This window comes from Motacilla alba, chromosome 2 (genome assembly GCF_015832195.1).
Source record: "Motacilla alba alba isolate MOTALB_02 chromosome 2, Motacilla_alba_V1.0_pri, whole genome shotgun sequence".
Classification (NCBI taxonomy): Eukaryota; Metazoa; Chordata; class Aves; order Passeriformes; family Motacillidae; genus Motacilla; species Motacilla alba.
The window spans coordinates 151,521,346-151,588,822 of record NC_052017.1 but is presented as its reverse complement, the minus strand read 5'-3'; the positions used below and the strand labels follow the sequence as shown (position 1 = coordinate 151,588,822).

Genomic DNA, 67,477 nt, shown 5'->3' with positions numbered 1-67,477 from the left:
ATGCCAAGATTCTGGGTGGAAATCAGGGGATTTTGGGGTTGGAGCCGCTCCGGGAAGGGCCGCGCTGGGATTTGGGGGAAAAAACCGGGGATTTTGGGAAAAAAACGGGAATTTGGGGGAAATCCGGGAATTTCGGGGGGAAATCTGTGATGTTTTGGGGAAATCCAGGGATTCTGGGGGGAAATCTGGGGGTTTCAGGGGGGGAAATACTGGGATTTTGGGGGGAAATCAGGGAGTTTCTGGGGGAAAAAATCCTGAGATTTTGGGGGGAAATTGGGGGATTTTGGGGCTTAAATCTGGGAATTTTGGGGGGAAATTGGGATTTCGGGAGGAAATTTTGGAATTTTGGAGGAAATAGTGGAATTTCAGGGGGAAATCAGGGATTTTTGGGGGAAAAAAATGGGATTTTGGAGGAGAAAATGCCGGAATTCTGGGTGGAAATCAGGGGATTTTGGGGTTGGAGCTGCTCCGGGAAGGGACGCGCTGGGATTGGGGGGAAAAACTGGAATTTGGGGGGAAATCTGTGATGTTTTGGGGAAATCCAGGAATTCTGGGGGGAAATCTGGGGGTTTTAGGGGGGGAAATCCTGGGATTTTGGGGGGAAATTGGGGGATTTTGGGGCTTAAATCTGGGAATTTTGGGAAAATTTTGGGATTTTGGGAGGGAATTTTGGGATTTTGGGGCAAAATTGTGGGATTTAGGGGGGAAATCAGGGATTTTTAGGGGGAAAAAAATGAGATTTTGAAGAAAAAAATGCCGGAATTCTGGGTGGAAATCAGGGGATTTTGGGGGTTGGAGCCGCTCCGGGAAGGGACGCGCTGGGGATTTTGGGGGAAAACCCGGGATTTTGGGAAAAACCTGGGAATTTCGGGAAAATTCAGGGATTTGGGGGTGAAATCTGTGACATTCTGGGGAAATCCAGGAATTCTGGGGGGAAATCTGGGGGTTTCTGGGGGAAAAATCCTGGGATTTTGGGGGGAAATTGGGGGATTTTGGGGCTTGAATCTGAGAATTTTGGGAAGATTTTGGGATTTTGGGAGGAAATTTTGGGATTTTGGGGGGAAATTGGAAATTTTGGGAGGAATTTGTGGAATTTCAGGGAGAAATCAGGGATTTTTGGGGGAAATAATGGGATTTTGGAGGAAAAAATGCCAAGATTCTGGGTGGAAATCAGGGGATTTTGGGGTTGGAGCCGCTCCGGGAAGGGCCGCGCTGGGATTTGGGGGAAAAACCGGGAATTTTGGGAAAAAAAACGGGAATTTGGGGGGAATCCGGGAATTTCGGGGGGAAATCTGTGATGTTTTGGGGAAATCCAGGGATTCTGGGGGGAAATCTGGGGGTTTCAGGGGGGGAAATCTTGGGGTTTTGGGGGGAAATTGTGGGATTTTGGGGCTTAAATCTGGGAATTTTGGGAAAATTTGGGATTTTGGGGGAAATTTGGGGATTTTGGGGGAAAACCTGAAATTCTGGAAGGAAATTGTGGAATTTCAGGGAGAAATTAGGGATTTTTTGGGGAAAATAAAGGGATTTTGGAGGAGAAAATGCCGGAATTCTGGGTGGAAATCAGGGGATTTTGGGGTTGGAGCCGCTCCAGGAAGGGACACGCTGGGATTTGGGGGAAAAAACTGGAATTTTGGGGGAAATCTGTGACGTTTTGGGGAAATCCAGGAAATTCCGGGGAAATCCAGGAATTCTGGGGGGAAATCTGGGGGTTTCAGGGGGGAAAATGCTGGGAGTTTGGGGGGAAATTGGGGGATTTTGGGGCTTAAATCTGGGAATTTTGGGAAAAATTTGGGATTTGGGGGAAATTTTGGGATTTTGGGGCGAAATTGGAAATTTTGGAAGGAAATAGTGGAATTTCAGGGAGAAATCAGGGATTTTTGGGGGAAAATAAAGGGATTTTGGAGGAGAAAATGCCGGAATTCTGGGTGGAAATCAGGGGATTTTGGGGTTGGAGCCACTCCGGGAACGGCCGCGCTGGGATTTGGGGGAAAAAACCGGGGATTTTGGGAAAAAACGGGAATTTGGGGGAAATCCGGGAATTTCGGGGGGAAATCTGTGATGTTTTGGGGAAATCCAGGGATTCTGGGGGGAAATCTGGGGGTTTCAGGGGGGGAAATACTGGGATTTTGGGGGGAAATCAGGGAGTTTCTGGGGGAAAAAATCCTGAGATTTTGGGGGGAAATTGGGGGATTTTGGGGCTTAAATCTGGGAATTTTGGGGGGAAATTGGGATTTCGGGAGGAAATTTTGGGATTTTGGAAGGAAATAGTGGAATTTCAGGGGGAAATCAGGATTTTTGGGGGAAAAAAATGGGATTTTGGAGGAGAAAATGCCGGAATTCTGGGTGAAAATCAGGGGATTTTGGGGTTGGAGCCGCTCCGGGAAGGGACGCACTGGGGATTTTGGGGGGAAAACCCGGAATTTTGGGAAAAATCCGGGAATTTGGGGGGAAATCTGTGACGTTTTGGGGAAATCCAGGAAATTCCGGGGAAATCCAGGAATTCTGGGGGGAAATCTGGGGGTTTCTGGGGGAAAAATCCTGGGATTTTGGGGGGAAATTGGGGGATTTTGGGGCTTAAATCTGAGAATTTTGGGAAGATTTTGGAATTTTGGGAGGAAATTTTGGGATTTTGGGGGAAATTGTGGAATTTAGGGGAGAAATCAGGCATTTTTAAGGAGAAAAAATGGGATTTTGGAGAAAAAAATGTCGGAATTCTGGGTGAAAATCAGGGAATTTTGGGAGTCGGAGCCGCTCCGGGAAGGGACGCACTGGGGATGAGTAAAAATCCGTGAATTTTGGGAAAAAATCTGGGACTTTTGGGGAGAAATCAGGGAATTTTGGGGGTTGGAGCCGCTCCAGGAAGAGACGCGCTGGGGACAGGCAGAAATCCTGGAATTTTGGGGAAAATCTTGGAATTTTTGGAGAAAAATCAGGGGATTTTTGGGAAAATCAAGGCATTTCGGGGAGAAAAATTGGGGAATTTTGGAGGCAATCGTGGGATTTTGGGAATTTTGGGGATTTTGGGGGTCACTGCTCACCCAGGACGGAGAAGCAGCGCAGCAGCTCCGTGTGGTTCTTGCTGCTCGTGGGCACGGTGGGGTCGGCCGGAGCGCAGATCTGCGGGAAAAGCGGGGGAAAATCATGGAAAAAATCCTGGAAAAATCCTGGAAAAATCCCAGAAAAATCCTGGAAAAATCCCAGGAAAAATTGGGAAAAGACGGGGAAAAATAATGGGAAAATCCTGGGAAAGTCTGGGGAAAATTCGGGAAATAAATGGGGGAAATAAGGGGAAAATTCCAGAAAAATCCCAGGAAAATCTGGGAAAAGGCTGGGGAAAAATACAGAAAGAAATCCTGGAAAAATCCCGGAAAAATCCTGGAAAAATTCGGGAAATCGATGGGGAAAATTCCAGAAAAAAAAACCAAGAAAAATCGGGAAAAGCCTGGGAAAAAATAAAGGGAAAATCCTGGAAAAATCTTGGAAAAATTTAGGAAATCGGTGGGGAAAATATGGGGAAAATTCCAGAAAAATCCCAGGAAAATCTGGGAAAAGTCTGGAGAAAAATACAGGAAAAATCCTGGAAAAGTCTGGGGAAAAATTTAGGAATAGTCTGGGGAAAATATGGGGAAAATTCCGGAAAAATCCCAGGAAAGATTGGGAAAAGTCTGGGAAAAATAAAGGGAAAATCCTGGAAAAGTCTGGGGGAAAATTTGGGAAATAGATGGGGAAAATTCCAGAAAAAAACAGGAAAATCTGGGAAAAGGCTGGGGAAAAATAGAGAAAAAAACCTGGAAAAATCCTGGGAAAATCCAGGAAAAATCCAGAAAAAAATCCAGGAAAAATCCAGGAAGTTTCTTGGGAAAATCTGGGGAAATGCAGGTAAAATCCCAGAAAAATCCTGGGGAAAATTCCAGAAAATTCCGGGAAAATCCGGGGAAAAATCCTGGAAATATCCAGAAAAAAATCCAGGAAAAAATCCAGGAAAAATCCAGGAAGTTTCTTGGGAAAATCTGGGGGAAATCCAGGGGGGAAAAAAAATCCAGAAAAAAATCTGGATGTTTCTTGGGAAAATCCAGGGAAAAAATCCAGGAAAAAAAAATCTGGAATTTTCTCGGGAAAATCTGGGGGGAAATGCAGGTTAAATCCCAGAAAAATCCTGGGGAAAATGCCAGAAAATTCTGGGAAAATCCAGGAAAAATCCAGGAAGTTTCTTGGGACAATCTGGGGGAAATCCAGGGAAAATCCAGAAAAAATCTGGAAGTTTCTTGGGAAAAATCTGGAGAAAATCCAGGTTAAATCCCAAAAAAATCCAGAAAAAAATCTGGAAGTTTCTTGGGAAAATCTGGGGGAAATCCAGGTTAAATCCCAGAAAAATCCTGGGGGAAAAATCGGGAAGTTTCTTGGGAAAATCTGGGGGAGATCCAGGAAAAATCCCAGAAAAATCCTGGGGAAATTCCAGAAAATTCCGGGAAAATCCGGAAAAAATCCTTGGCATATCCAGAAAAAAAATCCAGGAACAATCCAGGAAGGTTCTTGGGAAAATCTGGGGGAAATGCAGGAAAAAAATCCAGGAAAAAAAACCAAAAACCTGGGAGTTTCTTGGGAAATCCAGGAAAAATCCAGGAAAAATCCAGAAAAAAACCCCTGAGAGTTTCTGGGGAAAATCTGGGGGAAATCCAGGAAAAATCCCAGAAAAATCCTGGGGAAAATGCCAGAAAATTCTGGGAAAATCTGGAAAAAATCCTGGAAGTTTCTTGGGAAAATCTGGGGGAAATCCAAGAAAAATCCAGAAAAAAAATCCAGAAAAAAAATCTGGAATTTTCTTGGGAAATTCTGGGGGAAATCCAGGAAAAATACAGAAAAAAAATCCAGAAAAAAAAACCCTGGAAGGTTCTTGGGTAAATCCAGGAAAAATCCCAGAAAAATCCTGGGAAAAATTCCAGAAAATTCTGGGGAAATCCCAAAAAAATCTGGAAGTTTCTTGGAAAATCCAGGTTTTTAAAAAAAAAAAAAAGCAGAAAAAATTCTGGAAGTTTCTTGGGAAAATCTGGGGGGAAATCCAGGGGGAAAAATCCAGGAAAAAAATCCAGAAAAAAAAAAAAAAAAAACAACGGATTTTTTTTGGGAAATCCAGGAAAAATCCAGGAAAAATCCAGAAAAAAAACCCCTGGGAGTTTCTTGGGAAAAGCTGGGGGAAATCCAGGAAAAATCCCAAAAAAATCCAGAAAAAAACCTCTGGAAGTTTCTTGGGACAATCTGGAGGAAATCCAGGAAAAATGCCCCCGACAATCCAGAAAAAATCTGGAAGTTTCTCGGGGAAATCCAGGTAAAATTAAAAAAAAAAAAATCTAGAAAAAAACCTGGAAATTTCTTGGGAAAATCTGGGGGAAATCCAGGAAAAATCCAGGGAAAAAAAATCCAGGGGGAAAAAAAAATCCAGAAAAAAAAAAAAAAAAAAAAAAGCCCTGGAAGTTTCTTGGGAAAATCTGGGGGGAATCCAGGAAAAATCCAGAGAAATCCAGAAAAAAACCCCTGGCCATTTCTTGGGAAAATCCAGAAAAAAACCCAGGAAAAATCTGGAAGTTTCTTGTGGAAATCCAGGAAAAATCCAGAAAAAAAAAAAAATCCAGGAAAAAAAAAATCCAGAAAAAGATCCAGGAAAAATCCGGAAGTTTCTTGGGGAAATCTGGGGGAAATCCAGGTTAAATCCCAGAAAAATCCTGGGAAAAATTCCAGAAAATTCCGGGGCAATTCTGGGAACAGCCCGAATTGCCGAGGGCTGGGAAGGGCGCGAGGGAGGCGCTGACCTGGCCCAGCAGCGCCGGCAGCAGCGGCTCCAGCTGCGCCTCCACGCCGCGCCCGCCCCGCGCCACCCACGACTCCAGCAGCTGGCACAGGCTCTGCAGAACGACGGGAAATTGGGGGAAACAGGGAGAAACAGGGGAAAATATGGGGGAAATACGGGGAAAATATGGGGGAAATACGGGGAAAATCAGGGGAAAATCAGGGGAAAATCAGGGGAAAATCAGGGAGAAAATCAGGGGAAAATCAGGGGAAAATATGGGGGAAATACGGGGAAAATACGGGGGAAAATACGGGGGAAAAATCAGGGGAAAATCAGGGGAAAATCAGGGGGAAAATCAGGGGGAAAAAAGGGGAAAATCAGGGGAAAATCAGGGGGAAATCAGGGGAAAATCAGGGGAAAATCAGGGGAAAATCAGGGGAAAATCAGGGAGAAAATCAGGGGAAAATCAGGGGAAAATCAGGGGAAAATCAGGGGAAAATCAGGGGAAAATATGGGGGAAATACGGGGAAAATACGGGGGAAAAATCAGGGGAAATACGGGGGAAAATCAGGGGAAAATCAGGGGAAAATCAGGGGAAAATCAGGGGAAAATCAGGGGAAAATCAGGGGAAAATCAGGGGAAAATCAGGGGAAAATATGGGGAAATATAGGGAAATATGGGGAAATTGGGAAAAAACAGGGGAAAATCAGGGGAAAATCAGGGGAAAATACGGGGGAAAAATCAGGGGAAATACGGGGGAAAATCAGGGGGAAAATCAGGGGGAAAATCAGGGAGAAAATCAGGGGAAAATCAGGGGAAAATATGGGGGAAATACGGGGAAAATACGGGGGGAAAAATCAGGGGAAATACGGGGGAAAATCAGGGGAAAATCAGGGGAAAATCAGGGGAAAATCAGGGGAAAATCAGGGGAAAATCAGGGGGAAAAAAGGGGAAAATCAGGGGAAAATCAGGGGGAAATCAGGGGAAAATCAGGGGGAAAATCAGGGAGAAAATCAGGGGGAAAATCAGGGGAAAATATGGGGGAAATACGGGGAAAATACGGGGGAAAAATCAGGGGAAATACGGGGGGAAAATCAGGGGAAAATCAGGGGAAAATCAGGGAGAAAATCAGGGAGAAAATCAGGGAGAAAATCAGGGGAAAATCAGGGGAAAATCAGGGGAAAATCGGGGGAAAATCGGGGGAAAAAACAGGGGAAAAATCAGGGGGAAAAGGGGAAAAAAACCGGGAAAATATGGGGGAAATACGGGGGAAATATGGGGGAAAGGGGAAATACGGGGGGGAAAAGGGGAAAAAACAGGGGAAAATATGGGGGGAAAAAAGGGGAAAATATGGGGAAAATATGGGGGAAATATGGGGAAAATTCAGGGTAAAAATAGGGGAAAATCAGGGGAAAATCAGGGGAAATACGGGGGAAAATACGGGGGAAAATACAGGGGAAAGACAGGGCAAAAACAGGGGAAATACGGGGGAAAATCAGGGGAAAATCAGGGGAAAATATGGGGGAAAATCAGGGGGAAATCAGGGGAAAATCAGGGGAAAATCAGGGGAAATTGGGAAAAAACAGGGGAAAATATGGGGGAAATACGGGGAAAATATGGGGGAAATATGGGGAAAATTCAGGGTAAAAATAGGGGAAAATCAGGGGAAAAACAGGGGAAATACGGGGGAAAATCAGGGGGAAAAGGGGGAAAAATTAGGGGGAATAAGGGGAAAAACCAGGGGAAAATATGGGGAAAATCAGGGGAAAATCAGGGGAAATACAGGGGGAAAACAGGGGAAAATATGGGGGAAATACAGGGGAAATATGAGGGAAAATATGGGAAATATTCGAGGAAAAAAGGGCAAAATTCAGGGGAAAAAGGGGGAAAATTCACAGGAAAAATCAGGGGGGAAAAGGGGAAAAGACAGGGGAAATATGGGGGAAAATCAGGGGAAAAGGGGGAAAATTCAGGGGGAAAAGGGGGAAAAACGGGAAAATATGGGGAAAAGACAGGGGAAATACGGGGAAAATCAGGGGGAAAGGGGGGAAATTCAGGGGAAAAAAAGGGGAAAATATGGGGGAAACACAGGGGAAAATCTGGGGGAAAATCTGGGGAAAAATCAGGGGGAAATATGGGGAAAATACAGGTGAAAATATGGGGAAAAAACAGGGGAAAAGGGGAAAATACAGGGGGAAAAGGGGAAAATTCAGGGTAAAAATAGGGGAAAATATGGGGAAAAACAGGGGGAAAACAGGGGGAAAACAGGGGGCAAACAGGGGGCAAAATCAGGGGAAAAAGGGGAAAAAGGGGAAAAACAGGGGAAAATATGGGGAAAAATCAGGGGAAATACAGGGGAAAATTCAGGGGGAAAATTCAGGGGGAAAAGGGGGAAAAATTAGGGGGAAAAGGGGGAAAAATTAGGGGGAATAAGGGGAAAAAACAGGGGAAAATATGGGGGAAAGACAGGGGAAAAAGGGAGAAAAACCAGGGGAAAAATCAGGGGGCAAAGGGAGAAAAATCAGGGGAAAATATGGGGAAAATACAGGGGAAATACGGGGGAAAATCAGGGGAAAAAACAGGGGAAAATATGGGGAAAAGACAGGAGAAATATGGGGGAAAATCAGGGGAAATACGAGGGAAAAACAGGGGAAAAACGGGGGGAAAACGGGGGAAAAATCAGGGAAAATATGGGGAAAATTCAGGGGAAAAGAAGGGGAAAAATCAGGAAGAATCAGGGGAAAAAGGGGAAAATCAGGGGGAAAAAGGGGAAAAATCTGGGGGGAAAAAAGGGGAAATTCAGGGGAAAAAAAGGGAAAAACAGGGGAAAAATCAGGGGGAATAAGGGGAAAATATGGGAAATATTCGAAGTAAAAAAGGGGGAAATTCAGGGAAAAAAGGGGAAAAATCAGGGAAAATCGGGGGGAAAAAGGGGAAAAATCAGGGAAAATCAGGGGGAAAAAGGGGAAAAATCAGGGAAAATCAGGGGGAAAAGGGGAAAAATTAAAGGAAAATTGGGGGGAAATTAGAGGGAAAATTGGGGGGAAATTTGTGGAAAATTCAAGGAAAATTGGGAAAAATTGGGGGAAATTGGGGGGAAATTGGGGGAATTTGTGGGAAAATTCAGGTAATAATTGGGGAAAATCAGAAAAAATTGGGGGAAATTTGGGAAAATTTTGGGGGTAATTGGGGGGAAATTTAGGGAAAATGTGGGGAAAATTCAGGTAAAAACAGGGAAAATTTGGGGAACATTTGAGAAAAATGAGAAAATAACTGGGAAAAAATTTGGGGAAAGGTTTTGAAAAATTTGGGAAAAAAATCAGGTAAAAATGGGGAAAACTTGGGGAAATCCAGGAAAAATCTTGGGAAAAATTCTGGGAAAATTCAGGGAAAAAATCTGGGGAAAAAGCACGAGTTTTGGGAAGCTGTTGGCACCTTGGAGATGGGAAAGGGCTCCGGGTGTTTCTTGTAGAGCCCCAGCACGGTGGGCAGCAGCTTGGGCAGCTGCTCCTGCAGCTTCTCCGGCGAGATCAGGGAGCTCATGGGGCCCAGCGCCGCCACGGCCGCCAGGCGCACCTGGGGCAGGAGAACGGGGGATCCCAATCCCTGATCCCAACCCCAACCCCAACCCCAAACCCAAACCCCAAACCCCAATCCCAATCCCAATCCCAAACCCCAATCCCAAAGCCAAACCCCAATCCCAATCCAAATCCCAATGCCCAGAAACCCCAAACCCAAACCCCAAACCCCAATCCCAAACCCAAACCCCAAAGCCAAACCCCAATCCCAAACCCAAACCCCAATCCCAATCCCTGATCCCAACCCCAACCCCAACCCCAACCCCAAACCCCAAACCCCAATCCCAAAGCCAAACCCCAATCCCAATCCCAAACCCCAATCCCAAAGCCAAACCCCAATCCCAATCCCAATGCCCAGAAACCCCAAACCCAAACCCCAAACCCCAATCCCAAACCCAAACCCCAAAGCCAAACCCCAATCCCAATCCCCAATCCCAATGCCCAGAAACCCCAAACCCCAATCCCAAACCCAAATCCAAACCCCAATCCCAATCCCAAACACAAACCCCAATCCTTACACTCCAAACCCAAACCCAAATCCAAACCCCAATCCCAATCCCAATCCCAATCCCAATGCCCAGAAACCCCAAACCCCATACCCCAATCCCAAACCTCAATCCTTAAACTCCAAACCCAAATCCCAAACCCAATCCCAAACCCTAAACCCCAAATCCCCCAATCCCAAACCCCAAACCCGAATCCCAAACCCAATCCCAACCCAAACCCCAACCCCAACCCCAATCCCAATCCCAATCCCAATCCCAATCCCAATCCCAATCCAATCCCGTTCCCACCTTCCCGTTGCGGCTCTGCGCCCACTGCAGGCTCAGGATCTCAGAAGTGGCTCCCATCCCAACCCCAAACCCCAATCCCAACCCCAACCGCAATCCCAAACCCCAATCCCAATCCCCCAATCCCAGTCCCAATCCCAATCCCGTTCCACCTTCCCACTGCGGCTGTGCACCCACTGCAGGACGAGGAGGTCGAAGGCGGCTCCTATCCTTGATCCCAATCCCAATCCCAATCCCAATCCCAATCCCAATCCAATCCCAACCCCAACCCCAATCCCAATCCCAACCCCAATCCCAATCCCAACCCCAACCTCAATCCCAATCCCAACCCCAATCCAATCCCAACCCCAATCCCAACCCCAATCCAATCCCAACCCCAATCCCAACCCCAACCCCAATCCCAACCCCAATCCCAACCCCAACCCCAACCCCAACCCCAACCCCAATCCCAATCCCAACCCCAATCCCAATCCCAACCCCAACCTCAATCCCAATCCCAATCCCAATCCAATCCCAACCCCACCTTGGCGTCGCGGCTCTGCACCCACTGCAGGCCGAGGACGTCGAAGGTGGCTCCCATCCCTGATCCCAAACCCAAACCCCAAACACCAACCCCGAAGCCAATCCCAATCCCAATCCAACCCCAATCCCAAACCCCAATCCCAATCCCGACCCCACCTTGGCGTCCCTGCTCTGCACCCACTGCAGGCCGAGCAGGTCGAAGGCGGCTCCCATCCCAGTCCCAGTCCCAATCCCAGTCCCAATCCCAACCCCAATCCAATCCCAATCCCAATCCAATCCCAACCCCAAACCCCAATCCCAATCCCAACCCCACCTTGGCGTCCCTGCTCTGCACCCACTGCAGGCCGAGCAGGTCGAAGGCGGCGCCGAGCTCGGGCGCGAAGGCGTCCCCGCGGACGGTGGGGTCGGGGGCCTGCTCCTTGCCCGCCACGTACTCCTGGATGCTCTCGCTGAAACGCTGCAGAGCTGGGAATATTCCAGGAATTTGGGGAATTCCGGGAATTTTGGGGAATTTTTGGGGGTATTTTTGAGATTTTTTTTGAGATTTTTGGGGATTTTTGGGGATTTTTTTGGGCATTTTGGTCGGGGCTGCTCCTTCCCCGCCAGGCACTCCTGGGTGCTCTCGCTGAAACGCTGCAGAGCTGCGAATATTCCAGGAAATTTTGGGAATTCCGGGAATTTTTGGGAATTTTTGGGGATTTTTTGGGATTTTTTGGGATTTTTTGGGGATTTTTTGGGGATTTTTTTGGAACTTTTTGGGATTTTTGGGGATTTTTTTGGGCATTTTGCTTGGGGCTGCTCCTTCCCCGCCAGGCACTCCTGGGTGCTCTCGCTGAAACCCTGCAGAGCTGGGAATATTCCAGGAAATTTTGGGAATTCCAGGGATTTTTGGGACTTTTTGGATGATTTTTTGGGAATTTTTGGGGAACTTCTGGGAATTTTTGGGAAATTTTTTGGGAATTTTTTGAGGATTTTTGGGATTTTGTGAGGATTTTTGGGGATTTTGAGAAGATTTTTTGGGAGATTTTCAAGGAATTTCTGGGGATTTCTGGGGATTATTTGAGGGAATTTTTTGGGAATTTCAGGGGGATTTTCAGGGGATTTTTGTGGATTTTTGGGAATTTTTGGGGGATTTGTTGGGAATTTTTGGGGATTTCTGGGGATTATTTGGGGAATGTGGGGGAAAATTTGGGGAATTTTTGGGGAATTTTTGTGAGGTTTTTTTGGAATTTTTGGGGGATTTGTTGGGAAGTTCTGGGGATTTCTGGTGATTCTTTGGAGGAATTTTGGGGGAAATTGTTGGGAATTTTTTAGCGAATTTTCAGAATTTTTGAGCCATTTCTGGGAGATTTTTTTTTTAACTTTTTGGTGATTTTTTGGGGGAATTTTTGTGGAATTTTTAAGATTTTTTTTTGAGAATTTTCTTAGAATTTTTTAGGATTTTTTGGAAATGTTTTGGAATTTTTTGGGGATTTTTGGGAGATTTTTTGGCGATTTTTGGGGAGGTTTTGGGAGGAATTTTCCCATTAATTTGGGGAAATTTCCCAAGGTGTTTTGGGGGGGATTTTCCAGGTTTTTTTAGGATTTTTCCAGGGTTTTTTGGGAATTTTTACCGTAGCAGAGCGTGCATTTCATGGAATCCGCCCGGGCCGTTCCCAGCAGGGGCAGGAGCGTCCCCAGGATGGAGCTCAGGAACGGAACCATCCCGAAAACTGGGGGGAAAAATGGGAAAAGGGTCAAGGACGTGGAATTCCCAACCCCAAATCCCAACGTTCCAAACAATTCCCCAATTCCAGCCCCAAACCCGGAAATGCCAGCCCTAAAAATCCAAGATGCCAGCCTCAAAATCCCAAAATTCCGGCTGCAAATCCCCAAAATTCCAAAAATTCCATCCCCAAATCCCAAAATTCCAAAAATTCCTGCTGCAAATCCCAAAATTCCTGCTGCAAATCCCAAAATTCAAGCCCCAAATCCCAAAATTCCAGCCCCAAATCTCAAGACTTAAAAAACCCCAAAATTCCAACACCAAACTCTGAAATTCCAGCCCTGAAACCCAAAATTCCAGCCCCAAATCCCAGAATCCCTGAATTCCAGCCCAAATCCCAAAATTCCAGCCCCAAATCCCAAAATTCCAGCTCAAATCCCCAAATTCTGTCCCTAAAACCCAAGATTCCAGCCCCAAATCCTAGAATTCCACCTTGAAATTTCAAAATTCCAGCCCCAAATCCCAGAATTCCAGCTGCAAACCCCAAAAATTCCAACCCCAAATCCCAAAGTTCCTGCTTGAAACCCCAACATTCCAACATTATCCCGGATTTTCCCAGATTTTCCCCTTAATTCCCAGAATAATTCCCAGATTAATTCCCATTTTTTCCCACATTTTCCTGGATTAATTCCCAGATTAATTCCCACATTTTCCCAGAATAATTCCCATTCTTTTCCACATTTCCCTGGATTAATTCCTGGATTTTCCCAGAATAGTTCCCGGACTAATTCCCAGAATAATACCCAGATTAATTCCCAGATTTCCCCGTAATTCCAGGACTAATTCCCAGATTAATTCCCATTTTTTCCACATTTTCCTGAAATAATTCCCGGATTAATTCCCAGATTAATTCCCAGAATAATTCCCAGATTTTCCCCGTAATTCCCAGATTAATTCCCAGAATAATTCCCAGTATAATTCCCAGATTTTCCCAAATCAATTCCCAGATTTTTCCCCAATAATTTCCCACTTTTTCCCGGATTTTCCTGGCATCATTCCCAGATTTTCCGGATTAATTCCCAGAATAATTCCCAGATTTAGTCCCAGATTTTCCCTGTAATTCCCAGAGTAATTCCCAGATTTTCCCCGTAATTCCCAGATTAATTCCCAGAGTAATTCCCAGATTTTCCCCATTAATTCCCAGATTTTTCCCAAACAATTCCCCTCGTTTTCCCGGATTTTCCCGGCCTCATTCCCGTGTTTCCCAGATTAATTCCCAGATTAATTCCCAGACTTAGTCCCAGATTTTCCCCATAATTCCCAGATTAATTCCCGGAATAATTCCCAGGTTTTCCCGCGTTAATCCCTGGCTTTTTCCCAAACAATTCCCCTGGTTTTCCCGGGTTTTCCCGGCGTCATTCCCGCGTTTCCTGGAATAATTCCCAGATTAATTCCCAGATTAATTCCCAGATTTTCCTGCATTAATTCCCAGATTTTCCCGCATTAATCCCCGTTTTTTTCCCGAACAATTCCCCTGTTTTCCTGGATTTTCCCGGCGTCATTCCCGCGTTTCCCGCATTAATTCCCAGATTTTCCCGCGTTAGTCCCCGTTTTTTTCCCGAACAATTCCCCTGGTTTTCCCGGGTTTTCCCGGCGTCATTCCCGCGTTTCCCAGAATAATTCCCAGATTAATTCCCAGATTAATTCCCAGATTTTCCCGCATTAATTCCCAGATTTTCCCGCGTTAGTCCCCGTTTTTTTCCCGAACAATTCCCCTGCTTTCCCGGGTTTTCCCGGCGTCATTCCCGCGTTTCCTGGAATAATTCCCAGATTAATTCCCAGATTAATTCCCAGATTTTCCCGCGTTAATCCCCGGATTTTTCCCAAACAATTCCCGTCGTTTTCCCGGATTTTCCCGGAGTCATTCCCATTTTTCCCAGATTAATTCCTAGACTTAGTCCCAGATTTTCCCCATAATTCCCAGATTAATTCCCACATTAATTCCCAGATTAATTCCCAGATTTTCCCGCGTTAATCCCCGGATTTTTCCCGAACAATTCCCCTGGTTTTCCCGGGTTTTCCCGGCGTCATTCCCACGTTTCCCAGAATAATTCCCAGATTAATTCCCAGATTAATTCCCAGATTTTCCCGCATTAATTCCCAGATTTTCCCGCATTAATCCCCGTATTTTTCCCGAACAATTCCCCTGCTTTCCCGGGTTTTCCCGGCGTCATTCCCGCGTTTCCCGCATTAATTCCCAGATTTCCCCGCGTTAATCCCCGTTTTTTCCCGAACAATTCCCCTAGTTTTCCTGGATTTTCCCGGCGTCATTCCCGCGTTTCCTGGAATAATTCCCACATTTTCCCGCGTTAATCCCCGTTTTTTCCCGAACAATTCCCCTGTTTTCCCGGGTTTTCCCGTCGTCATTCCCACGTTTCCCGCATTAATTCCCAGATTTTCCCGCGTTAATCCCCGTTTTTTTCCCGAACAATTCCCCCGCTTTCCCGGGTTTTCCCGGCCGTATTCCCGGATTTCCCCGCTGACCGTTGGCGCCGGCGAGGTCGGCGAAGGCGCGGACGACGCCGCGCTGGGGCAGCATTCCGGGCGGGAACTGGCGCAGCAGCTCCTCCATCACCCGGCCCAGGAACGCCCGGCCCAGCTCCACCAGCAGCGCCCCGGCCGCCTCCTGCCACTCCCACTCCGGGTCCTGGAGACGGGAAAATCCCGGAAAATGAGGGGAAAACGAGGGGGAATTGTGGGGGAATGGTGGGGGAATGATGGGGGAATTACGGGGGAATTATGGGGAAACTACGGGGAAATTATGGGGAAATTACGGAAATTACGGGGGAATCATGGGGACATTATGGGGGAATCGTGGGGGAATCGTGGGGGAATCGTGGGGGAATTATGGGGGAATTATGGGGGAATTATGGGGGAAATTACAGGGGAATTACGAGGGAATCATGGGGAAATGATGGGGAAATGATGGGGAAATTATGGGGGAATTATGGAGGAATTATGGGGCAATTACAGGGAAATTACGGGGAAATTATGGAGGAATTATGGGGGAATTACGGGGAAATTATGGGGAAATTATGGGGGAATTAAGGGGGAATTATGGGGGAATTATGGGGGAAATTATTGGGGAATTATGGGCAAATTATGGGGAAATGATGGGGAAATGATGGGGAAATGATGGAAGAATTTTGGGTGAATTGTGGAGGAATTACGGGGGAATTACGGGGGAATTACGGGGGAAATTATGGGGAAATTATGGGGGAATTACGGGACAATCATGGGGAAATCATGAGAAGTAATGGAAAAACTACAGGGAAATTATGGGGGAATTACAGGAAACGATGGGAAAATAATGGGGGAATAATGGGGGAATTACGGGGGAATTGTGGGGGAATTATGGGGGAATTATGGAGGAATTACGGGGAAATTATGGGAAAACTACAGGGAAATTATGGGGGAATTACAGAAAAATTATGGGGAAATTATGGGGAAATCCTAGGGAAACTCTGGGAAATTACAGGAAAACTACAGGGAAATTATGGGGGAATTACGGGAAAATCACAGGGAAATTAGGGGGGAATTACGGGGAAATTATGGGGGAATTACAGGGTAATTACGGGGGAGTCATGGGGAAATCATGTGGAAATTTCGGGAAAACTACAGGGAAATTATGGGGAAATTATGGGGAAATTACAGAAAAATTATGGGGAAATTATGGGAAAATAATGGGAAAATTATGGGGGAATTTTGGGGGAATAATGGGGGAATAATGGGGAAATAATGGGGAAATTATCGGGAAATTTGGGGAAATAATGGGGAAATAATGGGGGAATAATGGGGAAATAATGGGGAAATAATGGGGGAATTTTGGGGGAATTATGGGGGAATTATGGGGGGATCATGGGGAAACTATGGGGAAATTATGGGGAAATTACGGGAAAACTACAGGGAAATTTTAGGGAAATTATGGGGAAATTATGGGGGAATTACAGAAAAATTATGGGGAAATTATGGGGGAATTACGGGGGAATTTTGGGGAAATTTTGGGGAAATGCTGGGAAAATTTTGGGGAAATTTTAGGGAAATTTTGGGGAAAATTATGGGACAATCATGGGGAAATCAGAAATTTGGGACTAAGATTTGGGATGGGAATTTTGGAATTTGGGATTTGGGGTGGGAATTACCTTGGATTTCAGATGGGAATTTTGGGATTTGGGATTGGGATGGAAATGTTGGGATTTGGGAATTTCGGGGATTGGGATGGAAATGTTGGGATTTGGGAATGTTGGGATTTGGGAATTTTGGGATTTGGGAATTTCGGGGATTGGGATGGAAATGTTGGGATTTGGGAATTTTGGGATTTGGGAATTTCGGGGATTGGGATGGAAATGTTGGGATTTGGGAATGTTGGGATTTGGGAATTTTGGGATTTGGGATGGGAATTTTGGGGTTCTGGAAGGGAATTTTGGGAATTTTAGGATTTGAGAGTTTTGGGATTTGGGTGGGGAATTTTGGGATTGGGATTTGTGATCGGGATGGAAATTTTGGGATTCGGGATTGGGAATTCTGTGATTTTGGAATTGGGATTGTGGGATTTGGGATGGGATTTTGGGGGTTTGGAGTTGGAACTTTGGGATTTGGGAATTTTGGGATTTAGGAAATTTTGGTTTCGGGATGGGAATTCCGGGATTTGGGATGGGAATTCTGGGGGTTGGGATTGCAATTCTGGGAATCTTGGGATTGGGAATTTTCAGGAATTTTGGGATTTGAGATTTGGAATTACCTTGGATTTAGGATGGGAAATTTGGGAATGTTCGGATTTGGGAATGCAGGGAATTCTGGGATTGGGAATGTTGGGATTTGGGAATGCAGGGAATTCTGGGATTTGGAATGTTGGGATTTGGGAATGCAGGGAATTCTGGGATTGGGAATTTTGGGATTTAGGAAGCGACTTCCGGGATTTGGGATCGGGAATTTTGGGATTCGAGAAGGGAATGCAGGGAATTCTGGGATTGGGAATTTTGGGATTCGGGAAGGGAACGCAGGGAATTCTGGTTTCGGGAACATTGGGAATTCTGGGGTCGGGAACGTTGGGGATTCTGGGGTTGGGAGTTTTGGGATTCAGGAAGGGAATGCAGTGAATTCTGGGATTGGGAATTACCTGGGATTTGGGATTGGGAATTACCTGGGATTTGGGATTGGGAATGCCGGGATTTAGGAAGTGAATTCCAGGATTTGGGGCTGGGAATTCTGGGGTTCGGGGAAGGGAATTTTGGGAATTCTGGGGTCGGGAATGTTGGGGATTCTGGGGTCGGGAACATTGGGAATTCTGGAGTTGGGAACGCTGGGAATTCTGGGGTCGGGAACGTTGGGCATTCTGGGGTGGGGAACATTGGGGATTCTGGGGTCGGGAGTTTTGGGATTCGGGAAGGGAATGCAGGGAATTCTGGGATTGGGAATGCAGGGAATTCTGGGATTGGGAATGCAGGGAATTCTGGGATTGGGAATGCAGGGAATTCTGGGATTGGGGAAGGGAACTTTGGGAATTCCGGGGTCAGGAATGTTGGGAATTCTGGGGTCGGGAACGTTGGGCATTCTGGGGTTGGGAACGCAGGGAATTCGGGGCGGGCATTCTGGGATCGAGAATGCAGGGAATTCTGGGGTCGGGAATGTTGGGCATTCTGGGGTCGGGAACTTTGGGAATTCTGGGGTTGGGCATTCTGGGGTCGGGAATGCAGGGAATTCCGGGGTCGGGAACGCTGGGAATTCCGGGGTCGGGAACGCTGGGCATTCCGGGGTCGGGAACGCTGGGAATTCCGGGGTCGGGAATGTTGGGCATTCCGGGGTCGGGAACGCAGGGAATTCCGGGGTCGGGAACGTTGGGAATTCCGGGGTCGGGAACGTTGGGAATTCCGGGGTCGGGAACGTTGGGAATTCCGGGGTCGGGAACGCTGGGAATTCCGGGGTCGGGAACGTTGGGAATTCCGGGGTCGGGAACGTTGGGAATTCCGGGGTCGGGAACGCTGGGAATTCCGGGGTCGGGAACGTTGGGCATTCCGGGGTCGGGAACGTTGGGAATTCCGGGGTCGGGAACGCTGGGAATTCCGGGGTCGGGAACGTTGGGAATTCTGGGGTTGGGCATTCTGGGGTCGGGAACGCTGGGAATTCCGGGGTCGGGAACGTTGGGCATTCCGGGGTCGGGAACGCTGGGAATTCCGGGGTCGGGAACGTTGGGAATTCTGGGGTCGGGAATGTTGGGCATTCTGGGGTCGGGAACGTTGGGCATTCCGGGGTCGGGAACGCAGGGAATTCGGGGCGGGCGCTCACCCTGGCCCTGGCCATCTCGTGCCCCGCCAGGGCGATGGCGTCGGCGGCCGCGGCCTTGCCCAGCTCGGGCAGGTGGCTCCGCACCACGGCGCCCATGGAGCGCAGGATCAGCGCCCGCTGCGCCGCCGGCAGCTGCGGGGACGCAACACGGAAAATTCCGGGAATTGGGACGGGATCCCAGGGGATTTCCAGAAATCAAAAAAGAATCCCCCAACATCTCCCAAAATCTCCCAGGAAAATCCACAAAGATTCCCAAAAAATCGCCAAAAAAATCCCCAAAACCCCTCCAAGTTTCCCCCCAAAAAAAATCCCCAGGCAATCCCCAGAAAATGCCCAAAATTTCCCAAAAAATGTTCCAAAAATTCCCCCAAAATTCCAGGAAAGTTCCCAGAAAATTCCCCCCAAACATTCCAAGAAATTCAAAAAACTTCCCGAAAATCCCAACAAAATCCTCTAAAATTCGCAGAAAATTCCCAAAAAACCCCACAAATTCCCCCAAATTTCCCAAAAATGTTCCCCAAAAAAATCCTCCAAATTCACAGAAAATTCCTAAAGAAATTCTCGAAAATTCCAAGAAAATTCCCAGACAATTCCCGAAAATTCCCAGAAAATTCTTGAAAATTCCCAAAAAATTCCCAGATAATCCTCCAAAATTCCCAGAAAATGAAAACAAATCCAAAATATTCCCCCCCCCAAAAAAAAGAAAATAAAAAAAAAATCCCCCAAATTTGCCCAAAATTACCCCACAAATCCTCCAAATTTCCCAGAAACATCCACAAAGATTCCCAAAAAATCGCCAAAAAGAATCCCCAAAACCGCTCCAAGTTTCCCCCCCAAAAATCCCCAGGCAATCCCCAGAAAATGCCCAAAATTCCCCAAAAAATGTTCCAAAAATTCCCCCAAAATTCTCAGAAAATTCCAGGAAAGTTCCCAGAAAATTCCCCCCAAACATTCCCAGAAATTCAAAAAACTTCCCGAAAATCCCAACAAAATCCTCTAAAATTCGCAGAAAATTCCCAAAAAACCCCACAAAATTCCCCCAAATTTCCCAAAAATGTTCCCCAAAAAAATCCTCCAAATTCACAGAAAATTCCTAAAGAAATTCTCAAAAATTCCAAGAAAATTCCCAGAAAATTCCTGAAAATTCCCAGAAAATTCTTGAAAATTCCCAAAAATTTCCCAGATAATCCTCCAAAATTCCCAGAAAATGGAAACAAATCCACATTATTCCCAAAAAAAAAAATCCAAAATATCCCCCAAATTTGCCCAAAATTACCCCACAAATCCTCCAAATTTCCCAGAAAATTCCCAAAAAAATCCCAAAAAATCCCCAAATTTCCCAGAAAATTCCCATAAAAATCTCCAAAATGCAAAATTCCCAGCAAATTTTTGAATGTTCCAAAGACTCCCACAAAATTCCCAAAAAATCCCCTGAAAATTTCTGGAAATTGCGCCAATATTTCCCGGAGAATTCAAAAAATTCCCAGAAAATCCCCCAAATCCCCAAAATCTCACCAAATTCTCCTGCAGCCTCAGGCTCTCCCCGCAGCACTGCAGCAGCTCTGAGGGATCCGCGGCTCTGAGGGCGCTCAGGGCCCCCCGCAAATCCCCAAAAATTCCCAAAAACTGCCCAAAAATCCCAGAAATCCCCGAAATTTTGCCCAAAATCCCCAAAATTCCCAGCAATTCCCGGAATCCCCACCTCGCCATGGTGCCTCAGGTGCTCCCCGCAGCACTGCAGGAGCTCTGAGGGATCTGCGGCTCCGAGGGCGCTCAGGGCCCCCCAGAAATCCCCAAAACCCCCAAAAAATGCCCCAAAAATCCCAGAAATCTCCCAAATTTTCCCCACAAATCACCAAAATTTTCCAGAAATCCCAAAACATCCCCACCTCCTCATGGTGCCTCAGGCGCTCCCCGCAGCGCTGCAGGAGCTGCTCAGGGTCAGCGGCTCCGAGGGCGCTCAGGGCCCCCCGTAAATCCCCAAAATCCCCCAAAAAATCCCAAAAAATGCCCCAAAAATCCCAGAAATCTCCCAAAATTCCCTCAAAATCCCAAAAAATTCCCAGCAGTTCCTGGAATCCCCACCTCGCCATGGTGCCTCAGGCGCTCCCCGCAGCACTGCAGCAGCTCTGAGGGATCTGCGGCTCCGAGGGCGCTCAGGGCCTCCCGCAAATCCCCAAAAAATTCCCAAAAAATTCCCAAAAATTGCCCCAAATTCCCGGATATTCCCAAATTTTCCCCAAATTTCCATCAGAATCCCAAAAAATCCCAGAAATCCCAAAAAATCCCCACCTTGTCATGCAGGCTCAGGTGCTCCCCACAGCACTGCAGGAGCTCTGAGGGCTCGGTGGCTCTGAGGCCGCTCAGGGCCACCCCAAAATCCCAAGAACCCCAAAAATGCCCCAAAATTCCCAGATATCCCCAAATTTTGCCCAAAATTCAAAAAAATTCCCAGAAATTCCTGGAATCCCCACCTCGCCATGGTGCCTCAGGCGCTCCCCGCAGCACTGCAGGAGCTGCTCAGGGTCGCTGGCTCTGAGGGCACTCAGGGCCCCCCGAAAATCCCAAAAAATCCCCCAAAAAATGCCCCAAAAATCCCAGAAATCTCCCAAAATTCCCTCAAAATTCCAAAAAAGTCCCAGAAATCCCAAAAAATCCCCACCTCGCCATGGTGCCTCAGTCTCTCCCCGCAGCACTGCAGGAGCTCTGAGGGATCTGCGGCTCCGAGGGCGCTCAGGGCCCCCCAGAAATCCCCAAAACCCCCAAAAAATGCCCCAAAAATCCCGGAAATCTCCCAAATTTTCCCCACAAATCCCCAAAAATTCCCTCAAAATCCCAAAAAATCCCCACCTCCTCATGGTGCCTCAGGCGCTCCCCGCAGCACTGCAGGAGCTGCTCAGGGTCAGCGGCTCCGAGGGCGCTCAGGGCCCCCCGTAAATCCCCCAAATCCCCCAAAAAAATCCCAAAAAATGCCCCAAAAATCCCAGAAATCTCCCAAAATTCCCTCAAAATCCCAAAAAATTCCCAGCAGTTCCTGGAATCCCCACCTCCTCATGGTGCCTCAGGTGCTCCCCGCAGCGCTGCAGCAGCTCTGAGGGATCTGCGGCTCCGAGGGCGCTCAGGGCCCCCCAGAAATCCCCAAAACCCCCAAAAAATGCCCCAAAAATCCCAGAAATCTCCCAAAATTCCCTCAAAATCCCCAAAAAAGTCCCAGAAATCCCAAAGCGTGCCCACCTTGTCATGGTGCCGGAGGTGCTCCCCGCAGCACTGCAGCAGCTCCTCGGGATCCGCGGCTCCGAGGCCGCTCAGGGCGTGCTGCAGCTGCTCGCGCACGGCGGGCTCGGCCTCGGCGCCGGCCTCGAGCAGCGCCAGCGCCAGCCCTGCAGCGAGCGGGCCCGCCGTCAGCGCCGCCCTCGCCTTCCCCTGTTCCCCCCTTTCCCAGTTTTTCCTAATTTTCCCCATTTTTTCCCATATTTTTTCCTTTTTTTTCCCAATTTTCCCCCCATTTTTTCCAATTGTTCCCCATTTTTTCCAATTTTTCCCATTTTTTCCTAATTTCCCTTCTTTTCCCCATTTTTTCCCAATTTCCCCCCATTTTTCCAATATTTTCCCCATTTTTTCCAATATTTTCCCCTCTTTTCCCCAATTTTTCCCATTTTTCCACATTTTCCCCCTTTTTTCCCCATTTTTTCCAATTTTCCCCATTTTTTCCTAATTTTTCCCCCTTTTCCCCATTTTTTCCAATTTTTCCTATTTTTTCCCCTCTTTCCCCCATTTTTTCCATTTTTCCCATTTTTTCCCCAATTTCCCCCATTTTTCCCAATTTTCCCCAATTTTTCCCATTTTCTTCCTAATTTCCCCATTTTTTCCCATATTTTTTCCAATTTTTTCCCAATTTCCCCCATTTTTTCCAATACTTTCCCCATTTTTCCCTAATTTGCCCTCTTTTCCCCAATTTTTCCCATTTTTCCCAAATTTTCCCCATTTTTTCCCAATTTTTCCCCCATTTTTTCCAATTTTTCCCCATTTTTTCCTAATTTTCCCCTCTTTTCCCCATTTTTTTCCCATATTTCCCCCATTTTTTCCTAATTTCCCCCATTTTTCCCCATTTTTTCCAACTTTCCCCATTTTTTTCCTAATTTTCCCTTCTTTTTCCCATTTTTTCCATTTTTTTCCCATTTTTTCCCCAATTTCCCCCATTTTTTCCCAATTTCTTCCCAATTTTTTCCCCATTTTCCCCCAATTTTTTCCCCATTTTTTCCTAATTTTCCCCATTTCTACTCCCTTTCCCCATTTTTTCCCAATTTTTCCCATTTTTCCAATTTTTCCCGTTTTTTCCTAATTTCCCTATTTTTCCCCATTTTTTCCCAATTTCCCCCCATTTTTTCCAATATTTTCCCCATTTTTCCCTAATTTCCCCTCTTTTCCCCAATTTTTTCCCATTTTTCCCAATTTTCCCCTTTTCCCCAAATTTTCCCATTTTTTTTCCAATTTTTCCCCCATTTTTTCCCTAATTTTCCCCTCTTTTCCTGAATTTTTCCCATATTTTTCCCCAATTTTTCCCTAATTTCCCCCATTTTTCCCCATTTTCCCATTTTTTCCTAATTTTTCCCTCTTTTCTCCCATTTTTGCCTTTTTTTCCCAATTTCCCCCATTTTTTCCCTAAATTTCCCAATTTTTTTCCCATATTTTCTCCAATTTTTTTCCCATTTTTCCCCCATTTTTTCCAATATTTTCCCCATTTTTTCTAATTTTCCCCTCTTTCCCCCAATTTTTTCCATTTTTTCCCATTTTTCCCCAATTTTCCCCCTTTCCCCATTTTTCCCAATTTTCCCACTTTTCCCCCATTTCCCCCCATTTCTTTCCAATATTTTCCCCATTTTCCCCCTAATTTCCCCCCATTTTTCCCAATTTTTTCCCATTTTTTTCTAATTTCCCCAATTTTTCCCAATTTCCCCCCATTTTTCTCCAATTTTTACCAATTTTTCAGAATTTTTTCCTAATTTTCCCCATTTTTCCTTATTTTTCCCCCATTTTTTCCCCTTTCCCCATTTTCCCAATTTTCCCATTTTTCCCCCATTTTCCCCCATTTTTCTCCCATTTTCCCAATTTTTCCCTTTTCCCCCCATTTTTCCTTTTTTCTCCCCTTTCTTCCCAACTCTTTTTTTCAATTTTCCCAACCTTTTCTCCCCCCATTTTTTCCCTTTCCTCCCCTTTTTCCCCATTTTTCCCCTTTTCCCAATTTTTTCCCTTTTCTCCCTTTTTTCCCCCATTTTTTCCCTTTCCTCCCTTTTTTCCCATTTCCCCCCTTTTTTTCCCATTTTTTCCCTTCTTCTCTCATTTTTTCCAAATTTTTCCCTTTTTCTCCCCTTTTCCCCCACCCCTTTTTTCAATTTTTCCCAACCTTTTTTCCCATTTTTTCCCTTTTTCTCCAATTTTTCCCCAATTTTTTCCCATTTCCCCCCATTTTCCCACCCCTTTTTCAATTTTTCCCAACCTTTTCCCCCCTTTTTCTCCCCTTTTTTCCCCATTTTCCCGCGGGCCGGAAATCTGGGAAGCGCCAGAATTCCCAATTTTCACAGCACAATCGGACGAGAAATCCGGGAATTCCCAATCCCTGCGGGAAAACCCAGCGGGAAATCCGGGAAAATCGCCCGGAATTCCCAATCCTGTGGGGAAATCGGGCTGGAAATTCGGGGAAATCCCCCAGAATTCCCAATTTTTATCGGAAAACTGGGCTGGAAATTCGGGAATTCCCAATCCTGCGGGAAAATGGGCTGGAAAATTGGGAAAGTTGCACAGAATTCCCAATTTCCATGGGAAAACTGGGGGGAAATTTGGAAAACCGGGGCTGGAAAAGCGGGAATTCCCAATTTTCCAGGGAAAACCGGCCCAGAAATTCGGGAATTCCCAATTTTCCAGGGAAGCCGGGGCTGGAAATTCGGGAATTCCCAATTTTCCGGGGAAAACTGGGGCTGGAAATTCGGGAAAACCGGGCTGGAATTCCGAATCCTGTTGGAAAACCGGGCTGGAAAATTGGGAATTCCCAATCCCTGCGGGAAAACCCGGCTGGAAATTCGGGAAAATTGGCCGGAATTCCCAATTTTCATAGGAAATCCTGGCTGGAAACTTGGGAATTCCCAGTTCCTGCAGGAAATTGGGCTGGAAATTTGGGAAAATCAGGCTGGAAATGTGGGAATTCCCAATTCCTGTGGGAAAACCAGACTGGAAATTCTGGGAATTCCCAGTTCCTGTTGGAAAAATGGGCTGGAAATTCGGGAAAAGCACCGGAATTCCCAACCGCACGGGAAAACCAGAGCTGGAAAATTGGGAATTCCCAGTTCCTGCAGGAAAACCGGGGCTGGAAATTCGGGAATTCCCAATTCCCACTGGAAAATCAGGCTGGAAATGTGGGAATTCCCAATTTTCCTAGGAAAACCAGGCATGAAAATTGGGGAAACTGGGTGGGAAATTCGGGAATTCCCAATTTTCCAAGGAAAACCGGGGCTGGAAATGTGGAAATTTCCAATTCCTGTGGAAAAATGGAGCTGGAAATTTGGGAATTCCCAACTTCCACAGGAAAACCCAGCTGGAAATTTGGGAATTTTCAATCTCTGCTGGAAACCGGGGCTGGAAATGTGGGAATTTCCCCATTTTCCCCCAGGAAAACCCGGCTGGAAATTCGGGAAAACCTCGCTGGAAACTTGGGAATTCCCAATCCCTGCTGGAAATTTAGGAAAAGCGCCTGGAATTCCCAATCCTGTGGGGAAACGGCGCTGGAAAGCTGGGAAAAGCGGCAGAATTCCCAATTTTTATAGGAAAACTGGGCTGGAAATTTGGGAATTCCCAATTCCTGAGGGAAAACGGGGCTGGAAATGTGGGAAAATCGAGCTGGAAATGTGGGAATTTCTCAATTTTCATAGGAAAACCGGACTGGAAATTCAGGAATTCCCAAGTTTCATGGGAAAACCGGGCTGGAAAATTGGGAATTTCCCAATTTTCATGGGAAAACCGGGCTGGAAATTCGGGAAAATCTGGCTGGAAGCGTGGGAAATCCCAATCCCTGCTGGAAAATCGGCGCTGGAAACCTGGGGGAAAGCACCAGAATTCCCAATTTTCAGAGGAAAACCGGGCTGGAAATTTGGGAATTCCCAATTCCTGAGGGAAAATTGGGCTGGAAATTTGGGAATTTCTCCATTTTCATAGGAAAACCGGGTAGAAATTTGGGAAAGCGGGGCTGGAAATTTGGGAATTCCCAATTTCTCGGGGAAAATGGGGCTGGAAATGTGGGAATTCCCAATCCCTGTGGGAAAGCGGGGCTGGAAATCTGGAAATTCCCAATTTTCCAGGGAAAACTGGGCTGGAAATTTGGGAATTCCCAGTTTTCCGGGGAAAGCGGGGCTGGGAATTCGGGAATTCCCAATTCCTGAGGGAAAACTGGGCTGGAAATTTGGGAATTTCTCCATTTTCACAGGAAAACCGGGTGGAAATTTGGGAAAGCGGGGCTGGAAATTCGGGAATTCCCAATCGCTGTGGGAAAACGGGGCTGGGAATTCGGGAATTCCCAATTTTCTGGGGAAAACGGGGCTGGGAATTCGGGAATTCCCAGTTTCCCAGGGAAAGCGGGGCTGGGAATTCAGGAATTTCCAATTCCTGAGGGAAAATGGGGCTGGAAATCCGGGAATTCCCAGTTTCCCGGGGAAAGCGGGGCTGGGAATTCGGGAATGCCGCGGCACTCACGGCGCAGGCGCGACTCCATCATGCTGCGCGTGCGGAGCCCCCCGGGATCCAACGGGGCCGGGCCGGGCCCGCCGGGGGCCGGGAATGCCACCGGGAACGCCAGGGAACGCCACCGGGAACTCCAGGGAATGCCACCGGGAACTCCAGGGAATGCCACCGGGAACTCCAGGGAATGCCACCGGGAACTCCAGGGAACGCCACCGGGAACTCCAGGGAACGCTCCGATCCAGACGGGAATTCTCTGATCCCAACGGGAATGCTCCGATCCCGGCGGGAACGCTCCGATCCTGGTGGGAAATCAGCAGGAATTCTGTGATCCCGGTGGGAATTCTGTGATTCCAAGGGGAATGCTCCGATCCAGGCGGCGGTTCAGCGGGAATTCTCTGATCCTGGTGGGAATTCTCTGGTTCTAGGTGGGAATTCTGTGATCCTGGTGGGAATTCAGTGGGAATTCTGTGATCCCAGCGGGAATTCTCTGGTTCCAGCTGGGAATTCTCTGATCTGAGGCAGGATTTCTCTGATCCTGGTGGGAATTCAGCGGGAATTCTGTGATCCCGGTGGGAATTCTCTGATCCCAGCAGGAATTCTCTGATTCCAATGGGAATTCTGTGATCCCGGCGGGAATTCAGTGGGAATTCTCTGATGTTGGTGGGAATTCAGTGGGAATTCTGTGATCCCAGCAGGAATTCTCTGGTTCCAATGGGAATTCTCTGATCCTGGAGGGAATTCTCTGGTTCCAGGCAGGAATTCTCTGATTCCAATGGGAATTCTGTGATCCCGGCAGGAATTCTCTGATCCTGGTGGGAAGTCAGCGGGAATTCTCCGATGTTGGCGGGAATTCTCTGATCCCGGCGGGAATTCTCTGGTTTCAGGCAGGAATTTTCTGATGCCAGGTGGGAATTCTCTGATTCCAGCTGGGAATTTTCTGATTCCAATGAGAATTCTGTGATCCGGGCGGGAGTGGAACGGGAATTCTCTGATCCCACTGGGAATTAACGGGACTTCTCTGCTCCAGGGGGGAATTTGGAAGGAATTTTCTGCTCCAGGTGGGAAATCTCGGATCCCACCGGGAATTCCGTGGGAATTCTCGGCTCCAGGTGGGAATTAACGGGAATTCCCTGATCCCACCGGGAATTCCGTGGGAATTCTCGGCTCCCCCTGGGAGTTCAGGCCGGAGCTGCCGATCCCGCCGGGAATTCCGGGCGCAGCCAGTCCAGGGAAATCCCCGGAATTCCAGAAGCTTCCATGGGATCCGGCCTCATCCCGGGATTCCTCCTCCTCCTCCTCTTCCTCTTCCTCCTGAGAGGGGGAAAAGCTCTGAAATCCCCCCCAGAAAACATTCCCGGGAATCCCAAGCCCAGAACTTTCTGGAATCCCAATCCCAGATATTTTTGGAATCCCAGTCCCAGAACTTTCTGGAATTCCAATCCCACCATTTTCTGGAATTCCAACCCCAGAACTTTCTGGAATCCCAATCCCAGATTTTTTTTGGAATCCCAGTCCCAGATTTTTCTGGAATCCCAATCCCAGATATTTTTGGAATCCCAGTCCCAGAACTTTCTGGAATCCCAGTCCCAGATTTTTCTGGAATCCCAATCCCAGATATTTTTGGAATCCCAGTCCCAGAACTTTCTGGAATCCCAGTCCCAGAACTTTCTGGAATTCCAACCCCAGAACTTTCTGGAATCCCAATCCCAGATTTTTCCCTTCTGGGACCCCAATCCCAGATTGATTTCCCCCTACCCCCCTCCCCGCAATTCCAATCCCAAATTATTTTTTCCCCGCTCTGTGGAATCCTAATCCCAGATTTTCCTGGAATTCCAATCCCAAAATTTTTTCCCTCCCTCTGGAACTCCAATTCCTTCGGGACTGGGTTGTTGGGGTTTTTTTTGGGTTTTTTGCTTGTTCATTTTTGTTTATTTTTTGTTTATTTTTCCCTCTGGAATCTCAATCCCAGATTTTTTTTCCTCCTTGGAATCCTAATCCCAGATTTTCCTGGAATCCCAATCCCAAATGTTTTTCCCCCGTCTGGAATTCCAGTTTGTTCGGAATTGGGGTTTTACCTGCGGTGTTTTGGTTTGTTTGGTTTTTATTTTCCCCCTCTGGAATTCCAATCCCCAGATTTTTCTGGAATCCCAATCCCAGATTTTCCCCCCTCTGGAATCCCAGAACTTTTTTCCCCCTCTGGAATTCCAATCCCAGATTTTTTTTCCCCTCTGGAATTCCAGAACTTTTCCCCCCCTCTCCGGAATCCCAATCCCAGGTTTTTTTTTCTGGAATCCCAATCCCAGATTTTCCCCCTCTGGAATCCCAGATTTTTCCCCCTCTCTGGAATTCCCATCCCATTTTTTTTTCTGGAATTCCAGTCCCAGGCTTTCCTCCCTCTGCAATCCCAATCCCAAATTTTTCCTTCCCTCCGCAATCTCAACCCCAGATTTTCCTGGAATCCCAATCCCAAACTTTTCCCCCTCTGCAATCCCAATCCCAGATTTTTCTTCCTCCCTGGAACCCCAATCCCAGTTTTTCCCCACTCTGGAATCCCGATTTATTTGGAATTGGGTTTTTTATTGGGTATTTTTCCCCTCTGGAATCCCAATCCCAGATTTTTTTTCCCCTCTGGAATCCCAATCCCAGTTTTTCCTGGAACCCCGATCCCAAATTTCCCCCTCACTCTGCAATTCCAATTTATTGGGAATTGGGGATTTTTAATTGGGGTTTTTTTCCCCTCTGGAATCCCAATCCCAGATTTTCCCCCCTCTTTGGAATCCCAGATTTTTTCCCCCCTCCAGAATCCCAATTCCATTTTTTCCTGGAATTTCAATCCCATTTTTTCCTGGAATCCCAATCCCATTTTTTTCCGGGATCCCAATCCCATTTTTTTCCGGAATTTCAATCCCATTCCCCCCCCCCCCCCCCCCCCGGAATCCCAATCCCAGATTTTTCCCCCCCTTTGGAATCCCAGATTTCCCCCCCCCCACTCCAGAATCCCAATCCCATTTTTTTTCTGGAATTTCAATCCCATTTTTTTCTGGGATCCCAATTCCCATTTTTTCCTGGAATTTCAATCCCATTTTTTTCTGGAATCCCAATTCCATTTTTTTTCTGGATCCCAATTCGTTTTTTTCTGGGACCCCAATCCCATTTTTTTCTGGGATCCCAATCCCATTTTCCCCCCCTCTGGAATTCTGGTGTCCCACTAATCCCCAGCCGAACTCCAGGGCCTTGACCCAAATATTTGGCCCCAAAATCTGGGAGAGGACGGCAGGAATTTATTCCAGGCCACGGAAAAAACGGGAAGGAAAAATCCTGGGATTTGGGGGGGGGGGAAAAAAAGGGAAAAAAAAAAAAAAAAAAAAGGAAAAAAAAAATTAAAAAAGGGGAATTTTCAGGGAAAAAAAAAATCCCATCCCGGGGCTGACATTCCAGACTTTTCCAGGATCATTCCCTGCCCTTGTCCGGGGACAGCCCCGGGGTTTCCGAGGGGATTTTTGGGAAAGGATTCCCGAAGGAATTTTTGGGAAAAGATTCCCGAGGGAATTTCTGGGGAGCGATTCCCACCCCGGGGGGGTCCCGGTCCTGAAAATTCCCATCCTGGGGGGGTCCAGATCATAAAAATTCCCACCCTGGGGGGGTCCCGATGCTGAAAATTCCCATCCTGGGGGGGCTCGACCCAAAAAATCCCGGCCCATCCCAAAATTTGGGAATTCTCCCTCCGGGAATGGGGAAAGGAGGGACGGGGAGGTCCCTGCAGGGGGGGCAGGTCCCGCCCAGGCCTCGGAGTTCCCCGGGACTTTCCCCCGCTCCATCCTCCTCCTCCCGCTCCTCCCGCGTCCCAAACATTCCCGAATTCCCGCGGATTTTCCCAATTTTTCCCGAATTTCCCCAAATTCCGCCCCCCCCCCCCCCCCCGCGCTCACCGGGACGCGCCCGGCGCCGCTTCCGGGTGCGGCGGCCACGCCCACTCCGGGCCACGCCCACCCCAACGGCTCCCTATGGAGCTACGCGGCCACGCCCCCGCGCTCTGATTGGCTGCGCGGGGAAGGGGCGGGGTCTGTGAGCCCGGAGATGCTGGCGCCCCCTGGCGGGGACGGAGGGAAACGGCGGCGATGTCCCCAAACCCCCCCCGGTGACCCCAAATCCCCCCCGGTGTCCCCAAATCCCCCCCGGTGACCCCAAACCCCCCCCCCCCCGGTGTCCCCAAACCCCCCCTGGTGTCCCCAAATCCCCCCTTGGTGTCCCCTGATTCGACCCCAGTGTCCCCAAATTCGGTTCTGATGTCCCCAAATCCCTCCGGTGTCCCCAGCCCCCCCCCCGGTGTCCCCAAATCCAGCCCCAGTGTCCTCAAATCCCCCCATTGTCCCCAAATCTGCCCCCGTGTCCCCAAATTGGGTTCCAAAGCCCTCAAATTCCCCCCGAAGTCCCCAAATGTCCTCGATGTCCCCAAATCCCCCTCAATGTCCCCAAACCCCCCCCGGTTCCCCCAATCAGATTCTGATGGCCCCAAAATCCGCCCCAGTGTCCCCAAAGTCCCCCCCATGTCCCCAACTGCCCCCCCGATGTCCCCAAATTCGGTTCTGATGTCCCCAAACCCCTCCACTGTCCCCAGACCCCCCCAGTTTCAGTTCCAGTGTCCCCAAAATCCCCTCAGTGTCCCCAAATCCCCCCCAATGTCCCCAAATGTGGCCCCGGTGTCCCCAAATCCCCTCCATGTCCCCAAATCCGGCCCCGAGGTGCTGAAATCCCCCCGATGTCCCCAAATCTGCTCCGGTGTCCCCAAATTCAGCCCCAGCACCCCCAAATCCCCCCAAAGTCCCCAAATTTGGTCCTGATGTCCCCAAATCCAGCGCCAGTGTCCCCAACCCCCCCCCCCCAATGTCCCCAAATTGGTTCCAGGGTCCCCAAACCCCACCCTGGTGTCCCCAAACCCCCCCGGTGTCCCCAAACCCCCCCCGGTGTCCTCAAATTCCCCCCCCGGTGTCCCCAAATCCAGCCCCAGTGTCCCCAAGTTCGGTTCTGATGTCCCCAAATCCCCCCCCCAGTGTCCCCAGATTCGACCCCAGTGTCCCCAAATCCCTCCAGTGTCCCCAAATCCTCCCCCCGGTGTCCCCAAATCCAGCCTGGGGTCCCCAAACCCCCCCCGGTGTCCCCAAACCCCCCCCCGGTGTCCCCAACCCCAGCCCCGATGTCCCCAAATTCGGTTCTGACGTCCCCAAATCCCCCCATTGTCCCCAAACCCCCCCCGGTTCCCCCAATCAGATTCTGATGGCCCCAAAATCCGCCCCAGTGACCCCAAAGTCCCCCCCATGTCCCCAACTGCCCCCCGATGTCCCCAAATTCGGTTCTGATGTCCCCAAAAGCCCTCCATTGTCCCCAAACACCCCCAGTTTCAGTTCCAATGTCCCCAAATTTGGTCCCGATGTCCCCAAATCCAGCACCAGGGTCCCCAAATTCCAAATTCCCGCCAAATGTCCCCAAATCCAGCCCCAGTGTCCCCAAATCCAGCCCCTGTGTCCCCAACCCCCCCCCAGGGTCCCCAAATGTGGTTCCAGGGTCCCCAAAGTCCCCAAATGCCCTCGATGTGCCCAAATCTGGTCCCAGTGTCCCCAAATCCCCCCCGATGTCCCCAGACCCCCCCCAGGGTCCCCAAATTGGGTTCTGACATCCCCAAATCCCCCCGATGTCCCCAAATCTGCTCCGGTGTCCCCAAATTCAGCCTCAGCGTCCCCAAATCCCCCCAAAGTCCCCAAACCCCCCCGGTGTCCCCAGATCCAGCCCCTGTGTCCCCAACCCCCCCAATGTCCCCAAATCTGGTCCCAGGGTCCCCAAATCCCCCCAAATGTCCCGAAATCTCCCCAGTGTCCCCAAATTCAGTTCCAATGTCCCCTAAATCCCCTCAGTGTCCCCAAATTCCCCCCAATGTCCCCAAATTTGGTCCCGATGTCCCCAAATCCAGCGCCAGGGTCCCCAAATTCCAAATTCCCACCAAATGTCCCCAAATCCCCCCAGTGTCCCCAAATGTGGCCCCAGTGTCCCCAGATCCAGCCCCTGTGTCCCCAACCCCCCCCAGGGTCCCCAAATTTGGTTCCAGTGTCCCCAAATCCCCCCAAATGTCCCCAGATCCAGCCCCAGTGTCCCCAAATTCCCGCCAAGGTCCCCAAATCCAGCCCGTGTCCCCAAATGTGGCCCCAATGTCCCCAAATCCCCCAAATGTCCCCAAATGTGGCCCCGAGGTGCTGAAATCCCCCCGATGTCCCCAAATCTGCTCCCAGGGTCCCCAAATCCAGCGCCAGTGTCCCCAAATTCCCGCCAAGTGTCCCCAAATCCTCCCAGTGTCCCCAGATCCCCCGATGTCCCCAAATGTCCCCACGGCAGGTTTGGGGTCAAAGCCTTTTATTTGCTGTAGGGGGAGGGGACAGGCGGGGCCACCACGGGGGCTCCTTGGGGACATCTCTGTCACCATGTCACCCTTGGGGACATCACTGTCACCGTGTGACCCTCGGGGACATCACTGTCACTGTGTGACCCTTGGGGACAGCTCAATGCCACCATGGGGGCTCCTTGGGGACATCACTGTCACCAGGAGATCCTTGGGGACATCACTGTCACCGTGTCACCCTTGGGGACAGCTCAATGCCACCACGGGGCCTGCTTCGGGACACCTCAATGTCACCCCTGGGACTCCTTGGGGACATCTCTGTCACCGTGTCACCCTTGGGGACATCACTGTGACCCTGTCACCCTTGGGGACACCCATGGCACTGTCACCATGGTGGCTCCTTGGGGACAGCCATGGCACTGTCACTGTGTCACCCTTGGGGACATGATGTCCAGCGTGGCTCCTTGGGGACACCATATTGTCACCACGGTCACCCCGGGAACACGCTGTCCTTTGATGGCTCCTTGGGGACACAACTGTCACCAAGGTGACCCTTGGGGACACCACACTGTCACCGTGGTGACCCTTGGGGACACGTTGCCACCAACGTGGCTCCTTGGGGACATCACTGTCACCATGGTGACCCTTGGGGACATCTCACAGTCACCACAATGACCCTTGGGGACAAGATTGTCACCGTGGTGACCCTTGGGGACACCACATTGTCACCACGGTGACTCCTGGGGACACCACATGCCTTTGTGGTGGCTCCTTGGGGACATGACTGTCACCACAGTGCCCCTTGGGGACACCACATTGTCACCATGGTGACCCTGGGGACACACTGTCCTTGTGGTGACCCTTGGGGACACGACTGTCCCCATGGTGACCCTTGGGGACACCACATTGTCACCACAGTGACCCTTGGGGACACACTGTCCTTGTGATGGCCCCTTGGTGACACCACATTGTCACCACAGTGACCCTTGGGGACACGCTGTCCTTGTGATGGCCCCTTGGTGACACCACCATGTCCCCGGAGCCCCTGGCGGTGACGCTGTGGTGACATTGCAGTGACAGTGCGGTGACACTGTGGTGACACTGCTGGTGACGCCGTGGTGACATTGTGGTAACATTGCGGTGACGTTGTGGTGACATTGCAGTGACGCTGCGGAGCCCCTGCTGGTGACACTGCGGTGACGCTGCGGTGACACTGCTGGTGACGCCGTGGTGACATTGCGGTAACATTGCGGTGACGTTGTGGTGACATTGCAGTGACGCTGTGGTGACGCTGCGGTGACGCCATGGTGACATTGCGGTGACGCTGCGGTGACGCTGCAGTGACATTGTGGTGACACCATGGTGACGTTGCGGTGATGCTGTGGTGACATTGTGGTGACATGGTGGTGACGCCGTGGTGACATAGTGACGCTGCGGAGCCCATGCTGGTGACACCGTGGTGACATTGCGGTGACACTGCGGTGTCACCCGTCCGTCCCCGTCCCCCGGCTCCTCCACTGCTCCTCCCGGTCGAGGCGGCGCAGGCGCTGCTCCAGAGGAGCCGAGGTTTCATTGTCACCGTGGTGACCCCTGGGGACACGCTGTCCTTGAGCTGGCTCCTTGAGGACCCCACCGCGTCCCCAGAGCCCCTCCTGGTGACATTGCGGTGACATTGCAGTGACATTGCAGCGGTGTCACCTGGCTCCAGTGCCGCTCCTCCCGGTCCAGGCGGCGCAGGCGCTGCTCCAGAGGAGCCGAGGTTTCACTGTCACCACGGGGACCCTTGGGGACACGCTGTCCTTGAGCTGGCTCCTTGAGGACCCCGCCGTGTCCCCGGAGCCCCTCCTGGTGACATTGCGGCGGTGTCACCCGGCCGTCCCCTGGCTCCAGAGCTCCTCCTCGTCGCGGTCCAGGCGGCGCAGGCGCTGCTCCAGAGGAGCCGGAGGTTTCACTGTCACCACGGTGACCCTTGGGGACACGCTGTCCTTGTGGTGGCTCCTTGAGGACGCCGCCGTGTCCCTCCTGGTGACATTGCGGTGTCACCCGGCCGTCCCCTGCTGCTCCTGCTCCTTCCTCCACTGCTCCTCCTCCTCCTGGTCGAGGCGGCGCAGGCGCTGCTCCAGCTCCTCGGGCACCGCCACCTCCAGCAGGTTCTCCAGCCCCGCCCGCGGCTCGTCCCCGATCAGCACCTGGGGACACCCGCGAGCGTCACCCGACCCCGGGAGGGTCACTGACACGCCAGAAACTGACACCCAACCCCAGGAGTGTCACCCGACCCCCAGAAATGTCACTGTCACCCCAAAAAATGTCACGGTCACCCTGGAAATGACACCCAACCCCAGGAATGACACCCAACCCAAACACTGCCACAGTCACCCCAAACACTGACACAGCCACCCCAGGAATGACACCCAACCCCAGGAGTGTCACCAACCCTGGGAGTGTCACCAAAACCTCAAACACTGCCACAGTCACCCCAAAAACTGACACAGCCACTCCGGAAATGACACCCAACCCCAGGAGTGTCACCAAACCCCAGAAATGTCACCGATCACCCCACAACTGACACAGCCACCCCAGAAATGCCACCAAACCCCCAAAAATGTCACCGTCACCCCAGAAATGTCACTGTCACCCCAAAAACTGCCAGTCACCCCAGAAACGTCACCAAACCCCAGGAATGACACCGAACCCCAGGAAAGTCACCAAACCCCAGGAATGTCACCATCACCCCACTACTGACACAGCCACCCCAAAAACTGCCACAGTCACCCCAGAACTGCCATCGTCACCCCAGAAATGTCACCAAACCCCCAAAAACTGCCACAATCACCCCAGAAATGCCACCGTCACCCCAAAAACTGCCACCATCACCCCAAAAATGTCACCGTCACCCCAAAAACTGACAGTCACCCCAGAAATGCCACTGTCACCCCAAAACTGCCACTGCCACCCCAAATCTCACCCAGAACCCCCAGAAACTGCCAAAATCACCCCAAAAACTGACACAGCCACCCCAGAAATGTCACTGTCACCCCAAAACTGCCACCGTCACCCCAGAAATACCACCGTCACCCCAAAAACTGCCACTGTCACCCAAAAAATGTCACCAAACCCCCAAAACTGCCACAGTCACCCCAAAAGCTGCCACAATCACCCCAGAAATGCCACCGACACCCCAGAAATGTCACCAAACCCCCAAAAACTGACACAGCCACCCCAAAAATGTCACTGTCACCCCAAAAACTGCCACAATCACACAAAAAATGTCACCGTCACCCCACAACTGACACAGTCACCCCAGAAATGTCACAATCCTACAAAAAACCCAAAACTGTCACAGTCACCCCGACAACCCCCCAAATTCCACCCAGAAGCCCCAAACCTGCCACAATCACCCCAAAAACCCCAAAACTGCCAAAACCCCACCCAGAAGCCCCAAACCTCCCCGAATCCCACCCAAAATCCCACCCCAAACTCCCCAAACCCCACCAAAACACCCCAAATCCCACCCAAAACTCTCAAAATCCCACCCAAACTCCCAAATCCCACCCAAAGCCCACCCAGAGCCCCCAGACCTCCCCAAATCCCACCCAAAACCCTCAAAATTTCACCAAAAACTCCCAAAATCCCACCCAGAACCCCAAAAAGTCCCAAAACCCTCCCCAAATCCCACCCCAAACTCCCAAAACCCACCCCAAACCCCACCCAGAGCCCCCAAAACTCCCCAAACCCCACCCCAAACCACCCCAAATCCCACCCAAACCTCCCCACATCCCACCCCAAACCCCACCCAGAGACCCCAATATCGCCCCAAAATCCCACCCAAACCCCACCCCGAGTCCCCAAACCCCACCCCAAACTCCCAAACCCCACCCAGAGGCCCCAAAACTCCCTAAATCCCACCCCAAACTCCCCAAGTCCCACCAAAAACCCTCAAAATTTCACCAAACCTCCCCACATCCCACCCAAACCCCCAAATCTCCCCCAAACCCCACCCCAACCCCGAAAGCGGCGTCACCTGGATGAGCTTGTGGCAGGCGCTGAGCACCTCGGGGCGCGTCTCCCAGGCGTGCAGCCCCCGCAGCACCAGGTAGCACCCATGGGACCTCAGGTGCGCCCGGCCCGCCTTGGTGGCCGCCAGCTGCTCGGGGACACCGGGGACAACATTGGGGAACGCCGGGGGGTGGGGGTGGGGGGCAAAATTCCGCCAGGAAAACCCAAATTCGTCCAGGAAACCCCAAAATTCCTCAAGGAAACCCCAAAAATTCATCCAGGAAACCCCAAAATTCATCCAGGAAACCCCAAAATTCATCCAGGAAAACCCAAATTCGTCCAGGAAACCCCAAAAATTCATCCAGGAAACCCCAAATTCATTCAGGAAACCCCAAAATTCATCCAGGAAACCCCAAAATTCCTCAAGGAAACCCCAAAATTCATCCAGGAAAACCCAAATTCATTCAGGAAACCCCAAAATTCCTCAAAGGATCCCCAAAATTCCTGAAGGAAACCCAAAAATTCCTCAAGGAAACCACAAAATTCATCCAGGAAAACCCAAATTCATTCAGGAAACCCCAAAATTCACCCAGGAAACCCCAAAATTCATCAAAGGATCCCCAAAATTCCTGAAGGAAACCCAAAAATTCCTCAAGGAAACCACAAAATTTCTCAAGGAACTCAGTAATTCTTCACGGAATCCCAAAATTCCTCCAGGAAACGCCAAAATTCCTCCAGGAAAACCCAAAATTCCTCAAGGAAACCCCAAAATTCATCCAGGAAACCCCAAAATTCATCCAGGAAACCCCAAAATTCCTCAAGGAAAACCCAAAATTCATCAAGGAAACCCCAAAAACTCATCAAGAAAAGCCAAAATTCACCCAGGAACCCTAAAATTCATCAAGGAAGCCCCAAAATTTCTCAAGGAATCCCAAAATTCCTCCAGGAACCCCAAAATCCATCCAGGAAACACCAAAATTCCTCCAGGACACCCCAAAATTCATCCAGGAAGCCCCAAAATTTCTCAAGGAACTCAGTAATTCCTCACGGAATCCCAAAATTCCTCCAGGAAACCCCAAAATCCATCCAGGAAACCCCAAAATTCATCAAGGAAAAACCAAAATTCCTCCAGGAACCCCCAAAATTCCTCCAGAAAACCCCAAAATTCCTCAGAGGATCCCCAAAATTCATCAAGGAAACCCAAAAGTCATCAAGGAAACGCCAAAATTCATCCAGGAAACCCCAAAATTTCTCAAGGAACCCCAAAATTTATCCAGAAAACCCCAAAAATTCATCAAGGAAACCCCAAAATTCATCCAGGAAGCCCCAAAATTCCTCAAGGAATCCCAAAATTTCTCAAGGAACTCAGTAATTCCGGACAGAATCCCAAAATTCCTCCAGGAAACCCCAAAATTCATCAAGGAAGCCCAAAATTCCTCAAGGAAACCCAAAAATTCATCAAGAAAAGCCAAAATTCATCCAGGAAGCCCCGAAATTCCTTCAGGAAACCCCAAAAATTCATGAAGAAAGGCTAAAATTCATCCAGGAACCCCATAATTCATCCAGGAAACCCCAAAATCCATCCAGGAAACCCCAAAATTCATCAAGGAAACCCAAAAATTCCTCAAAGGACCCCCAAAATTCCTCAAGGAAACCCAAAATTCCTCCAGGAAACCACAAAATTTCATCCAGGAACTCCAAAATTCATGCAGGAAACCCCAAAATTCCTCAAGGAATCCCAAAATTCCTCCAGGAAACACCAAAATTCCTGAAGGAAACCCAAAAATTCCTGAAGGAAACCCAAAAATTCCTCAAGGAAACGCCAAAATTCATCAAGGAAACCCAAAAGTCATCAAGGAAACCCCAAAATTCATCCAGGAAACCCCAAAAACTCATCAAGAAAAGCCAAAATTCACCCAGGAACCCTAAAATTCCTTAAGGAAGCCCCAAAATTCCTTAAGGAAGCCCCAAAATTCCTGAAGGGCCCCCCAGAACGGCTCGAGGAAGCCCCAAACCGCGCACCAGCATCAGGGTTTCCAGCAGCATCTTGCGGATCTCCGGCTCCTCTTCGCGCCGGTGCTCGGGGGGCAGGTACTGCAGATCCAGGGGAAGCTCTGGAACACGAGGGGGACAAACCCCGTCGGGAAAGGGGGGAACGTTCGGGATATCCCCGAAAATCCCCCCGGGACTCCGGGAATTCCCACTCACGCTCCATCTCCTCCTCGGGGAGCTCCTCGGGGCCGGCCAGCGGCAGCAGCAGCGAGGGCAGCGCGTCCAGCTCGGGGCCCAGCAGGCGCTCGTGGTGCTCTGGGAATGCAGGGAGTTGGCCCCACGCGCCACCGATCCCCCCTTTGTCCTTTTCCCCAGTTCCCCCATTTGTCCTTTCCCCAATCCCCCATTTGTCCTTTCCCCAGTTCCCCCATTTGTCCTTTCCCCCAATCCCCCATTTGTCCTTTCCCCAATTCCCCCATTTGTCCTTTCCCCAATTCCCCCATTTGTCCTTTCCCCAATTCCCCCATTTGTCCTTTCCCCAATCCCCCATTTGTCCTTTCCCCAGTTCCCCCATTTGTCCTTTCCCCAGTTCCCCCATTTGTCCTTTCCCCAATTCCCCCATTTGTCCTTTCCCCAATTCCCCATTTGTCCTTTCCCCAATTCCCCCATTTGTCCTTCCCCCCAATCCCCCATTTGTCTTTTCCCCAGTTCCCCCATTTGTCCTTTTCCCCAATCCCCCATTTGTCCTTTCCCCAATTCCCCCATTTGTCCTTTCCCCAATTCCCCATTTGTCCTTTCCCCAATTCCCCCATTTGTCCTTTTCCCCCCAATTCCCCCATTTGTCTTTTCCCCAATTCCCCCATTTGTCCTTTCCCCAATCCCCATTTGTCCTTTCCCCAGTTCCCCCATTTGTCCTTTCCCCAATTCCCCCATTTGTCCTTCCCCCAATTCCCCATTTGTCCTTTCCCCAATTCCCCCATTTGTCCTTCCCCCCAATCCCCCATTTGTCTTTTCCCCAGTTCCCCATTTGTCCTTTTCCCCAATTCCCCCATTTGTCCTTTCCCCAATCCCCCATTTGTCCTTTCCCCAGTTCCCCCATTTGTCCTTTTCCCCAATTCCCCATTTGTCCTTCCCCCAATTCCCCATTTGTCCTTTCCCCAATCCCCCATTTGTCCTTTTCCCCAATTCCCCATTTGTCCTTTCCCCAATCCCCCATTTGTCCTTTTTTCCCCCAATTTCCCCCCATTTTCGCTTCTTTTTTCCCAATTTTTCCTCAACTTTTCCTTTTTTTTCCCCCAATTTTTCCCCATTTTTCCTTTTTTTCCCCCAATTTTCCCCATTTTCCTTTTTCCCCCCAATTTTCCCCCAATTTTTCCTTCTTTTTTTCCCATTTTTTTCCCAATTTTTTCCTCAAATTTTCCTTTCTTTTTCCCAATTTTCCCTATTTTTCCTTCTTTTTTCCCCCAATTTTTCCTTCTTTTTTCCCTTCTTTTTTCCCAATTTTTCCTCAAATTTTCCTTTTTCCCCCAATTCCCCCATTTGTCCTTTTTTCCCCAATTCCCCCATTTGTCCTTTTTCCCCCAATTTCCCCCCATTTTCGCTTCTTTTTTACCAATTTTTCCTCAACTTTTCCTTTTTTCCCCGATTTTTCCCCATTTTTCCTTTTTTCCCCCCAATTTTTCCCCATTTTTCCTTTTTTTTCCCCCAATTTTTTCCCCATTTTTGCTTCTTTTCCCCCGATTTCTCCCAATTTTTCCTATTTTCCTTTTTCCCCCCAATTTTCCCCCATTTTTGCTTCTTTTTTTCACAATTTTTCCCAATTTTTTCCTCAAATTTTCCTTTCTTTTCCCCAATTTTCCCTATCTTTTCCTTCTTTTATTCCCCATTTTTTCCTTCTTTTTTCCCCCAATTTCCCCCCATTTTTTCCTTCTTTTTCCCCCAATTTTTCCTTCTTTTTTCCTCATTTTTCCTTCTTTTTTCCCCAATTTTTTGCTTCTTTTTTATCCCCCCCATTTTCCCCAAGTTTTGCTTCTTTTCTCCCCAATTTTTGCTTCTATTTTTCCTCGATTTTTGCTTCTTTTTTTCCCAAATTTTTCCTTTTTTCCCCCAAATTTTCCCTGATTTTCCCCATTTTCCCCCAATTTTTGCTTCTTTTACCCCCCAATTTCCCAGTTTTCCCCTTCTTTTTTCCCCAATTTTTGCTTCATTTTTCCTCATTTTGCTTATTTTTCCCCAAATTTTCCTTCTTTTCCCCCCAATTTTCCCCATTTTTTCCTTTTTCCCCCCAATTTTCACCCAATTTTTCCTTCTTTTTTTCCCAATTTTTCCTTTGCTTTTCTCCCCAATTTTTGCTTCTTTTTCCCTCAATTTTTCCCCATTTTTCCCTTCTTTTTCCCCCATTTTTGCTTCTTTTTTCCCCAATTTTTGCTTCTTTGTTCCCTAATTTTTCCCAATTTTTCCTCAAATTTTCCTTTTTTCCCCCATTTTCCCCAATTATTGCTTTTTTTTCCCAATTTTTGCTTCTTTTTTCCCCAATTTTTCCCCATTTTTTGCTTCTTTTCTCCCCAATTTTTGCTTCTTTTTTCCCCTCAATTTCCCCCAATTTTTGCTTCTTTTTCCCCGATTTTTGCTTCTTTTTTTTCCCCTTTTTTCCCCTCAATTTTCCCCAATTTTTGCTTCTTTTTCCCCAATTCCCCCAACTTTTGCTTCTTTTTCTCCCCAATTTCCCCCAATTTTTCCTTCTATTTTTTCCCTCAATTTCCCCCAATTTTTCCTTCTTTTTTCCCCAATTTTTCCCAATTTTTGCCTCTTTTTTCTTTTCCCCCTTTTTTCCTTCTTTCATCTCAACCGCTCGTTCCCGGAATTTTGGGAACCTTTGGGTTTCTCCACCCCACACCCACAGGGACGGGAATTCCAGCCCGGAATTCCGTAAATTCCAGGGGAACGTTCCCGAAAATCCCAACCCAGAAACCCCACAGAGCCCAGAAACCCCACAAACCCCATAAACCCCACCAATCCCACCAATCCCATCAATCCCATCAATCCCATCAATCCCATCAATCCCATCAATCCCAGATTTCTACCGTGCTGGAAGCAGCAGCTCCTGAGCGCTCCAGCCCCATTCCCGATCCCATAAACCCCACAAATCCCATAAATCCCACAGACCCCACAGACCCCACGAACCCCACCAATCCCCACAAATCCCCAATCCCGACGCTCACGGTGCTGGAAGCAGCAGCTCCTGAGCGCTCCAGCCCCATTCCCGACCCCACAAACCCCACAGACCCCACAGACCTCACAAACCCCAGAAACCCCACAGACCCCACAAATCCCATAAAAGCAGGATTTTTACCGTGCTGGAAGCAGCAGCTCCTGAGTGCTCCAGCCCCATTCCCGATCCCATAAACCCCACAAATCCCACAAACCCCATAAAAGCGGGATTTTTACCGTGCTGGAAGCAGCAGATCCTGAGCGCTCCAGCCCCATTCCCGACCCCACAGACCCCACAGACCCCACCAATCCCAGGTTTTCACCGTGCTGGAAGCAGCAGCTCCTGAGCGCTCCAGCCCCATTCCCGATCCCATAAACCCCACAGACCCCACAGATCCCATAAAAGCGGGATTTTCACCGTGCTGGAAGCAGCAGCTCCTGAGCGCTCCAGCCCCATTCCCGATCCCACAGACCCCACAGACCCCACCAATCCCAGGTTTTCACCGTGCTGGAAGCAGCAGCTCCTGAGCACTCCAGCCCCATTCCCGATCCCACAGACCCCACAAACCCCACAGACCCCACAGACCCCACCAATCCCAGGTTTTCACCGTGCTGGAAGCAGCAGCTCCTGAGCGCTCCAGCCCCATTCCCATAAACCCCACAGACCCCACAGATCCCATAAAAGCGGGATTTTTACCATGCTGGAAGCAGCAGCTCCTGAGCGCTCCAGCCCCATTCCCGATCCCCCAATCCCACAAACCCCACAGACCCCACAGATCCCATAAAAGCGGGATTTTCACCGTGCTGGAAGCAGCAGCTCCTGAGCGCTCCATCCCCATTCCCGATCCCACAGACCCCACCAATCCCACAAACCCAGGTTTTCACCGTGCTGGAAGCAGCAGCTCCTGAGCACTCCAGCCCCATTCCCGATCCCACAGACCCCACAAACCCCACAGACCCCACAGACCCCACCAATCCCACAACCCCAGGTTCTGACCGTGCTGGAAGCAGCAGTTCCTGAGCGCTCCATCCCCAATCCCACAAACCCCACAGACCCCACAGACCCCACAGACCCCACCAACCCCAGGTTCTTACCGTGCTGGAAGCAGCAGTTCCTGAGCGCTCCAGCCCCATTCCCGATCCCCCAATCCCACAAACCCCACAAACCCCACAGATCCCACAAAAGCGGGATTCTTACCGTGCTGGAAGCAGCAGTTCCTGAGTGCGCCCAGCGCTCCTCTCCTCAGCCCGGTGTCGGGGCAGCGCAGCAGGGCCAGCAGCCGCCGCACGATGCGCCTGGGAAAATAAAAACATAAAAACCCCAAAAATCACAATCCGAGCTTTCTGAGCCACCTGCGAGGGCACAGGAACAACAGCTCTGCCCGGCGTGCACCGGGGAGAACAATCCCACAGAGACATGGACGGAAAACCAGAAACACCCACAAAAAACCACCAAAAAATCAGCAAAAAACTGCTAAAAATCACCAAAAATCCACCAAAAAAATCACCAAAAAATCACCAAAAAACTGCAAAAAATCACAAATAAATCACCCCAAAATCACATCAAAAACAGCCCAAAATCACCAGTGCAGCCTGCGTACACTGGAGAGAACAATCCCACAGAGACCCGGACGGAAAACGGGAGAAACAGCAGAAACACCAGGAAAAAACACCAAAAAACTGCAAAAAATCACCAAAAAAACTGCAAAAAATCACCAAAAAACTGCTAAAAATCACCAAAAAAACCCATCAAAAATCACCAAATACTGCCACAAAAATCAGCCCAAAATCACGAGTGCAGCTGCGTTGGCCAGAGAACACAATCCCACAGAGACACGGACGGAAAACGGGAGAAAAAGCAGAAACACCAGGAAAAAACACCAAAAAATCACCAAAAAACTGCAAAAAATCACAAAAAACTGCTAAAAATCACCAAAAAACTGCTAAAAATCACCAAAAACCTGCAAAAAATCCAAAAACCTGCAAAAAATCATCAAAAAATCACAAAAAAATCACAAAAAATCACAAAAAATCACATCAAAATCACGAGTGCAGCTGCGTTTGCCAGAGAACACAATCCCACAGAGACACGGACGGAAAACAGGAGAGAAACCAGAAACACCAGAAAAAAACACCAAAAAACTGCAAAAAATCACCAAAAAACTGCTAAAAATCACCAAAAACCCCACAAAAAATCACCAAAAAACCCCACAAAAAATCACCAAAAAATCATCAAAAAATCACCAAACAAAATCACAAAAAAATCACAAAAAATCACATCAAAATCACGAGTGCAGCTGCGTTTGCCAGAGAACACAATCCCAAAGAGACACGAACGGAAAACAGGAGAGAAACCAGAAACACCAGGAAAAACCACCAAAAAATCACCAAAAAACCTGCAAAAAATCACCAAAAATCCACCAAAAAATCACCCCAAAATCACGAGTGCAGCTGCGTTTGCCAGAGAGAACAGTCCCACAGAGACACGGACGGAAAACCAGAAACACCCACAAAAAAACACCAAAAAACTGAAAAAACCCACAAAAAATCACAGAAAACCTGCTAAAAATCACCAAAAAAATCACCAAAAAACTGCAAGAAATCACCAAAAAATCCCCCCAAAATCACCCCAGCTCTGCCCTGCGTTATCCGGAGAGAACAGCCCCACAGAGACACGGACAGAAAACAGGAGAAAAACCAGAAACACCGGAAAAACCAGAAAAAAAATCAAAAACCTGCAAAAAATCACCAAAAAACTGCAAAAAAGCACCACAAAATCACGAGTGCAGCTGCGTTCACCAGAGAGAACAATCCCACAGAGACACGAACAGAGAACATGAGAAAAAGCAGAAAACCACAAAAAATCACCAAAAAAACCGCTAAAAATCACCAAAAACCTGCAAAAAATCACAAAAAAATCACCAAAAAATCACAAAAAAATCACATCAAAATCACCAGTGCAGCTGCGTTTGCCAGAGAACACAATCCCACAGAGACACGGACGGAAAACAGGAGAGAAACCAGAAACACCAGAAAAAAACACCAAAAAACTGCAAAAAATCACCAAAAAACTGCTAAAAATCACCAAAAACCCCACAAAAAATCACCAAAAAACTGCAAAAAATCACCAAAACCCACAAAAAATCACCAAAAAACCCACATCAAAATCACCAAAAAACTGCAAAAAATCAACAAAAAACCGCAAGAAAAATCACCAAAAAACTGCTAAAAATCACCCCAAAACCACCATAAAAATCAGCCCGAAATCACAACTGCAGCCGCGCTTGCCAAAGAACACCATCCCACAGAGAGACTGAAACCAGAAAAGAAAACAGGAGAAAAATTAGAAAAATCAGGAAAAAATAATCAAAACCTGCTAGAAAATCATTTAAAACCCCCTAAAAATCACCAAAAAACCACCAAAAAAATCACCAAAAAATCCCCAAAAAGCCACGAACAAATTGCTAAAAAATCACCAAAAAAACCCACTAAAAAACTGCAAAAAATCGCCCCAAAATCATAAAATATTGACAAAAAATCCCCAAAAATTCGAACTGAAAATGGCATTGTGTGTAATAGAAAAACAACAATGCAAATGCTCCGTGACACAAAACAGTAACTACAACTACCTTTATATTTTATTGTATATACACATTTTAATTGCTATTTCTACATTCTAATATAGAGAAATAATTACATCTTTATAGATTATAATTAAATTGTGAAACGCAAACGTGAAAGCCACCAATTAAAAACAACCGTAATTAACAAAAATGAACGATGACGGCCTGAAAGGTAAAAAAACCGTTATCCCAATAGCGGAATAATAGAGAAATAGAAAGAATGGAATAAGAATATAATAGTGGAAATAAACGCAAATCAGCGCCTCCCAAGAGGCACAAACCTCCCCAAAAAAATCCCAGAGCACGAAACTCCTCCCGCCATCCCTTTCCGCCCCCATTTCATATAAAAATAAAACACTTGAAGAGACACAGAGTTCGAGTCCCGGGTTGCGGCGCTCACCCCGTGGGCTCCAGCAGCGCTTGGCGGCCCTCGGGGGCCTGGCTGAGGTTGCAGAGCAGCGCCCCGAGCTCCGCCGGCGGCCGCGCCGCGCTCAGCGCCCGCAGCAGCGGCGCCTCGGGCGCGGGGCCCAGCGCCCGCAGCACCCGCGGAGCGGCGGCGGCGGCGCGGCTCAGGTTGGCCAGCACCCCGCACGCCGCTCCGCAGCTGGGCAGCAGCGCAACGAGCGAAGGGACCGCGGCCAGGAGCGGCTCCAGCGCGGCCGGCTCCGAGGACGCGTTCACCAGCGCGGCCAAGGCCGGGCGCGACCCACGCGAGGCCGAGGCGGCCAGGGCGGACAAGGCCGCCAAGGCCGCGGGGTGTTCCGCCAGCAGCGCCCGGCCCGAGGCGCTGCCCGACAGCGCCAGGGCGGCCTCGGCCGCTTCGGCAGCGGCGGGGGAGGACGGGCGGAGCAGCGCCGTGAGCTCCGAGAGCGCCGCGGCCGCTCCGGCGTCCGGCTCCTCCGCGGCCGCGGCCTGCTCCGTGGCCGCCGCCATGGCGGCGTCGCTTGGCGACGGCGAGACGGGCGGGCGCAGCGGCCAATCGGCGCCGCGGGTGCGCGGAGGTGGAGGCGATGAGCCAATGGCGTGCGGCGATGCTGCCGGGAAGGCGTGACGGGAAGGGAGGGTTGTACGGAAAAGCGCCATGAGGGTTTCCGCACGCGGGGACGATTAGGCCGCGGAAGCCATTAGGGCACAAAACACGGAGCGGGCCGGTGCCGCCGAGGCCATGTCCGCCCGCGGGGCCTCGGCCGCCACCGGTACCGGTACCGGCTTCGGCTCCGGCTCTGCCGTCCCCTCCCGTGCCGCCATGGTCGGGGCGCAAGATGGCGGCATCGCCTGGCAACCACCCTGATGGACGGACTGAGCAGCCAATCAGCGGCGCGAATCGCGGGGCGGGAAAGAGACCGACCAATGGGGTGCGGCTGTGGTGCCGGAAGGGGTGGGGCTTTTGCAAACAGGGATGGCGACCAAACCCTTGGGGACATCAAAGCCTTGGGGACAGCAAACCCTGAATGTCACCAAACCCTTGGGGACACCAAGCCCTCAGTGCCACCAAACCCTTGGGGACACCAAGCCCTCAGTGCCACCAAACCCTTGGAAAAAGGATTTTTCCCATGAATAAAAGGAGTTTTCCTTCGATTAAAGGAATTTTCCAACGGATAAAGGGATTTTTCCAACGGATAAAGGGATTTTTCCCATGGCCAAAGGGACATTCCGATGGACAAAGGGATCTTTCCATGGATAAAGGGATTTTTCCCATGGATAAAAGATTTTTTTTCCAATGAATAAAGGGATTTTTAGCATGGATGAAGGGATTTTTTCCATGAATAAATGGAATTTTCCCAAGAATAAAGGGATCTTTCCATGGATAAAGGCATTTTCCCCATAAATAAAGGGATTTTTCCAATAAATAAAGGCATTTTCCAATGGATAAAGGCTTTTTTTCCCATAAATAAAGGGATATTCCCATGGATAAAGGGATTTTTCCCATAAATAAAGGGATATTCTCATGGATAAAGGGATTTTCCCATGGATAAAGGGATTTTTCCCATGGATAAAGGGATTTTTCCAAAGAATAAAGGGATTTTTCTCATGAATAAAGGGATTTTTCCAATAGATAGAGGGATATTTGAATGGATAAAGGGATATCCCCATGGATAAATGGATTTTTCCAATGAACAAAGGGATTTTTCCCATGGATAAAGATATTTTACCAATGAATTAAGGGATTTTTCCCATGGATAAAGGGATATCCCAAAGAATAAAGGGATTTTTCCCATAAATAAAGGGATATTCCCATGGATAAAGGGATTTTTCTCATGGATAAAGGGATTTTTCCAATGGATAAAGGGATATCCCAATGGATAAAGGCATTTTCCCATGGACAGGAGGATTTTCCCCGTGAATAAAGGGATTTTCCCCATAAATAAAGGGATTTTTCCAATGGATAAAGGGATATCCCAATGGATAAAGGGATTTTTCCAAAGGATAAAGGCATATCCCAATGGATAAAGGGATTTTCCCATGGATAGGAGGATTTTCCCATTGAACAAAGGGATTTTTCCAATGAATAAAGGGATTTTTCCCATAAATAAAGGGATTATTGCAATGAACAAAGGGATATTTCAATGAATAAAGGCATATCCCAACGGATAAAGGGATTTTCCCATGGACAGGAGGATTTTCCCCGTGAACAAAGGGATTTTTCCCATCAATAAAGTCGGGCTGGGGTCCCACCCCACCCCCCCCGTGGCATCCCAGGGGGATCCCCCAGGGACTGGGGGCAAATCCCAGAAATCCCTCACTGGCAGGGCGCGGCAATTCCAACCCTCCAGGGGGACTCCGGGGGGGACGAAGGAGCTGGGGGGACCCCGGGAGGGGTTTTGGGGGGCTCAGGGGCCCCTCCTCGTGCGCGACCAGCTGGAGCCCGGATCCCCAGCGGGAACGGGGAGCGGGACCCCAAAACCTGCACCTGGAGCGGCCGGGGGGGCAGGCGGGACCCCCTGACCTGGATCCCAGATCCCAAGGGGGGCGCAGGTGGAACCCCTGATCCAGATCCCAGATCCCAAGGGACACGAGATCCTTGTGATCCAGGTCCTAAAGGAGGCGAGATCCCCTTAACCAGACCCCAGATCCCAAGGGAGGCGCAGGTGGGATCTCCCAATCCAGATCCCCCCGATCCAGATCCCCAGAGATGCAGATGGGATCCCAATTCAGATCCCAGAGGAGGTCCAGCTGGGATCCCCCTGATCCGTATCCCAGATCCAGATTCCCCTGATCCAGATCCTAAAGGAGGTGCAGGTGGGATCCCCAGTCCAGATCCAAGATCCAGATCCCCCGATCCAGACCCCAGATCCCAAGGGAGGTGCAGGTGGGATTCCCCTGGCCCAGACCCCAGATCCCAAGAGAGGCGCAGGTGGGATCCCCCGATCCAGATCCCAGATCCCAAGGGAGGCGCAGCGGGATCCCCTGATCCAAATCCCAGATCCCAAGGGAGGCACAGCGGGATCCCCTGATCCAGATCCCAGATCCCAAGGGAGGCGCAGGTGGGATCCCCCTGCTCTGGATCCCAAGGGAGGCGCAGCGGGATCCCCCGATCCAGCTCCCAGATCCCAAGGGGGGTGCAGGTGGGATCCCCCGATCCAGATCCCAGATCCCAAGGGAGGCGCAGGTGGGATCCCCCAATCCAGATCCCAAGGGGGGTGCAGGTGGGATCCCCCGATCCAGATCCCAAGGGAGGCACGGGTGGGATCCCCCGATCCAGATCCCAAGGGAGGCGCAGCTGGATCCCCCGATCCAGATCCCAAGGGAGGTGCAGGTGGGATCCCCCGATCCAGATCCCAAGGGAGGCGCAGCTGGATCCCCCGATCCAGATCCCAAGGGAGGTGCAGGTGGGATCCCCCGATCCAGATCCCAAGGGAGGCGCAGGTGGGATCCCCCGATCCAGATCCCAGATCCCAAGGGGGGTGCAGGTGGGATCCCCCGATCCAGATCCCAGATCCCAAGAGAGGCGCAGGTGGGATCCCCCGATCCAGACCCCAGATCCCAAGGGAGGCGCAGCGGGATCCCCCGATCCAGATCCCAGATCCCAAGGGGGGTGCAGGTGGGATCCCTCGATCCAGATCCCAGATCCCAAGGGAGGCGCAGCTGGATCCCCCGATCCAGATCCCAGATCCCAAGGGAGGTGCAGGTGGGATCCCTCGATCCAGATCCCAAGGGAGGTTCAGCTGGATCCCCTGATCCAGATCCCAGATCCCAAGGGAGGCGCAGCTGGATCCCCCGATCCAGATCCCAGATCCCAAGGGGGGTGCAGGTGGGATCCCTCGATCCAGATCCCAGATCCCAAGGGAGGTGCAGGTGGGATCCCTCGATCCAGATCCCAAGGGGGGTGCAGGTGGGATCCCCCGATCCAGATCCCAGATCCCAAGGGAGGCGCAGGTGGGATCCCCCGATCCAGATCCCAAGGGAGGTTCAGCTGGATCCCCTGATCCAGATCCCAGATCCCAAGGGAGGCGCAGGTGGGATCCCCCGATCCAGATCCCAGATCCCAAGGGAGGCGCAGCGGGATCCCCTGATCCAGATCCCAGATCCCAAGGGAGGCGCAGGTGGGATCCCCCGATCCAGATCCCAAGGGAGGTTCAGCTGGATCCCCCGATCCAGATCCCAGATCCCAAGGGAGGCGCAGCGGGATCCCCTGATCCAGATCCCAGATCCCAAGGGAGGCGCAGGTGGGATCCCCCGATCCAGATCCCAAGGGAGGTTCAGCTGGATCCCCTGATCCAGATCCCAGATCCCAAGGGAGGCGCAGGTGGGATCCCCCGATCCAGATCCCAGATCCCAAGGGAGGCGCAGCTGGATCCCCCGATCCAGATCCCAGATCCCAAGGGAGGCGCAGGTGGGATCCCCCGATCCAGATCCCAAGGGAGGTTCAGCTGGATCCCCCGATCCAGATCCCAGATCCCAAGGGGGGTGCAGGTGGGATCCCCCGATCCAGATCCCAAGGGGGGTGCAGGTGGGATCCCCCGATCCAGATCCCAGATCCCAAGGGAGGTTAAGCTGGCCCCACCAGCCTCAGGCCGCGGGCTCACCTGGCCCAGGTGAGATCCCAGCAGGAAAAGCAGAGCTGGAGCAGACGGAGAGCAAAGCCAAACTCTTGAAACACACGGACTCGGGATGGGGGGCGGGGGGCAGTTCCTGGGGGCGGGATTTGGGATTCTGCCCCGGGCAGGGCCGGGATGGACGGAAGGAGCCCGTCAGGAGCCTGGGCAGGCGGGACGGGGATCAGTGCAGCCGAGGGCGGGAGCCATAAAGTGCAGCGAAGCTTCCGGAGCTCCCGGCGCGGCTCCGGCAGCGGCTCCGGAGCTCCGGGATTCCTGGGGGGCTCCAGCGTCCGGGGGGGAACACGGGGACACCGCGACACCGGGGGGCACACGGCTCAGGAAGGACCAGCGCCACCGGGACACGGCCGGGTCCCTTCCTGATTCTGTTCCTGGCTCCATTCCCGGTGCCATTGCTGGTTTGGTTGCCAGTCCTGGTTCTGTTTCTGGTTCCTCTCCTGGTACCAGTTCTATTCCAGGTTCTGTTCCTGGTTCCGGTCCTGGTACCAGTTCTATTCCAGGTTCTGCTCCTGGTTCTGTTCCTGTTTCCGTTCCTGGTTCCGCTCCTGGTTCCGCTCCTGGTGCCAGTTCAGTTCCTGGCTCCGTTCCTGGTTCCATTCCCAGTTCTGGTTCCGTTCCCAGTTACCTTCCTGGTACTGGTTCCATTCCCAGTGCTGGTTACGCTCCTGGATCCATTCCTGGTTCCATTCCTGGTTCTGCTCCCAGTGCTGGTTCTATTCCTGGTTCTCTTCCCAGTCCTGGTCCCATTCCTGGTTCCGTTCCCAGTTCCGTTCCCAGTTCCGTTCCCATTCCCGGTTCCGTTCCCAGTCCTGGTTGTATTCCTGGTTCTGTTCCCATTCCCGGTCCCTTTCCTGGTTCCGTTCCCGTTCCTTGTTCTGTTCCCAGTCCTGGATCCATTCCCAGTCCCGGTCCCATTCCCGTTCCCGGTCCCGTTCCCGGTCCCGTTCCCGGTGCTGGTTTGATTCCCAGTCCATTTCCAGTCCCGTTGCTGGTTCCGTTCCCGTTGCCGGTTCCGTTCCCGGTGTCTCGGATCCCGCCGGGAGTCTCACATGCACATCACCTGCAGCCTGGGAACGAGGACAGGGAGGGTCACCTGCGGCCCCGCCCACCCGCCCCGCCCTGCCCCGCCCTGCCCCGCCCCGCCCCGCCCACCTGTCCTCCTCGATGCCGCCGCCCTCGGGGTCGCCGCTGTCGCCCTTCTCGGCGTCCCCCTCGCCCAGGTCCATGTCCAGCTCGTTCCCGGTGTCCGGCCGGGTGTAGGCGTAGCCACTGCGGGAAAGGCCAGAATTCCAGGGAATCCCCTTGGGAACGGCCCCTGGAATTCCGCGGAACCCCCCTGGGAATGGCCCCTGGAATTCCGGGGAATCCCCCTGGGAACGGCCCCTGGAATTCTGGGGAATCCCCCTGGGAACGGCCCCTGGAATTCTGGGGAATGCCCCTGGGAACGGCCCCTGGAATTCTGGGGAATGCCCCTGGGAATGGCCCCTGGAATTCTGGGGAATGCCCCTGGGAATGGCCCCTGGAATTCTGGGGAATCCCCCTGGGAATGGCCCCTGGAATTCTGGGGAACCCCCCTGGGAACGGCCCCTGGAATTCTGGGGAATCCCCCTGGGAATGGCCCCTGGAATTCCGCGGAACCCCCCTGGGAATGGCCCCTGGAATTCTAGGGAACCCTCTACAGGGAATTGTGGGGAATCCCCCTGGGAAGGGCCCCTGGAATTCCAGGAATCCCCTCAGAAAAAGCCCCTGGAACCCCCTTGGGAAGGGCCCATGGATTCCCCTGGGGAACACCCCCCAGAATTTCAGGGAATCCCCTCGGGAATGGCCCCCGGAATTTGGGGAATCCCCTGTGGAATGCCCCCTGAATTTGGGGAATCCCCTGTGGAATGCCCTCTGGAATTCCAGGGAATCCCCTGTGGAATGCCCCCGGAATTGGGGACTCCGGGCTGACCTGATGGAGCGGCAGGTGAAGAAGACGATCCTCTTGAGCCGCTTGTTGTAGAAGAAGTAATTGAAGGACCAGAGGCTGCCGTCCTCCCCGAAGGGATCCGAGTCCAGGTCGGGGTTGTAGCTGGGAACCGGAAAAGCGGGAATGTCACGGGAGTGAGATATGGGAAAAGCGGGAATGTCACGGGACTGGGAAAAGCGGGAATGTCACGGGACTGGGGAAAGTGGGAATGTCACGGGATTGGGGAATGAGAAAAGTGGGAATGTCACGGGACTGGGGAAAGCGGGAATGTCACGGGATTGAGGAAAAGTGAGAATGTCACGGGACTGGGGTGCGGGAAAAGCGGGAATGTCACGGGATTGGGGACAGGAAAAGCGGGAAAGGCCTGGATGGACGGGAACAGGGCCAGGATCCCTTGGGAAGGGCCGGGATCCCTCGGGACCAGGCAGGGCTGGGATCCCTGAGGAAGGGCTGGGATCCCTGGGGATCAGGAAGGGCCGGGAATGCTGAGGAAGGGTCAGGATCCCCTGGGATTGGGCAGGGCCAGGATCCCTGAGGAAGGGTCAGGATCCCTGGGGATCAGGAAGGGCCGAGATCCCCCGGGATGGGGCAGGGCCAGCCCCAGGTAGATGTCACACTATACCTGTAGATGTCACACCTGTACTTGCAGATGTCACACCGTACCTGTAGCTGTCACACCGTACCTGTAGATGTCACACTCGGCCAGGCAGATCTCCTCATCCACCGCGTCCCACAGCAGCGGCTTCAGCGCCTTGAAATCCTCGCGCACGGCCGAGAAGAGGCTGCAGTTCACAGCATTCACCACCTGGACAGGGACACGGGACATGGAATGGGGACAGGGGACACGGGACGGGGACAGGGGACACGGGACGGGGATGGGGGACACGGAACAGGGACAGGGGACACGGGAACGGGGATGAAATCCTCGCGCACGGCCGAGAAGAGGCTGCAGTTCACGGCATTCACCACCTGGATGGGGACACGGGACATGGAATGGGGACAGGGGACATGGAACGGGGACAGGGGACACGGAACGGGGACAGGGGACATGGAATGGGGACACGGGACACGGAACAGGGACAGGGGACACGGAACAGGGACAGGGGACACGGGAATGGGGATGAAATCCTCATGCACGGCCGAGAAGAGGCTGCAGTTCACGGCATTCACCACCTGGACAGGGACACGGGACATGGAATGGGGACAGGGGACACGGGACGGGGACAGGGGACACGGGAATGGGGACACGGGACACGGGACGGGGACAGGGGACATGGAATGGGGACAGGGGACACGGGAACGGGGATGAAATCCTCGCGCACGGCCGAGAAGAGGCTGCAGCTCACGGCATTCACCACCTGGATGGGGACACGGGACATGGAATGGGGACAGGGGACACGGGAATGGGGACAGGGGACATGGAACGGGGACAGGGGACATGGAACGGGGACAGGGGACACTGGAATGGGGACAGGGGACATGGGACGGGGACACGGGACGGGGACAGGGGACATGGAACGGGGACAGGGGACACGGGAACGGGGACAGGGGACACGGGAATGGGGACAGGGGACATGGAATGGGGACAGGGGACATGGAATGGGGACAGGGGACATGGAATGGGGACAGGGGAAACAGGAATGGGGACAGGGGACACGGAACGGGGACAAGGGACATGGAATGGGGACAGGGGAAACAGGAATGGGGACAGGGGACACAGGAATGGGGACAGGGGACACGGGAACGGGGCTGGCCCGGGAAGGTGCTGCCCAGGGAGGCCGCGGGTTGCTCGCTCCCCGGAGCGGCCGAGGCCAGGCTGGATGAGTTTGGAGTTTGAAGGCTCCTCCTGCTCCAAGCCCGCCCTGCTCCCAATCCCCAGGTGAGTCCGGGTGATCCCACCCCACTCCATGCTCCGTACCCAGTGGAGGCTCAGCTCACGGGTGAACCTGAGGCCCTCCCAGTCCCATCCCAGGCCCATCCCAGTGCCATCCCAGTGCCCTCCCAGTCCCATCCCAGTCATACCCAATCCCATCCCAGTCCCTCCCAGTCCCTCCCAGTGCTCCCAGTGGTACCCAGTTGAGGCTGGGCTCGCGGCTGAACTCGTGGCTCTCCCAGTCCCATCCCAGTCCCATCCCAGTCCCCCCCAGTCCCCCCCAGTGTACCCAGTTGAGGCTGGGCTCGCGGCTGAACTCGTGGCTCTCCCAGTCCCATCCCAGTCCCCCCCAGTCCCCCCCAGTGTACCCAGTTGAGGCTGGGCTCGCGGCTGAACTCGTGGCTCTCCCAGTCCCATCCCAATCCCATCCCAGTCCCATCCCAGTCGTACCCAGTTGAGGCTGGGCTCGTGGCTGAACTCGTGGCTCTCCCAATCCCATCCCAATCCCATCCCAGTCCCTCCCAGTCCCCCCCAGTGTACCCAGTTGAGGCTGGGCTCGCGGCTGAACTCGTGGCTCTTGGCGGCGCTGAAGTCGTAGTCGGGCCGGAAGGCCTCGTTCAGGGTGGCGATCAGGTAGAAGAGCGTCTTGCGGCTGCACGTGTCGCTCAGCGGGCCCTCCCCCTGCCTGGGAACGTCACCAGTGTCACTGGTGTCACTGAGCGGGCCCTCCCCCTGCCTGGGAGTGTCACCAGTGTCACCAGTGTCACTGAACGGGCCCTCCCCCTGCCTGGGGACAACACTGGTGTCACCAGTGTCACCAGAGGGACACAGCAGCACGAGGGGACAGCGCTCCTGGGGCCAAAGCCACAATTCCAGAGCTGCCCCTGGGCTGACCCCAAACTGCCAGAGCCGACCCCACACACCCTGGGGTGACCCCACAGACCCTGGGGTGACCCTGGGGTGACACCAAACTCCCAGAGCCGACCCCACACACCCTGCGGTGATCCCGGGGCTGATCCCGCTGACGATCCCAGGATCCCAGTGCCCATCCCGGGATCCCGGTGCCCATCCCACAGTCCCAGGGCTGATCCTGGTGCTGATCCCACAACCCCAGTGCCCACCCCAGGACACCAGTGCCCATCCTATAACCCCAGTTTTGATCCCAGGACCCCAGATCTGATCCCACAGTCCCCGTGCCCACCCCAGTTTCCCAGTGCCCACCCAAAAATCCCAGCGCCCACTTTCCCAGTTCCCATCCCAGCACCCCAGTGCCCGTCCCAGTCCCCTGCTGCCCACAATCCCAGTTTCCCAGTGCCCAGTTTCCCAGTCCCCTGGTGCTCAGTTTCCCAGTGCCCACAACGTCAGTTTCCCGGTGCCCACCCCAGTACCCATCCCAGTTTCCCAGTGCCCCCAGTTTCCCAGTCCCCCCAGTTTCCCCGTGCCCACCCCAGTACCCACCCCAGTACCCATCCCAGTTTCCCAGTGCTCAGTTTCTCAGTGCCCCCAGTTTCCCAGTTTGTTTCCCAGTGTCCACCCCAGTGCCCCCAGTTTCCCAGTTAGTCTCCCAGTCTCATGGTGCCCACCCCAGTACCCACCCCAGTGCCCCCAGTTTCCCAGTTAGTCTCCCGGTGCCCATCCCAGTCCCCCCAGTTTCCCAGTGCCCCCAGTTTCCCAGGTTGTTTCCCAGTGCCCACCCCAGTACCCATCCCAGTGCCCCCAGTTTCCCAGTTAGTCTCGCAGTCTCCCGGTGCCCACCCCAGTTTCCCAGTTTCCCAGTTAGTTCCCAGTGCCCACCCCAGTGCCCCCAGTTTTTTGGTGCCCATCCCAGTGCCCACCCCAGTTTCCCAGTCAGTTCCCGGTGCCCACCCCAGTTTCCCAGTTTCCCGGTTAGTCTCCCAGTCTCCCCAGTTTCCCGGTCAGTTCCCGGTGCCCACCCCAGTTTCCCGGTTAGTCTCCCAGTTTCCCGGTGCCCACCCCAGTTTCCCAGTCTCCCAGTTCCCGGTCAGCTCCCGGTGCCCACCCCAGTTTCCCGGTTTCCCAGTTTCCCGGTTTCCCGGTTAGTCTCCCAGTTTCCCGGTTAGTCTCCCAGTCTCCCCAGTTTCCCAGTGCCCACCTGCCGGGGCTGAGGCCGGAGCTCTGGGGCGGGCTCAGGGCCTCGAGCGCGTGGGGCTGCCCCTCCTGGCAGAACTGCTTGAAGAGCTGCTTGTCGATGCCCGCCAGCTTGCACGAGTAGCTCTCGATCCTGCCGGGGGATCCCCGAGATCCCAGAGACCCCAAAAACACAGCCGGGGGATCCCAGAGACCCCAAAAACCCAGCCAGGGGATCCCAGAGACCCCAAAAACCCTCCCAGGGGATCCCTGTCGATGCCCGCCAGCTTGCACGAGTAGCTCTCGATCCTGCGGGATCCCCGACATTCCAGAGACCCCAAAAACACAGCCGGGGGATCCCAGAGACCCCAACCCTCCCTGGGGATCCCAGAGACCCCAAAAACACAGCCAGGGGATCCCAGACATTCCAGAGACCCTCCCAGAGATTCCAGAGACCCCAAAAACCCACCCAGGGGGATCCCAGAAACCCCAACCCTCCCCCAGGGATCCCAGACATTCCAGAGACCCCAAAAACACAGCCAGGGGGATCCCAGAGACCCCAAAAACCCTCCCTGGGGATCCCAGAGACCCCAAAAACCCACCCAGGGGATCCCAGACATTCCAGAGACCCTCCCAGAGATTCCAGAGACCCCAAAAACCCACCCAAGGGGATCCCTGTCAATCCCAGCCAGCTTGCACGAGTAGCTCTCGATCCTGCCGGGGGATCCCAGAGATCCCAGAGACCCTCCCAGAGATCCCAGAGACCCCAAAAACCCACCCGGGGGGATCCCAGAGACCCCAAACCCCCCCAGGGGATCCGAGAGATCCCAGAGACCCCAAAAACACAGCCGGGGGGATCCCAGAGACCCCAAAAACCCACCCAGGGGATCCCAAAAACCCTCCCAGGGGATCCCTGTCGATCCCGGCCGGCTTGCACGAGTAGCTCTCGATCCTGCCAGGGGATCCCAGACATTCCAGAGACCCTCCCAGAGATCCCAGAGACCCCAAAAACCCTCCCAGGGGATCCCTGTCGATGCCCGCCAGCTTGCACGAGTAGCTCCCGATCCTGCCGGGAGATCCCAGAGATCCCAGAGACCCCGAAAACCCAGCCAGGGGATCCGAGAGATTCCAGATATCCCAAAAACCCTCCCAGGGGATCCCTGTTGATTCCAGCCAGCTTGCACGAGTAGCTCTCGATCCTGTGGGATTCCAGAGATTCCAGAGACCCCAAAAACCCAGCCAGGGGTCCCAGAAACCCCAAAAACCCTCCCAGGGGATCCCAGACATTCCAGAGACCCCAAAAACCCAGCCAGGGGATCCCAGAGACCCCAGAAACCCAGCCAGGGGTCCCAAAAACCCACCCAGGGGATCCCAGAGACCCCCAAACCCCCCCCAGGGGTCCCAAAACCCCCCCAGGGGATCCCAGAGACCCTCCTGGGGGGATCCCAGGGAACCCCAGAGATCCCACAAACCCCCCCAGGGGATCCCAGAGAGCCCAGAGCCTTTTCCAGGTTTTTCTGGGAGAGCTGCAGAGGGCTTTGGGATGCAGGCTGGAGGGATGGGAAACAGAGAATGGCTTCCCATGGAAAACTGGGATGCTGGGATGGAATTCCCAGAGGATGCAAGGCCGGAGCGTCCCTGGAACAGCAGGAGCTGCCCCAGCATTCCCAGATTCCTGGGTTTCAAAGGAACAGCGCTCCCAGATTGCCAGGCAGCGTTCCCAGGATTCCCAGGATTTCCTGGGCAGCATTCCCAGGATTTCCCAGATTCCCGGGACAGCATTCCCAGGATTTCCCAGATTCCCAATGCAGCATTCCCAGGATTTCCTGGGCAGCATTCCCAGGATTTCCCGGGCAGCATTCCTAGATTCCCGAGGCAGCATTCCCAGGATTTCCTGGGCAGCATTCCCAGGATTTCCCAGATCTCCCGGGCAGCATTCCCAGGATTTCCCAGATTTCCCAGGCACCATTCCCAGGATTCCCAATGCACCATTCCCAGGATTTCCCGGATTCCCAATGCACCATTCCCAGATTCCTGGGGCAGCATTCCCAGATTCCCGGGGCAGCATTCCCAGGATTTCCCAGATCTCCCGGGCAGCATTCCCAGGATTTCCTGGATTTCCCGGGGCAGCATTCCCAGGATTTTTCTGGGCAGCATTCCCAGGATTTCCCAGGCACCATTCCCAGGATTTCCCGGATTCCCGGGCAGCATTTCCAGATTCCTGGGCAGCATTCCCAGATTCCCGGGGCAGCATTCCCGGATTCCCGGGCAGCATTCCCGGATTCCCGGGCAGCATTCCCAGGATTTCCTGGGCAGCATTCCCAGATTCGCGGGGCAGCATTCCCAGGATTCCCAATGCAGCATTCCCAGGATTTCCCGGATTCCCGGGGCACCATTCCCAGGATTCCCGGGGCAGCATTCCCAGGATTTCCCAGGCACCATTCCCATGATTTCCCGGATTCCCGGGCAGCATTCCCAGATTCCCGGGGCAGCATTCCCGGATTCCCGGGCAGCATTCCCGGATTCCCGGGCAGCATTCCCAGGATTTCCTGGGCAGCATTCCCAGGATTTCCCGGATTCCCCGGGCAGCATTCCCAGATTCCCAAGGCACCATTCCCAGGATTTCCCGGATTTTCCAGGCAGCATTCCCAGGATTTCCTGGATTTCCCGGGGCAGCATTCCCAGATTCCCGGGGCAGCATTCCCAGATTCCCGGGGCAGCATTCCCAGATTCCCGGGGCAGCATTCCCAGATTCCCGGGGCACCATTCCCAGGATTTCCTGGGCAGCATTCCCAGATTCCCGGGGCAGCATTCCCAGGATTTCCCGGGCAGGATTCCCAGATTCCCGGGGCAGCATTCCCAGGATTTCCCGGGCAGCATTCCCAGATCCCCGGGCAGCATTCCCAGGATTTCCCGGGCAGCATTCCCAGATTCCATTCCCAATGCAGCATTCCCAGGATTTCCCGGCGCACCTGCCGATGATGTGCGCGTCGCCGGTCTCCACGGTCAGCTGGGAGTTGATGGCCTCGAAGCTCGAGTTCTCCAGCAGCTTCATCCTCCTCCTCCTCCTCCTCCTCCTCCTCCCGGGAGCTCCCGGCACAGCGGCTGCTCCGCGGGAAAACCGGGAATGTGAATCCCCCGGGAAACGGGGAAATTGGGAATGGGAATCCACTGGGAAACAGGGAATGGGGAATGTGAATCCTCCAGGGAAACGGGAAAACAGGGAATGGGAATCCTCCGGGAAATGGGGAAATTGGGAATGTGAATGCTCCAGGAAATGGGAAAACAGGGAATATGAATCCTCTGGGAAACGGGAAAATTGGGAATGTGAATCCTCTGGGAAACGGGGAATGGCCGGGGGAACTGGGGAGGGAGAGGGAAAACGCAGGAATGGGAAAGGGAAAAGGAAAGGGAGAAATGCAGGAATGGGAAAGGGGAAAGGAGGGAAAATGCAGGAATGGGAAAGGGGGAAATGCAGGAACGGGAATGGGAATGAAAACGGAACTGGGAAAGGGGAAAGAGAGAAAATCCAGACACGGGAATGGAAAGAGCAAGAGGAAAAGAGAGAAAATCCAGAAACGGGGATGGAAACGGGAAAGGGGAAAGGCAGAAACGGCAACGGGAAAAGGAAAGGGAGAAACGGAAAAATGAGAGTGGGAAAGGGGAAGGGAGAAAAAATGGAAAAAAAAAAGGGAACGGAAATGAAAACAGGAAAGGGGGAAAGAGAGAAAATGCAAAAATGGGGATGAATAAAGGAAAGGGGAAACAGGAAAACAGAGAAAATGCAAACACGGGGAATGAAAATGGAAAAGCAAAAATTGCACAAATGGGAATGAAAAACGAGGAAGAGAAAAACAAAAGAAAAACGAAAGTAGAGGAGAAGGAAGAGGAAGCGGAGGCAGAGGAGCTTCAAGCAGAGCTGGCAGCGGCGCCGCCAAGGGGAAAATGGGGACAGGCGGAGGAGCAGAGAGGGAGGAGGAAGAGCCGGGGGGGGGAAAGAGAAGGAAAAGAGGAGGAAAAGAGAAGGAAAAGGAGAAAACAGCGGGAAAAGGACGCGGGAAGCTCTGCCCCGGTCCCGGGCGGCGCCACAGGAAGCGCCGTCCCGGCGTGCCCCGCGCGCTGGACTACAGCTCCCAGCATGCCCCGCGCGGCGCATACGCGCCACCCATTGGCGGACCACACTTCCCGGCACGCCCCGCGCGGGCGGCCCAGCCTCGGCATTGCTGGACTACTGCTCCCGTGCTGCCCCGCGGCTGCGCGCGGTGCCGGGCCGCGCCTGGGCGGCGCGGGGCACGCCGGGAGCTGTAGTCCGCGCGGCTTCTGGGCGCGCAGAGGAAGGGGCGGCGGGCCGAGCGGGCTTACCGGCGCGTCCTGCTCCCTATCGGTGCCTCCTCGCCGTGGCAGCGCCTTCAGGCTCGGGGCGCGTGTAAAGGGAGGCGTCTCCGGGGAAAGCTCGAGGAGGGCGCGTGTGCCGCGGCCGCCGTCCGCCGTCTGGCGCCGGCCCGCCGGGCCTCCGCCCACCTCGACATGTCCCCGAGTGCTCGGGACGGCGCGAGCGGCTGAGCGAGATCCTGGGAGTCCCCCGGAGCGAGCGGGCGAGCGGGCGACCTTCTCCTACGGCACCGGACGGCAACAGCGGCGGCACCGCCCCGCCCGCGCCCGCCCCGCCCGAGAGGCGCCCGCGGCCCGCGATCCCATTGGCGCGAACACCCGTCAATCACCAACAATCCCGCCTTTCATTGGCTGACACCAACGTCAGTCCGCGCAGAGCCCGCGGCCCCGCCCACCGCGGGGGCGCTCGGCGCTCCCATTGGTCGGCTCGGACAAAGACGGGGGGAGCGCCTGTCAATCACAGCGGGGCGGGGCGGGGCGGTGGGCGCGGCCAGGGGGCGGAACGCCCCTCCCCGGGAACTCCCGCGCTCGCCGCCGCGTTTCCCGCCCGCTCCGCCGGAGGGGCCCCCTTTGTCGGCCGGACCGCGCGGGCGGCAGGCCGGAAGTGGCGCGGCCGCCATGGCGGCGCCCGGAGCGCCCGGGCCCGGCCCGGCCGCCGCCCCCCCCGGCACGGTGCTGATGGCGGCCCGGGCCGAGCTGGCCGCGCCCTGCCGCCTGCTGCCCGCCGCGGGCGCCGCGCTGTGCCTGCAGCTCAGCGTGCAGCCGGGAGCCGACGGGCGGCGGCGCTTCCGCCTGGCGCTGCGGGCGGGGGCGGGGGGCGGCGCGGTGAGGGGAGGGGGAGGGGAGGGGGCGCGGGAGGGGGAGGGGCCGCGGGGAGCCCCGGGGGGCGGGGGGGGAGGGGCGGGGAAATGGGGGGGAGGGGGCGGGGAGCCAGAGCCCGGGGGGACCCGCGAGGGACCCGGGATTGTCCCCAGGGATTGTCCCCAGGGATTGTCCCCACGGGAGTGTCCCCCAGGAGTGTCCCCCAGGATTGTCCCCACGGGAGGGACCCGGGATTGTTCCCCGGAATTGTCCCCAGGGATTGTCCCCACGGGATTGTCCCCGCGGGAGTGACACGGGAGGGACCCGGGATTGTCCCCCTGAGTTTGTCCCCACGGGATTGTCCCCAGGGATTGTCCCCCCGGGATTGTCCCCACGGGAGTGACACGGGATTGTCACCCGGGATTGTCCCCAGGGATTGTCCCCAGGCATTGTCACCCCTGCCCAGGGACAGGGACAGGGGACAGGGACACAGGGACAGGGATGGGGACAGGGACACGTCTGTGGGGTGCTTAGGGGACCCCGAGAGTGGCCAGGGCACCCAAAGGTGTCACAGGGGGGCTTAGGGGACCCCGAGAGTGGCCAGGGGTGGCCAGGGGACCCCAGGGGTGCTCAGGGGACCCCGAGAGTGACCAGGCTCTCCCAGAGGGTCAGGGGGTGTCCCGAGCCTGAGGTGACCCCATGGTGACACCACGCCTGTCCCCATCTCTGTCCCCTCCTGTTCCTCCTGTCCCATCCCTGTGTCCCTGTCCCGTGTCCCTGTCCCCATCCCTGTCCCTGTTCCTTCCCATCGCTGTCCCCCATCCCTGTCCCGTGTCCTGTCCCCGTGTCCCCGTGTCCCTGTCCGCTGTGTCCCTGTCCTGTGTCCCCTCCCTGTCCCTGTCCCCCATGTCCCTGTTCCATCCCTGTGTCCCTGTCCCCATCTGTCCCTGTCCCATGTCCTGCCCCCGTGTCCCTGTCCCCGGTGTCCCTGTCCCCTCTTGTCCCTGTCCCGTGTCCCTGTCCCCGGTGTCCCCTGTGTCCTGTCCCGTGTCCCTTGTGTCCCTGTCCCATCCGTGTGTCCCTGTCCCCATCTGTCCCTGTCCTGTGTCCCTGTTCCGTGTCCCTGTCCCCTGTGTCCCGTGTCCCTGTTGCTGTGTCCCTGTCCCCTCTGTCCCTGTCCCCTCTGTCCCTGTGCCCTCCCTGTTCTGTGTCCCTGTCCCCGGTGTCCCTGTCCTGTGTCCCCTCCCTGTCCCTGTCCCATCCCTGTCCCCCTCTGTCCCGTGTCCCTGTCCCATCCCTGTGTCCCTGTCCCCGGTGTCCCTGTCCCCTCCCTGTCCCATGTCCCCCATGTCCCTGTCCCCTGTCCCTGTCCCCTCCCTGTCCCCTGTCCCGTGTCCCCCGTGTCCTGTCCCTGTCCCGTGTCCCCTGTCCCGTGTCCTATCCCCTATGTCCCTGTCCCTGTCCCCAGCCCCTGGCCGAGTGTGACCTGCGGGACGTTTCCTACCGCGTCTGCGGCCCCGCCAGCCACGAGCTGCAGCTGCCAGCGCTGGGGACACCAACGGGGACAGCGGGGACACCGGGGACAGCGGCGGGGACAGCAGTGACACCGGGACAGGAGGCGGTGGCGCTGCGGTTCCCCGAGGAGCGCGAGGCCCAGCAGTGGTGGACGGTGCTGAGCAGCTCCCTCAGGGAGGCACGCCGAGGTGGGACATGGGGACATTGGGGACAATGGGGACAATGGGGACACTGAGGGGACATTGGGGACACGGTGCTGAGCAGCTCCCTCAGGCAGGCACGCCGAGGTGGGACATGGGGACACTGAGGGGACATTGGGGACATTGGGGACACTGAGGGGACATTGGGGACACGGTGCTGAGCAGCTCCCTCAGGCAGGCACGCAGAGGTGGGACAGGGGGACACTGAGGGGACATTGGGGACAATGGGGACACTGAGGGGACACGGTGCTGAGCAGCTCCCTCAGGGAGGCACGACGAGGTGGGACATGGGGACACTGGGGGGACACTGAGGGGACAATGGGGACACTGGGGACACTGGGGACACTGAGGGGACACTGGGGACACTGGGGACATTGGGGGATTGGGGACATTTGGGACACTGGGGGGACACTGCGACACTGGGGACACTGAGGGGACATTGAGGACATTGGGGACACTGGGGACACTGAGGGGACACTGAGGGGACACTGGGGACACGGTGCTGAGCAGCTCCCTCAGGGAGGCACGACGAGGTGGGACATGGGGACACTGGGGGGACACTGAGGGGACAATGGGGACAATGGGGACACTGGGGACACTGGGGACACTGAGGGGACACTGGGGACACTGGGGACATTGGGGGATTGGGGACATTTGGGACACTGGGGGGACACTGCGACACTGGGGACACTGAGGGGACATTGAGGACATTGGGGACACTGGGGACACTGAGGGGACACTGAGGGGACACTGGGGACACGGTGCTGAGCAGCTCCCTCAGGGAGGCACGCAGAGGTGGGACATGGGGACATTGGGGACATGGGGACACCGAGGGGACACGGGACACTGGGGACATTGGGAACAGTGCAGGAACATTGGGGACACTGGGGACATTGGGGACCCAGGGTTGGAATGATGGAGTGGCAGTGACACGGGGACAGGGCTGGGGACACCAATCAGAACACGGGGACATGGGGGATGGGGACAGGGCTGGGGACACGTGGGGACAGGACAGGGTGGACAGCCATGGTGGGGGGCTGGGGACATGGGGACAGTGATGGGACACGGGGCTGGGGACACAGACACGGGGCTGGGGCTGGGGACACGGGGTGGGGACAGGGGCAGCGGTGACATTGGGGACAGCAGTGACATTGGGGACAGCAGTGACAGCTCCGTCCCCGCCGTGCTCCCGCAGCCGCCGAAGGTGACACGGGGACGTCTCAGGTGCCACCCGCGGGGACATCTCAGGTGGCACCCGCCGAGGGTCCCGAGCAGGACGCGGAGGAGGCGCAGGTCCTGGAGCTGGCCCAGACAGGTGACACGGGGACTCGGGGTGGGACACGCCAGGGCCACCCCAGGGCCACCCCAGCTGTGTCCCCGAGTGCCACCCGCGCAGGGATGGGGTGGGGACAGCCCTTCCCAGGGGGACCTTCCCTGAAACCCCCCCGGAACCTCCCCTGGGTCACCTGGGGTCACCTCCTGTCCCCAGGGTGTCCCCACAGTGTCCCCCCGATGTCCCCAGGGTGTCCCCGGGGCTGGGGATGCCACCCTGGGGTGTCCCCCTGGTGTCCCCTGTGTGCCCTGGTGTGGCCCAGGGCCCTGTGGGTGCCACCCCTGGTGTCCCCCTGGTGTTCCCAATCCAAGGGGCTGTGGGTGTCAGCCCCGGTGTGTCCCCATGTCTGCTCTAGGTGCCATTACCATGTCCCTGTGTGTCCCTGTGTGTCCTTGTGTGTCCTTGTGTGTCCCCATGCCTGCCCTGGGTGTCTCTGGGTGCCATCCCCGTGTCCCTGTGTGTCCCTGTGTGTCCCCATGCCCGCTCTGGGTGCCATCCCCGTGTCCCTGTGTGTCCCTGTGTGTCCCCATGCCCACTCTGGGTGCCATCCCCGTGTCCCTGTGTGTCCCCATGCCCGCCCGGGGTGTCACTGTGTGCCATCCCCCTGTCCCTGTATGTCCCTGCTGTGTCCCTCTGTGTCCCTGTGTGTCCCCATGCCCACTCTGGGTGCCATCCCCGTGTCCCTGTGTGTCCCTGTGTGTCCCCATGCCCGCTCTGGGTGCCATCCCCGTGTCCCTGTGTGTCCCTGTGTGTCCCCATGCCCACTCTGGGTGCCATCCCCGTGTCCCTGTGTGTCCCCATGCCCGCCCGGGGTGTCACTGTGTGCCATCCCCCTGTCCCTGTATGTCCCTGCTGTGTCCCTCCGTGTCCCTGTGTGTCCCCATGCCCACTCTGGGTGCCATCCCCGTGTCCCTGTGTGTCCCTGTGTGTCCCCATGCCCGCTCTGGGTGCCACCCCCGTGTCCCTGTGTGTCCCCAGAGGAGCTGGCCCTGCAGCTGGCCGAGGCGGTGGCCTTTGGGGACGAGGTGGTGGCAGCGCAGAGCGCTCTGGGTGTCTCTGTGTGCCATCCCCGTGTCCCTGTGTGTCCCTGTGTGTCCCCATGCCTGCCCTGGGTGTCTCTGGGTGCCATCCCCGTGTCCCTGTGTGTCCCTGTGTGTCCCCATGCCTGCCCTGGGTGTCTCTGGGTGCCATCCCCATGTCCCTGTGTGTCCCTGCGTGTCCCCAGAGGAGCTGGCCCTGCAGCTGGCCGAGGCGGTGGCCTTTGGGGACGAGGCGGTGGCAGCGCAGAGTGCTCTGGGTGCCATCCCTGTGTCCCTGTGTGTCCCCATGCCCGCTCTGAGTGCCATCCCCGTGTCCCTGTGTGTCCCTGTGTGTCCCCATGCCCGCTCTGGGTGCCACCCCCGTGTCCCTGTGTGTCCCCAGAGGAGCTGGCCCTGCAGCTGGCCGAGGCGGTGGCCTTTGGGGACGAGGCGGTGGCAGCGCAGAGCGCGGTGGCGCTGGCCCGGCGCCACGCGGAGCTGAGCGTGCGCCTGCGCCACGGGGACCCGCCCGGGCCCGACATCAGGTGGGGACCCTGCCTTCGTCATCATCGCTGTCACCCTCGTCATCCTCTGCCTTCATCTTCCCTGTCGTCATCATTGTCATCCTCATCCCCATCCTCTGCCTTCCTCATCGTCATCATCGTCACCCATGTCGTCATCTTCATCCCCATCCTCTGCCTTCCTCATCATCATCATCATTGTCACCCTTGTCCTCATCTTCATCCCCATCCTCTGCCTTCCTCATCATCATCATCATCATCGTCACTCTTGTCCTCATCTTCATCTCCATTCTCTGCCTTCCTCATCATCATCATCGTCATCATCGTCACCCTTGTCCTCATCTTCATCCCCATCCTTTGCCTTCCTCATCATCGTCATCATCGTCACCCTTGTCCTCATCTTCATCCTCGTGCTCTGTCCCATCCTCACCCACATCTTCCCCTTCTCCCCCTCATCCCCAGCGTGCCGCACCCCAAACCCAAACCCCAAATCCCCAATCCCAAATCCCAGCCCTGTGGTCTCCTGCCGTTCCCAGCGTGCCGTACCCCAATCCCAAACCCAATCCCAAACCCAATCCCAAACCCAACCCCAAACCCAACCCGAAACCCAACCCCAAACCCAACCCCAAACCCAATCCCAAACCCCGATCCCAATCCCAAACCCCAATCCCAACCCCAATCCCAAACCCTGATCCCAACCCCAATCCCGATCCCAAACCCGCTCTCCCTGTTGGCAGCATGCCGTACCCCAGTCCCAAATCAAACCCAAATCCCAACCCCAATCCCAAATCAATCCCCAATCCCAAATCAAACCCCAATCCCGATCCCAAGCAGCTGTCCCCATTCCCAGCATGCCGTACCCCAGTCCCAAATCAAACCCAAATCCCAACCCCAATCCCAAATCAATCCCCAATCCCAAATCAAACCCCAATCCCGATCCCAAGCAGCTGTCCCCATTCCCAGCATGCCGTACCCCAGTCCCAAATCAAACCCAAATCCCAACCCCAATCCCAAATCAATCCCCAATCCCAAATCAAACCCCA

General features: G+C 53.2%; 3 protein-coding genes across 3 annotated transcripts in view; all 3 read right to left on the bottom strand.

Annotated features, from left to right (window-relative positions):
* The window catches only part of MROH1 (maestro heat like repeat family member 1), a 32,824-nt gene extending 6,333 nt beyond the window's left edge, over positions 1–26,491 (bottom strand). Inside the window, exons 1-9 of the mRNA XM_038126962.1 lie at positions 26,470–26,491; positions 21,964–22,109; positions 18,730–18,861; positions 14,929–15,091; positions 12,293–12,391; positions 10,993–11,144; positions 9,224–9,364; positions 5,811–5,903; positions 3,042–3,120 (exon numbers count right to left, since the gene is read on the bottom strand). Of these exons, the coding sequence (XP_037982890.1) occupies positions 3,042–3,120; positions 5,811–5,903; positions 9,224–9,364; positions 10,993–11,144; positions 12,293–12,391; positions 14,929–15,091; positions 18,730–18,861; positions 21,964–22,109; positions 26,470–26,491 (1,027 nt within the window). The remainder of the gene's footprint in view (positions 1–3,041; positions 3,121–5,810; positions 5,904–9,223; positions 9,365–10,992; positions 11,145–12,292; positions 12,392–14,928; positions 15,092–18,729; positions 18,862–21,963; positions 22,110–26,469) is intronic.
* An 8,219-nt stretch (positions 26,492–34,710) lies between these two features.
* HGH1 (HGH1 homolog) lies at positions 34,711–46,749 on the bottom strand. The gene is made up of 6 exons (XM_038126961.1): positions 46,067–46,749; positions 43,242–43,339; positions 39,050–39,148; positions 38,864–38,955; positions 36,867–36,989; positions 34,711–35,034 (listed from the first exon to the last, which is right to left on the bottom strand). The coding sequence occupies exons 1-6, from the start codon at positions 46,747–46,749 to the stop codon at positions 34,885–34,887; spliced, it is 1,245 nt and encodes a 414-aa protein (XP_037982889.1). The 3' UTR covers positions 34,711–34,884.
* Positions 46,750–51,631: 4,882 nt separating this feature from the next.
* Positions 51,632–61,312, bottom strand: MAF1 (MAF1 homolog, negative regulator of RNA polymerase III). Its single transcript, XM_038127958.1, has 8 exons — positions 61,016–61,312; positions 59,626–59,758; positions 56,679–56,807; positions 55,106–55,250; positions 53,376–53,497; positions 52,675–52,794; positions 51,876–51,992; positions 51,632–51,790 (listed from the first exon to the last, which is right to left on the bottom strand). The coding sequence occupies exons 2-8, from the start codon at positions 59,706–59,708 to the stop codon at positions 51,769–51,771; spliced, it is 738 nt and encodes a 245-aa protein (XP_037983886.1). The 5' UTR covers positions 59,709–59,758; positions 61,016–61,312; the 3' UTR covers positions 51,632–51,768.
* Between the last annotated feature and the right edge of the window lie 6,165 nt (positions 61,313–67,477).

Coding starts and splice junctions, on each gene's coding strand:
- HGH1 (XM_038126961.1), bottom strand. CDS start 46,749: ATGGCGCTTTTCCGTACAACCCTCCCTTCCCGTCACGCCTTCCCGGCA. Junction 43,340..46,066: donor GCGCTGCTGGAGCCCACGGG/GTGAGCGCCGCA, acceptor TTATTTTCCCAG/GCGCATCGTGCGGCGGCTGC. Junction 38,956..39,049: donor CCCCGAGGAGGAGATGGAGC/GTGAGTGGGAAT, acceptor CTCGTGTTCCAG/AGCTTCCCCTGGATCTGCAG.
- MAF1 (XM_038127958.1), bottom strand. CDS start 59,708: ATGAAGCTGCTGGAGAACTCGAGCTTCGAGGCCATCAACTCCCAGCTG. Junction 53,498..55,105: donor GCGAGCCCAGCCTCAACTGG/GTACACTGGGGG, acceptor GTCCCTGTCCAG/GTGGTGAATGCTGTGAACTG. Junction 52,795..53,375: donor GCCGAGTGTGACATCTACAG/GTACGGTGTGAC, acceptor TCCGGTTCCCAG/CTACAACCCCGACCTGGACT.